We start from the raw sequence: 72,089 nt of genomic DNA, 5'->3' as shown, positions 1-72,089 counted from the left end.
AACTGGTGGATCAATTACTAAAAATTGCCAGATAAGACAAGTAGCTTACCTCCTGAGACTCTGCATATCTGTCATATTCTATATTTAAGGCTTGAGATGGAGTTTTACAAAATGCCAGCCTGTCCTAATTTCTTCCACCAAAACCATTTAAAATATATTTGCTTAGAATGAGCCAACTTCCTTCGATGCAGCAATGAAAAAGAAACATAGATGTTGAATTCCCATCTTTCTATAAGTAGTTCACTTACAAGAGACCTATTTATTGTGAAACTTGAAAGTAGGAGATTTGCTTCTTAAGACAGCTTTGTAGGGCATTGCTATTCAAAGTGGAATCCACTGACTGCGACCAGTTGGCAAACTATTTGTTGCTTGTCCGTGACAACGTGAGCACAGAAATTGAGAGTAAGTATCTAGGAAGTTTTACAGCAATCTAAGCACGTGATTATTTTTCTAGTACTTTATTTTCATTTCATTTGGCAAAAGTGTCAGTAGATGTTGGACTGGAAATTTAAAAAATCTGGTCCTTCACTGAAGATAGTTTGAGAAGTGCTGTTGTAGGGAATCTTTCAGCACTATGCTATCTTCTCCAAGCGTAACTGTCTACATAAAATTTTCGTAGGCTACAGAATAATACTGCTCTGTCCTTCTGAGCTGCTCTACTTCAAAGTGTGAAGACATACAACATCTGGTGTTTTCATTGGAGAAAATACCAGCTCTTTGATGGAGAACCAGTTTCCGTTCCTTCTGCCCTGCTAGCCTCCTTAATCATTTCCTTCCAGAACTTACGCAGTACAAAAGTACGCCCTTTGTAATGTGTGTGTGATACACTGGCCGGGCCCCTGTGCTTAGAGGGTGCTGAGGAATATCTCCTCTCTCTGGTGCCTCCGCATTCCTCCGTCCCATTCCAGGAGGAGTTGTGTGTTATTATCATTCTCGTATCAGAGACAAGTTAGGTTAGCTGAGATGTGACGTAACCCATAATGGGAGATGAGATGACCTTCCCACATTCCGTCATAGATTGTGAAGGAAGCTGCGCTGACTTCGGTGCCCTCCTAGCCTCTTTGTTATCCTTTCAGCCCGCAAGCCCTTCCCCACCCTGAGAAGCACAGACAAGAGCCTCTCATAGCTTCAGGGCTCATCTGGCAGGCGACATAGCATCTGATTAAAACTGATAGGTTTAGGGTCCCTTCTGTAGACCTATATCTGCTTTTTGGAGGAGTATGTGTGTATTGCAGGGTAGGGGGAAAATGGACAATTTTTTCATTAAAAACTTTCAAACCTAGAATTAACAAATGTCAATTTTATCTTTCTTCCAGATATTTTTTTGTTTGTATTAAAAAAACGAACACATTACGTTCTCCCCAGTCTAAATCTTCTTCCCTCCCCTCCCAGATGTATTTACTATCATGAAGTTGGCAGGTACACTTCCTGTCTCTGTTTTTATACTTTTACTGTTTTATTTATTTTAATAAACACATATATACACCATACAGTTATCTGTTGCTGCATTACATATCACCCCCAAACTCTCTGGCACAAAGTAACAACAATAATTGTATGATTATCTCTCACGGTTCTGTGAATTGACTGGACTTAGCTGGGTGGTTCTCTCATAAAGCTGCAGTCAGATGGTGGCTGGGCCTGGAGTTACGTTGAAGGCTTCCTCACTCACAGATCTGGTGGCTGATGCTGGCTCTTGGTTAAGACCTCAACTAGGGCCATCAGCTGGAACACCTACATGTGGTCTCTTCGTGTGGCTTGGGCTTCTTCACAGCACGGTGGCTGGATTTCAAGAGGAGCAGGTAGAAGTTGTAACACCTCTTATGATCTGTGTTTGGAAGCACGTGGCATTATTTCCACCATAGTCATAGGCCCATCCAGATTCAAGAAGAGGGAACATAGACCCTCCCACTTCTTGATAGGAAGAATGTGACTGTCACAATGTAGGATGAGAAGTCTTGCTGTGGCTATCTTGGAAAATGCAACCTACTGCAAGCGCTTATTATGTGCCACGTACTATTTTAAGTGTTTTACAAATTGTACATCTCCACAGTCAAGATGTGATACTATTTTCTCTGTTTTTAATCTTTTAATAAATGGCAGCATATGTTATGTATCATTTTGTATCCTTTTTTGCTCAGCTCTATAGTTCTGAGCTCTGTGTAGCTGATACATGAGTGTTAATTCATTTTTTTAATCGCTATTTTGTATTGCATTGCAGGAATATATCACAATTTATGCATTCTCCGTGTCCATATATCTTCATTTTCTAATTGAAATTATATAGTATGTATTACTTTGTGACATCCTTTTAAAAAAACTACAGTAAATGGTCAGCACTTTCCCATGCCACCAAATACTCTCCACACACAAAAATGTTAGTGGCTACATGGTATCCATCTATCGTACACATGGAACGTAATCTTTGACTAAACGCTTAGAGTTGAAATTTTAGGTGGTTTGTAATTTTCCCCCTGTTATAAATAAAGCCACCACAGCCATCCATATTTATAAGTATTTGTGTACATTTTTATTATTTCCTTAGGAAAATTCCTTGTAAGAGGAATGAGCAGATAAAGGGTATAAAGAATTTTAAGGCTTTTAATACAAATCGCCAATCTTGGGTCCACTTTTATTTTTACATTATGATCAGTACCAGAAACACACATGTATCCCTCACCCAACTTAAGTAAAGCAATGCCAACAGTCAAAGCCTTCTGTACGTACTTCCCATTTCATCCCCTCCCTCTTTCCGGAGGACCCCACTATGCCAAATTTGGTATTTGTTATTCCCATATATTTTTATATTCATATAAAAAATTAATCTGCACATATAGAGATGCTTTCCATGTATTCATATTTTATATAAATGAAATCATACTATATGTATCCTTCTGCCACTTTTTTTTTTAAGATTTTTTTGACGTGGACCTTTTTTTAAAGTCTTTATTGAATTTGTTACAATATTGCTTCTGTTTTATGTTTTTTGGTTTTTTGGCCGCAAGGCATCTTAGCTCCCCAACCAGGGATCGAACTCACACACCCTTGTAATGGAAGGCGAAGTCTCAACCACTGGACTGCCAGAGGAGTCCCTCCTTCTGACACTGCTCAACATTACATTTGTGAGATTTATCTGTATTGATACATGTAACTCAGGTTCATTGACTTTTTTTTTTTTTTTTTTTTTTTTTTTTAGGTTCATTGACTTTTAATCGTGTGTTGGATTCCATTCCATTCCAATCGTGTGTTCCATTGTTGGATATATTCTTCAATTTATTTACCCAGTAGCAGTTTGCCACACTTAGTACTGTCAGATTTGCCAATCTGATGGGTGTGAAGTAGAATCTCATTAGGGGTATCACGTTTTAAAAAGCCTCTGAAAACTGGTCTTATATCCAGTGAGGAGTGTTGAGGTTGATGAAACTTATGCAAACATATCACATTAAGAAATAACTGAAGAAAACGAGGCTACTTAGAAAAATCAGAAAACCAAAAGGGTTATGATGACAGTCCTCAAATATAGGAAAAGCAGTGATATGGAAGGGAACTTGAGTTATTATCTGTCACTCCAGAGAACAGATTTACTTAAGGACTCCATCTCCCAGACGTGGTCAAGCAGAGGTGAACGGCCAGCTTTCAGGGATGAAGTGGAGCATTGGGAATCTGGAGAGTGGGGTTAAGGATGGACTTTGGGAGTCCAGTGATGCTCCTGGAGATGTTGGCAAGCTGCTGGTTCTTTGGGAACAGAGTTCTTAGCTTTTTGTCTCAAAGAGGTATGACCCAGCTGAGACAAGCAGGCTTGAGATCCACCCCAGGGGCCATTTCACCAGCTTTGGGGTTTTGTTTTACTAGCGGAAGATGCTGAGAGTTTATTGATGGGGATAATAGAGGGCATGGAGAGTAAGGTAGGGGACAGACTGTGGAAGGAGATTAGGAATAGTCAGTTGAGGTAGGAGTGGTTTGAGAAAGAGAACAGAGATGTCTAATGGGAACTTTCTGTTGTTTGGCTCCATCTCCCCATGAAAATGTCAGTGAAATCAATATGACTCAACAATGCTTTGGGAACAATTTTGGGGGATATACGTATAAGGAAATAAATGTCTGGACTCAAGGCAGGGCAAAGGACAAAAAAAGGTCTAACCACATAGGCAATTTCAGGTTACATATGCATACACACAATAGGAATGTTTGCATTTTGTATGGAAGGTTGCACTATCTAGTCTCCAAGCATCCTTCTAAATCCAAAACTCCAACCCATTCACAATACTGATTCTCCCAGAAAGGACTGCATTTTGAAAGATATAAGCAACACAAAACGCCAAGGAATGCCTCATTAATTTCAGAATTTCAATCATAGGCTAAGATAGGTAGATGATTAGTTTTAGGAAACTTCTTGGTTCCCCTCAAATTGTATAACTATAGAAAACAGCCTAGAAGCATAGAGTTTGGGGGCTAAATTTCATTGCAAAGATTAAAAACAGAAACACAGAGACTTCCCTGGTGGCACAGTGGTTAGGACTCCACGCTCCCAATGCAGGGCCCCTGGGTTCAATCCCTGGTCCGGGAACTAGATCCCACATGTATGCCACAACTAAGAGTTCACATGCCACAACTAAAGAGCCGGAAAGCCACAACTAAGGAGCCCATGAGCCACAACTAAGGAGCCCGCCTGCCACAACTAAGACCTGGCACAACCAAAGAAATAAATATATATTTTTTTAAGTTAAAAAAAAAAACGGGGCTTCCCTGGTGGCACAGTGGTTGAGAGTCCGCCTGCCAGTGCGGGGGACACGGGTTCGTGCCCCGGCCCGGGAAGATCCCACATGCCGCGGAGCGGCGGGCCCGTGAGCCATGGCCGCGGAGCCTGAGCGTCCGGAGCCTGTGCTCTGCAAGGGGTGAGGCCACAGCAGTGAGACGCCCGCATACCGCAAAAAAAAAAAAAAAAAAAAAACGGAAACAGAGAATTCCCCTCCTCATGAATATGGGCTGGAATTAGTGACTGACTTCTAATAAATGGAGTATGGGGGGGAGTAATAATTTTATAATGGAGAAATCTGGCAGATACCGTCTTAACCAAGGGATCAAACAAACATCACCAGTAACGTCATGCTGATATCATGAACCCCCTGATATGATGAGAAGGGTACATCACCTCTGTAGTACTTTCCCCCCAAATCCATAACCCCAGTCTAATCATGATAAAACATCAGACAAATCCCAAATGGAGGGAACCTGTACAAAATACTTCACCAGTACTCTTCAAAAGTGTCAAGTTCATGAAAAACAGGAAGAGACTAAGAAGCTGTTATAGATGGGAGGAAACATGATGAGTAAATGGAATGTGGGATCCTGAATTAGATTCTGGAGCAGAACCTGGATGTTAGTGGAAGAACTGGTAAAATCCAAATAAAATTTGTAACTTAGTATTGTACCAATGTTAATTTCTTAGCTTTGATAAATGTGCAGTAATTATGGGCAATATTAACATTAAGGAAAGCTCGGTGAAAGGTGTATGAGAACTCTCTCATCTTTGGATTTTCTATAAATTTAAAATTATTTCAAGATAAAAGATTAAAAATATAATTTCAATGAAAAAAACTACTGAAGCACTGAGAGGTTAACTGATTGCTTAGGATCACACAACAAATAAGCGGTTTATCTGAAATTAGAACTCAGGTCTCTAGACCCAAACCCAGAATCATTTATCCCCGAAGGAATCTCCAACAGGCCACCCTAACCCTGGGTCCATCATTCTCCTGCTCAGCTTGGTGGATATATTTATGAATTAAACTTCTTCTGAACTTGCTGGGTAGGAACCAAATAAGATTCTTCCAACTACAGTTCTTCCTGCAACACTGCAAACCCACCCTCCCATTCTCAGAAGCAACCATTTCAACTTACTCCACTCCTCCGTCTTCGATCCTATCACCGTCTTTCTCTCTCCCTCAGATGGTCCAGTCTACTTCACAGCAAGAACAGAAGCCATCATAGAACTTCTTCACTTTCCTATGACCCAACCTACACACCTACCTGCCTCTCTCCATCTCCACCATTCCACCAAAAGAAGTGTTCCCCATGATTGTGCCTATTGCCTGTACCCTGGATTTTCCTACTGCTGCAATTTCAGGGACCTCTATCTATCAATAAACCTCTCTCCAACTTCTCCCCTCTACTGACATCTTTAAACATAGTTTCTCATCTTCAATCTTAAAAAAATATTTCCTCAATACTACATCCACCTTAGACCTTGCCCTTCACAGCCAAACTTCCTGAAACGGTCATCTCTTCCTTCACCTCCTACTTCACTGTTCTTTTTCTGTTTGATTCCTCTGAGCATTTAATACTATGAACCAGACCATTCTTCTTTTTTAAAAAAAATTGAGATATAATTCACCCATTTAAAGTGTACAATTCAGTGGTTTTAAGTATATTCACAGATATGCACAACCATCACCACGGTCAGCTTTTCATCAACTCACAAAGAAACCTAGTACCCTTTAGCTGTCACTCCCCTTTCTCGCTATCCTCCACTCCCTTCCCTAGGCAGTCATTAATCTACTTTTTATCTCTTTACATTTGCCTATTCTGGACTTTCATATGAATGGAATCACATAATATGTGAACTTTTGTGATTGGCTTCCTTCACTTAGCATGATGGTTTCAAGATTCATCTAAGTTACAGCACATATGGGTACGGGTACTTAATTCCATTTTATCAATGAATAATATTCCATTGTATGGATATATCACATTTGTTTATCCATTCATTAGTTGATGGGCATTTGGGTTGTGTACACCTTTTACCTATTATAAGTAATGCTTCTATAAACATCTGTGTACAAGTTTTTGTGTGGGCATATGTTTTCATTTCTCTTGGGTATATACCCAGAAGTGGAATATCTGGGTCATATGGTAACACTGTTGAATCATTTGAAGAACTGCCATGCTGTTTTCTGAAGCAACCACTTTATACTCCCATCAGCGCTGTATGAGGGTTCTGATTTCCTTGACAACTCTTGTTAATATCTGACTTTTTGATCTAGTCATCCTAGTGGGTGTGAAGTGGTTTCCATTGTGACACACAATTATTCCTTTTTTTCCCTTTTTTTGGCCGAACAGCACAGCTTGCAGGATCCCACTTCCCGGACCAAGGATTGAACCCAGGCCCTCGGCAATGAAAACGTGGAGTCCTAACCACTGGACTGCCAAGGAATTCCCCCATTTTTCTTGATTATAAATGATTACCTTGGTTTCCATGAAGCTACACTCTTAGGATCAAAATATAATTTTCAAAAGAGCTTAAAAACATGACCCTTATACAAATCTAAAATGAAAATGTGTCAAAATGTAATCAATTCATTAATTAATGAGTAAACAAGTAAGATGGTAGCGCTGGCTCAAAAAGTATTTTGAGAAACCAGAGTTTATATAATCCTTTTACAAAAAGAATTTTAGAGTAATATTGCTAGGTTAGAGACAAAATTGGTTAATGTCCTACAGGATAATAAACCATAACTTTTGAGGTCGCCACGTGTTGTGCTGGAGCTGGGTCATACCAGCTGATTGTTAAATATTCAGGAACTTTGTAAGCCAGTCCCTCGTCCCTCAGCCAGTTTATCAGTATGCCATTTCTAGTGGAAATAAATTATTCAAATCTCTACCAGACACAAATTGACATGTCAATTAGTAATTTTACAGAGTCTCAGTCCTTAATTAGTAATAAAGAGCAAAGCCAAACATGGCACATTCTCCTCAAAAATGGAATCATCCTTGGGTGGGCCTGTTAAAATAGTGCTTCACCATAACATTGAAAGAACATGCAAGGACTTCCCTGGGGATCCAGTAGTTAAGACTCTGCGCTTCCACTGCAGGGGGCCAGGGTTCGATCACTGGTGGGGGAACTAAGATCCCCCGTGCTGCACAGTGAGGTCCCCCGCAAAAAAAATTTAAAAAAATAAAGAAGATGCAGTCGCCCTCTTCACCTCATTTCCAAAGTTTTGGACAATTTTTCTAAATACTCATTTTCCTCCAACCTCTCTAGCTCCTACTTTTTAATCTTCTTTGTGAGCTTCTTTTCCTCTACCTCCCCTTAAATAAGGGTGTTCTTCAAGGTTTTATCTCCAGGGATTGTCCTCAGCTGTCTCTCTTTTCACTGCTCTCAGTCCTCCCCCATTGCTGCCTAATTAACTACCACTCATCCGTTAACCTGCCTCTCTCTACTATAAGCCTTCCCCGATTCCCCAGGTAGGATCAGCTTTCCCTCTTTGAGAGCACTTACCACAATTCTAACAACAATTCATTGTGTAATTAGTTGTTTAATGTCTGTCTCTTCCACTAGACCATAAGCTCCATGGCAGCAGGAAACATGACGATCTTTTCTACTTCCAAAATCCTCAGAGCCTAAATAATTACTTGTTGAATAAATGAATGAGTGCGTGAATGGAGAAATAAACAAGTGGTTTGATGGTGATCTCATCATCCCCTTTCATGGCCTCAGTTTTCAGTATATTGGTGACTGAAAAAAAAATGTATCTTGCCCATTCTCTTTCTTTTTTAAAACTGAATAATAAAATGATATTCAGGGAAAGTCTCTTATTATATTCTAAAACAAGTGCTAGAACATCAGAATTCCATGCAGATATTTTGAAAATGCCAAATGTCAACAAAGGGGGCACACGATCCAGCGATTGTTTGATCTAGGAAATAGGATTTGATTTTTTTTTTTAACTTACTGTTATTTTTTTGTCTGCGTTGTGTCTTCACCGCTGCGCGCAGGCTTTCTCTAGTTGCGGTGAGCGGGGGCTACTCTTCGTTGCGGTGCGCGGGCTTCTCAGCGCGGTGGCGTCTCTTGTTGTGGAGCACGGGCTGTAGGCACGCGGGCTTCCGTAGTTGCAGCACTCGGGAAATAGCATTTGATTGCCCACAAAACGTTGGGAGACAATTCTCCATGGATCTCTCACGTTTCTTCATGTCTTGTGAGCAAAGGCACCAACAGGCTTTTGTTCTACACTATTTTTTCAAGGATAGTGTAGCATGGGAAGATGGAGATAGGGTCTCCCTCCAGAGCAGAAAGTTTGTTTGCTATGCAGTATAATAAAGATAGTGTCTTCCTTTGGGACACCTGTAGGAACTGGAGTCAGAGAACCGATGCAAGAAAACGATAGTTCTCTATTGCTCTGAGTGCTAAAGTGTCCTTTGTCACTAACCCAGGAGAGCTGTCTTTGGTCAGCCTCCACAAAACTGTGGAAGACTAACTTGTTAGCTTGTAAGTGGGATAAAAATCTCGAATCCTTCACAGTTCTTGACACAAAGCAGCTGTTTATAAACATTCATATTAATTGTCCGATGATCAGGAAGAAATGTTTTACGCATTTTACACCCTAAAATAATTGACTGTCACTCATATATGGGTGCATTACAGTGTTTTAATTTTGACTGAGAAGATTGATCAGGAGTTTGGAGTTGATGTGTAACTGATTATACTTTTTCCCCTTTAAATAATACAAACTGGGCTCCCAGTTGGGGTTTTTACACAGAGTTTCCACTTTCCAAAAGAGCTTTTCTGCTCCTGAGTGGAAGCTGCCTGTGCATTTCTCTATACTGACAGGTATGTAGTTTTGGAAGTACCTTAACTCATTCTCTCAAGTGTTTAGCGTTGCCAACAACCACCTCAGAGGCGAGAGCCATGCACGTTATTCTTTTGCACGCCTCTCCTCCTTCTTATAAGGTTTGGCACAAGCTTCTGCCCAAATATTATCACTATTCTAATATGGTAGATCGTACTTTTCAAAGGTTGCTGCAGTGATATCTCCCACCCCACCCCCTTGCTCTTGTGCAATGTGACCTTTTCCCTCCCTCATCAAGAGATGGAGTCTATTTCTCTATCTCCATGAATCTGAGAAGGCCCTGTGGCTTCTCTGACCAATAGAACATGGCAGAAGTAACACTGGGGAAGTTCCACCCATTGTCCTTTACTGGCCCAACAGCTTCTGCTCCTGTCTCTTGGAAGGTTACGTTTGGGCTGCTTCCTCTCATAATTCAGCCTTCACGCAGTGAGAAGTCCAGGCCATGAGGAGAAGCCAGATGTAGGTGCTCTGGGTGACAGCCTCAGCTGTGCGCTCCTGACCAACATTCAACACCAACAGCCATCTGGGTTGAGCCATCTGGGTTATCTAACTTAGTTGAGCAGTTAGATGACTGCAGTCCCGGTTGACCTACAGCTGCAATTGCATCAGAGACCCCAAGCAATAACTGCTGATCTGAACCCAGTCAACCCACAAACCCACAAAAGATAATAATAACTTGTTGTTTGAGGGTAGCTTGTTACACAGCCATAAAGAATTGGAACAAAGAGGCCCTGAATAAAGAACTTCATTTGACCATGTAGTTCTAAACCCATCCTCAATTGCTTAGAATCTTTAAAAACAGGAAGCAGGTTTTATTCAAGACCTAGCATAGCAGCTGGTACCTAGCAGACCTTAGTGAAGTATTTTTATGAATTAATGAATGATTAATCACAGATTTTTAAAAAGAATGTTGACTAGCTCATTTACAAATCAGACACATGAGAATTACTCTTCTTCCTTAATTTATCTGCCTTCCTAGGCATGGCCAGATCTCCAGACCAGTAACAAGACAACCTGTTTGATCACAAGGTTGAGTTCACGTAGGAGGATATACTAGAACTGGTTTTGCTATTGTTGGGCAACAGTTTGAATCTGATGCTATGAGCCTAGCATGGAGGCTCATTCGTCACCCCTTTTAAAGCTTTGAGAATGTTAGATTGAGATTCTGGGGATACAATCTTCAGATCTAAGAGCACAAAGTGTTTTTTGTCTCAAAAAAAAAAAATCATTCTGAAGCAGTGGACAGCAATCTCTTCCTCACGCCACAGCCAATTATCTTATCTACGTGCGTCTATCCTCTCAATCCTTGTGCTCCAGCCTTGCTGACCTTTGAACAAGTCCTCTAATACACCATGTTCCTTCCTGCCATGGGACTTTTGTACATGCTATATTATCCTCCCATCCCCACTTTTCCATTTCTTCCTCAAGCCAAACTCATCATTTTGCATCAGTTTAAACACAAGTTCCTTAAAGATGCTTTTCCTGACCTTTGCAGGGTAGGCAAGGTGCCCGAGTTACATGCTCCCATAACGCCGTATATTTGTCCATCACAACATATTTTGCAATTATAATTAATTGTGTAATCACTTTATTTCTCTTAAGATGCATATTTTCACGTTTATAAGCCCACCTACATAGCTTACTCCATACATTAACATGACTTTACTATTCCTCTGCTGTCATCAACATAATTTTGCTATTCTAGGAAACTCTTGACCAGGAAGATAAAAGTTACAAATTACTTTATTGTTGATTCCAGGGCCTTCTTGAAAGACCCATAAACTCTTCAGAGTAAAGCATCAAATGACACTTTATACTCCAAGACTCTTTGAGCCCATTGCCTCAATTTCTGTGTCTACCAATCCTAAACTATTTTATCATGATCCTTATCCAGTGCTAACCAAGACTTCCCTCTTTCCTCAGTGAAAGACTCACCTTAAACCAGACTTTTAAAGTTCAATAAATAGCCCAATTTGCCCTTACTCCTCTTTGAGATGCTATGAAGGCTGTCTAGTGTTCTCCCTTACTTTGGTAAGCAATAAACTGAGTTTTGTCATAGCAACTCGTTGCCTTGGTGATATTGGCAGGGAGGCATTTTTTTTTTTTTTTTTTTTTTTTTTTTTGTGCTACGCGGCCCTCTCACTGCTGGGGCCTCTCTCGTTGCGGAGCACAGGCTCCGGACGCGCAGGCTCAGCGGCCATGGCTCACGGGCCCAGCCGCTCCGCGGCATGTGGGATCTTCCCGGACCAGGGCACGAACCCGTGTCCCCTGCATCGGCAGGCGGACTCTCAACCACTGAGCCACCAGGGAAGCCCATGGGAGGCATTTTTGAAGCTAACATCCAATCAGTGTACATGTTTAGCCCTTTTTTTTCTTGAAAAACTGCTATTAAATCCATGATGGAAATCAATGTTGCCTTAGCTTTGAGGAAATACAGTAGTTCATTGATAGACCTCTCAGGAGAATTTACATTCTTTGTAAGGACATAGACCTGGTCAGTTTTGTTCATTGGTTTATCTCTGTGTCAGAGCAGAATAGGTGCTTAATATACAACTGTTGAATAAATGAGTGGATCAAAGAGTAGATGAGAGACCAAGACAGATTTCACGGCACGCAAAGGCAACTCTTAGTGATGAGACTTCCTGACTGAGACTCTTGTGGCAAAGCGACTCAGAAAAGATAACTCCACTTTCTTACCTTTCCACTCTAGCCCAATTCCAGAGAACATCATGCAGTGATGATCTCATATTGTCCTACAGCTGCTTATCTGCTAGATCATAATTTTTATTTGCTCAGCCTACTTACATAGCATTGCTGTTATATGAAATAGAAGTTGTCCACACAGGTTGCCATTGTTTGAAAAGTGAGTAAAAATGAGTTCCTTGCATATGATATGTCATTGTGGCTTGGCTGATTGAAGAATGAAAGGGAACAGAATATGCCATCCCAAAATATGTCACATTGGCATAAGGATTATTTTCAGCTGAAGGCAATAGAGAAGAAGCAGATGTAAGAAAACTTCTCTACCCTCCCATAGTTGCCTAAAAGCAGGACATACATTTCTAAAGATGTACCACTCTCTCCTCTCTACCTGGAAGGACAGAAGTTAATCATCAGAGACAATTCTAGACCCTTATCAGCCCAGAGATGGCACCAGAGGAATCTACATAACAAATCTTACTAATTAGCCCTTTTCTTCCATTGGTTCCCCCATATATATACCTTTCCACAATTTGCTGCTGCTAGAAACTCAAAGTCCTTTCCCTTCCTTTTGACACTTCTCTAAAAGTTTATTATTCTTTTGTTAAAGTGCTAACACCTATGTGAGTAACTCATCTCTGAGTTACTTTCTCTGAATGCGGCCCATATGTATGTGCAATGCACATGTTAATAAACTTCTGTTTGTTTTTCTCTTGTTAATGTCTTTTATCAGCCTAATTTATGGGGCACTAGCCAATGAAGCTAAAATGAGTAGAGGAAAAAGATATTTTCCCTCTACAAGAGCATCAGCTGAAATTTGAGTGATTCTGTGCAGAAGCTTATGGTGCTATGCCCATAGGTGGTGTCATGGCAACAGCACTGGGACATGCCGCATAAGAAGAGCCATCACTGAGGTTTGTCAATCAATGGTGTGGTTGATAAAAGCCAGTCACTGTTATGTGTTATACATTCAGCCTGTGTCCTGAATATAGTCTTTCGTGGAGAAAGATACCAACACCTGTGTGTTCAATATAATTGAACATTTGTTAAAATATATTTGTTGATTTTACAAACAAGTCAAACACTAGATATTTACAGAAGATCTGTTATGGGCTAAGCCCTGGAGACATAAAGAAGTTTACAATCCTCAAGAAACATACATGGGTGGGAATGTAAATTGATACAGCTACTATGGAGAACAGTATGGAGGTTCCTTAAAAAACTAAAAATAGAACTACCGTCTGACCCTGCAATCCCACTACTGGGGATATACCCTGAGAAAACCATAATTCAAAAAGAGTCATGTACCACAATGTTCACTGCAGCTCTATTTACAATAGCCCAGAGATGGAAGCAACCTAAGTGTCCATCAACAGATGAATGGATAAAGATGTGGCACATATATACAATGGAATATTAGCCATAAAAAGAAATGAAATTGAGTTATTTGTAGTGAGGTGGATGGACCTAGAGTCTGTCATACAGAATGAAGTAAGTCAGAAAGAGAAAAAAAATACTGTATGTATTTTTTTTGTATTTGTAAAAATTACATTGTATATGTAAATATGTATTTACATATATATGGAATCTAAAAAAACAAAAATGGTCGTGAAGAACCTAGGGGCAGGACAGGAAAAAATACTCAGACCTACTAGAGAATGGACTTGAGGACACAGGGAGGGGAAAGGGTAAACTGACACAAAGTGAGAGAGTGGCATGGACATATATACACTACCAAATGTAAAATAGATAGCTAGTGGGAAGCAGCTGCATAGCACAGGGAGATCAGCTCAGTGCTTTGTGACCACCTAGAGGGGTGGGATAGGGAGGGTGGGAGGGAGACGCAAGAGGGAGGGGATATGGGGATATATGTATATGTATGGCTGATTCACTTTGTTATACAGCAGAAACTAACACACCATTGTAAAGCAATTATACTCCAGCAAAGATGTTAAAAATAAATAAAATGATACCACAGAAAAAAAAAAAAGAAGCATACACAGGAGGGTAACTAACAAAATACCCAGGCCAGCAGAGTCGTGAAGGACTCACTGGTGTTGGTAGTGGAAGTTCAGTGGAGAGAGAGATTATTTCCCACTGGGTGGTCAAGAGGGACTTCCTGGAGAGAAAGGGGACTTTAAATTGCACCTTTAGAATGGGTGAGACTTAGAGGAACAAGGAAAGGAGGTGTAGCTCTGGGCTAGATGCCAGAGAGGGAGACAACAGCAGAGGGAGTTGACATTTTTGAGGTCTCGTCCGCGGCAGGCACTTTCACAAACATTGCCTTCATTTAATCACCTCAAAAAATGTGGAGTACAGTGATGGCAATGAGGTCTCTGCTCTCAAGGGTACAAGTATTACGCTTAAAACAATTAGAAAATAAAGAAGCTCTTAGAGGAGAAAATACTGGACTGAGTATAATCAAGCATGGTTCAACTCTTACTTGCTAGTGGATTTCTGGGAGAGATTAGGTTTTAGTAACTGAGTCCAGAAGCCCGACTGATTGAGATCAGGTCGGTACCTGAGAGCTGGGGAAAGTCAGGCTGTTGGAGATATGCTCTGTTGGAGGTCCAAGTTCACTAGCTGAGCCCTTTGTCACTCTGGATCTGGGGTGTCTGGAATGGTTCTGAGAGCTATTTAGGGAATATTCAATCTGATTTTATTCGACACACCTGTGGCCTGCCCTACTGATTGCTGAACACTGTAGTGGTCTTGGCAACACAGAAATATTGCAGATTGGAGACAACTCCACAGGAGGTGGAAGTCAAGGAACTAGGCATTCAGAGAGAGCTCTTTTCAGAGGGTCAAAGGCCTGGAGTTTGATATCCGTGCCAGCCATAGTACACTGTAGCCAATCTCTTCCTGTGCCCTTTCTTCCTGCTGACCATGCCTGGGTGGACAGGAGTTTCTTATCTGTTAGGCTTTGATGCATTGTTCCTCTTTCTGGGAAGATGGACTGAGATTTATTTTTGGCTGAGGAAAAAGCAAAAAGATTTAAGTAATCCTAGAGCTTACTAATAAGGCAATGCTTTCCTGAGGACCCAATCAGTGAATATGTTGGATATTTATTAGGTATAAATCACTATGTTGAGTGCTGGTGGGAAGGGATACAGAATTTGGTAAGGTGTGGTCCCTGCCCTCATGGAGCTCATAGTCTAGCTGGAAAAAATAAAATATATACATAAAATATTATAACTAATGGTATGTAGTCTAATAGAACTTTCCGTGATGATGGAAAGGTTCTATAATGTGCATTGTCTAATAAAGTAGGCATTTAGCCACATGTGACTGTTGAGCATCTGAATTGTGGATAGTGCAATTTTTAACTTACTTTTAATTATTTTAAATAACCATATGTTGATCATGGCTTCTGAATTGGACAGCTTTGTATGAGGAATTATGTGAGCACTAAAACAAGAGCTGAGGTAAACAAGAGGGCAAAGGTAGCCCACTTCAGGTTGATGTGGACAGGAAAGGCTTCCAGGAAGGGGTGTGATTATAGTTGGGTCCTAGGAATATGTGGAATTCTGACGGGAGAATAAGTAGAAGATAGTACCAACTTCTGGGAATTTTCAGAGCCCTGTTGGGGGTACTAGAGAGTAAATATTGAACAGAGTAGAGTCCTCTTCTGGTTTTCATTTCATCTATTGTGTTAAAAAAAAATGGTTGGGTTTGATGAGACAGTTCTCTTTTTTTTAAGTGCCATCTGACACTTCCTTTCCAGGGGCCTCGGCACATAATCCTAAGCTCAATGGGAAGAGCACTAGAATGCGAGTTGGGAGGGATGGGTTCTACTCCTCCTGTGTCGTTAACTCACCCACAGGATTTAGTTTTCTTGCCTAAAATTAATCAAGCATTCTTTAGTAAATATTCTCCAAGGTTCTCTCCCATACCAGTGTTCCCTGATACCCACCACATTTTAGTGAAACAGGATGGTTCAGCCAATGCCATCCAGCTTCAAGTCTTGTGCAAGGTTGAGAAGACTCAATGGGGGGGAAGTAGGGAAGCAAGAGTCTACATCCTCTCCACCTTCCTGTTTTGGAGGGAGAAAGCAGAGGTGAAGTGGTAACCTCGCCTTGAAACTCTCTCTCAGCCCTAAGGCAAGAGATGTTCTGTATGTTGGGAGAGGTGAGGAAAAGTAGAGGAGGAGTGGAAAACCCCTTAAACTGAATTGGGGATGAGCTGAATGTGTGTTGTGGGTATACTTTTAGGGTAAAGTTGGGTATGGGGAGGGCGTATCTGGAGGAAGGGGCAGGTTATGACAGAAATTCAAGTCCTGGAAACCTTTTCCAACTTTACTAAGATTTTTCACCATTGCTGCCTACTTTCTGTATCAAATGTGGTACTTTAGAGTCACTGAAATAAAGGGATGGTTCTCACACAATTGTTGGACATCTTAAAGCCAGAGTTCTGTCTTGACAAAAACTCTCTCTTTGGCCAAAATCTGGTCAACTTCCTTTGAGCCCTCTTCTCAACTAGGTCTCAACCTTGGCCTATAAATATTACGGACTTTCAGCACAAATGATTTTGTCTACACCACCCACCCCACCCACTCACCCCTACACACCAAGAGATTTGAACAAACACCAGGATAGTTTCTAACAGCTCGAGGCCACATTCTTAGGATGACCCCAGCCTGCCTTAAAATGCCTGCTTGAGGAAGCGCAATACTGCCTGGAGAATTTACTATTTATTCCAGCCAAAACTTGGTGACAGCCAGACAGGCCACAGGACCCCCTCTTAGAGCAGTTACTTTAGAAAGCTTGCAATTATAAATCCTTTTCTGCTTCCTATATCTTTGTAATGCAAACATTCAAAGAGATAACTCTTACTCCCAGCTCAGTGGACAACTTGCTCTAACTTGCTCCACGGCCTCTTGTGATAAAGATGCAAAAAGTCTGTCTTCTGCAAAATTCAACATCCATTCATCATAAAAACTCTCATCAAAGTGGGTAAAGGGAACATATCTTAACATAATAAAGACCATTTACAACAAACCCACAGCCAACATAATGCTCAACAGTAAAAAGCTAAAAGCCTTCCCACTAAATTCAGGAAGAAGACAAGGATGCACACTCTTGCTGCTTCTATTTAACATAGTATTGGAAATCCTAGTCACAGCAATCAGACAAGAAAAAGAAATAAAAGGTATCCAAATTGGAAGGGAAGAAGTAAAACTGTCACTATTTGCAGATGACAGGATACTTTATATAGAGAACCCTAAAGTCTCCACCCCAAAACAATTAGAACTAATCAATGAATTCAGCAAGGTTGCAAGATTAATATACAGAAATGCATTGTGTTTCTATATACTAATACTGAAATATCAGAAAGAGAAAGTTAAAAAAAAAATCCCATTTAAAACTTCATCAAAAAAATCCCCACAGGGCTTCCCTGGTGGCATAGTGGTTGAGAATCTGCCTGTTAATGCAGGGGACACGGGTTGGAGCCCTGGTCTGGGAAGATCCCACATGCCGCGGAGCAACTAGGCCTGTGAGCCACAACTACTGAGCCTGCACATCTGGAGCTTGTGCTCCGCAACAAGAGAGGCCACGACAGTGAGAGGCCTGCGTACTGCAAAAAAAAAAAAAAAAAAAAAAAAAAAAAGAGTATTTCCATCAAACCCAAAAGTTCCCTTGTGTCTGTTTGTGGACAATTCCCTCCTCCCATTCCTAGGTCCTAGCAGTCACTGATCTGATTTCTGTCTCTATACACATTGTATTATTTAAATTTATTTTTGCATTTTCCCCTCTAAGCCTTATTTGTGTACACATCTTTCTCTCAATAGGTTGTTATCTTGCAGCTAGAGAGCTGTAATCATTCCCCTTTGTATTCCTCATCGTTCCAAGCACAAGTTCCAAGCACATTTATTACATGCCAGGTCATAAATATTTAATAAAAGAAAAAGGGAAGAAAAGGAAAGGAAGGAACGAAGAAAGAAAGAAAGAAAAGAATGAGCCAGAGAACAAATGGCCAAATGGCCTTAGGAGAGTTCTGATTTAACAATAGGGCAATCAACAGGGCTCGTGCTAGTTTAATGAATTATAGAGTTATTAATCGGAACTATAAAAGTAGCTAATCAAACACCTAATATGAAATATATTAAAGTTTGAATCAGCAAAACTGTCACTTTTTTGGGGAAGGAAGTTAATGTAAATGACATATAAGGTGTAGTACGGGGTGGGAAACACCCACCCACCACTGCCTCTGATCTCCTTGCATACTACAACATCACAACTATGATATGAGGCATTCTGTCCTTGGTATACAGCAGGTACACTTAAAACTTTCAGGAAGGGGGCTTCCCTGGTGGCGCAGTGGTTGAGAATCCGCCTGCCATTACAGGGGACACGGAGCAACTAAGTCTGTGCGCCACAACTACTGAGCCTGCACTCTAGAGCCCGTGCTCCACAGTGAGAAAAGCCGCCACAATGAGAAGCCCGCGCACTGCAACGAAGAGTAGCCCCCGCTCGCGCAACTAGAGACAGCGCGTGCGCAGCAACGAAGACGCAACACAGCCCAAAAAAAAACTTTCAGGAAGGTAATTACCATTTACTAAGTGCTCCCAAAGTCATTGTACTACATGCTTTTTCATGTTTCATTTAAATCTAACAACTACTCTCGCTTAGGTTAAAGTTACTAGTTATTTCTTGGGAAAGGAAATAAGTAATTAAAGGAAGTACAGGGTTATACCTCCAAGGGAAGGAACAGGTTAGAATTTTTATCTTTGGCTCAAGATGAATTCTTTTTTTAAAAAAAAAAATAAATAAATTTATTTATGGCTGCGTTGGGTCTTCATTGCTGCATGCGGGCTTTCTCTAGTTGTGGCTAGCAGGGGCTACTCTTCGTTGAGGTGCGCGGGCTTCTCATTGCAGTGGCTTCTCTTGCTGCTGAGCACGGGTTCTAGGTGCACGGGCTTCAGTAGTTGTGGCATGCGGGGTCTAGAGAGCAGGCTCAGTAGTTGTGGCGCACAGGCTTAGGTGCTGCGTGGCAGGTCAAACCCGTGTCCCCTGCATTGGCAGGCGGATTCTTAACCACTGCACCACCAGGGAAGTCCCTCAAGATGAATTTTTTAGAGATTTTCTGAGTTTTTCTTCTGTGAAATCACAATAAGCAGGAAGGGACGAGAGTCTAGGGTAATAAACACTTTTTGACATCTATCATTGATCCATTCAGGGTACTTCTGACGTGTTGACCACGTTCGTTTCAGAAGCCAACATGATGAGAAGGAATTCTAGTGTACTGTTTGATGAGGTGGTCAACTAAAGCGCATGCGTTAAATTTGTGCGTTAAAGGGGTGTAGTTAGTAAATGGGTAGAAGTAAGAACTGCCTTCTTTCCATATTTTGATGTCATGGGAATTTAAAGTGATCATGCAACCACACTTTTGAGATAATTTTCTCGGTTCTTAGAACAAGTTGGAAGATAAACTTTGGCCAATGTATTACACTATGCCCTGTGTAATTAAGTAACCCGAGATAATGTGTTAAAGTTTAGTGGAGATTTAAATTCCTGAGCTGATTAAAGAGAGCTGTTAAGACAATAAGCTTTTTAAAAAATGTAGTGTTAATATTACTCCTGAAGTTTCCAGATATTGTATAGTGATGATCTGCGCTATTGCTTATTACTTGTCAATCTTGTAGAATGGCTCAGAATTAAATAACAACTAAAAATAAGTATAACTCAACCCGAAGGCTGGAACCAGGGCAGGAAGATCACGATTTTTGTCTGGCTCCAGGTTGTGCTCCATCCACGCAACGTGGAGGCACTGATAGATGTGGGGTTAGGGATGGAAATGTTTCAGGAAGATACGTCTAGATATGGGTGCAAATGGCATGGGGCAGAGAAGAGACTGAGGCAGATAGTCCACTCGGAGGCTGCTGCAATATCCAGGCTGACGTGATCAGAGAAGGGCTGGAAAGGGAATGGTAAGAGATCAAAAAAGAAAATGGTAGTACTTGCGGCCAACACTGGTCGATGACCAGACCCAGTGGGGTTGGGTGAGTCAGGAAGAGAACTGAAAGAACGGCTTCGTGTTTTCCAAAGACCCAAAGTTTTCCGCAGAGGCCCCTGGACTCTTCTTCCATCCTTAGAGCGGAGGTCCTGGGACCAGCCGGGAAGCTCAAGCCTCAAGCTGGTCAGGCCAGCAAAAGGCGCACAGGAGGCAAACCTTCCCTCCGCCTAGGCACTCAGGCGGTGCCTCGCGTTCCAACCCCTCTCTCCCCGCCGCTCAGGGCCCCCTGATCCCCACCCCCTTCTTCCGCCAGCGGCCGGCACAGCCCTCAGTCCCTCCCCTCCCCCGTGGGGCGCTGACTCGCCTGGCTGCCACGTCTCACTGATGACATCACCAGGGCCGCTCGGCCTTAGCCAATCCGCTAGGGGGAGTCCTAGCGAAGTCCTAGCCAGCGAGTCCGAGGGGAGGGGAGCAGGGAGGGGCGGAGCGGGGGGTGTTGGGAGAGGGGGGGAATAGGGCGGGCGACAACCTCCCAAGTACGCGTGCGCCAGAAACGCGGGGCTTGGCGGGAAGCTGAGTCCGGGTCGCGGCGCCGTACCGTCGTTCCCCAGCGCCCGCAGCGACGCTCGCAACTCTCTTTCCCGGCATGCCACGCGGTGCGGCCGCCCTTTGGGCTGTGTAAAGGCCCCTTGGTCTAAGGCTTTCCTATTTCCTGGTTCGCCGGCGGCCATTTTGGGTGGAAGCGATAGCTGAGTGGTGGCTGCTGCTGATTGTGTTCTAAGGGGACGGAGTGGAGGGAAGACGATTGCTCTCTCGGAACAGCGTATCTCATTCCTCTCCCTTCGACTACCCGTGGCGCGGAGAGTCAGGGCGGCGGCTGCAGCAGCAAGGGCGGCGGTGGCGGCGGCGGCAGCTGCAGTGACATGTCCAGCATGAATCCCGAATAGTGAGTGCAGGAGAGCGCCGGTCGGCTGGGTCCGTGGGCCAGCCTGGGAAAGCTTAGAGGGGGCGAGGAGGGCGGAGGCGGGGGCCTCGGCCGGGGTGAGGTGGGGGTGATGGGGCAGGAGAGATTGGCGGCGGGCAGTCGGGCCCCATTGTCTGACGGAGGAGGGGCGGTCGGGGGGAGGGATCGGGTCGGAGGGGTGAGCCGTCCGGGCCTGGACCCGGTCTGGTTGGAGTCCTGGCCTGAGTGCCAGGCCGGTGCGGAGGAGCAGTCTGGTAAGGGGTTTGGGGTGTCGGGGAGTCGGTGGTGGGGTCGTGGGAAGGGGTAGCTTCTCTTGGAGGCAGTGACTTTTGAAGGAGGGCCTGTTTTTAAGGGGAGGGAGGGGATGGGGTGGGAGAACTCTCCTAGAGGACACTGTTAGACCCTGCGCCCGCGGTCTGCGGAGCTGTCAGAGCCGTCGGGGTGGAAACCAGCGTTACTTGCAAATCTTGAGCTTGTTGGCTCTCTCTTCCACCCTCCGCGCCAGGTTGTAGGTAATATGGATGCTTTTCAGGATTGCGTGGGATTTAGGGGAATGGGTAGATGGTGAGAAGAGATTTAAAATTTTTAGTTCTCTTTTAGTTTTTTCCTGGAGCTCTTTACGAACTCAGCGGTCCCATTGCCTTCCCAAAAACCTGGGCATTTGTGAGAATTTTTTATTTTTTTGAGGACACTACAGTCATTTTGCCATGTGTAGGTCAAGGGAAAAACAAAACACCAGCACTAAAACCTAGGGACATCTTTGTGATATTACCAACTAAAAGGAAGACTTTGCTTTCAAGTTGAAAGAGAAACGAATGGGCCCTATGATAGATCTGTAGGGTTTGGATTACCTACTTGAATGCTTGCAGATAGGGAATGAGGTTCCATGACGTGTCATGAAAAGTTAATGCATTTCTTTTTCTTGCTTACTCAGTAAGTCACCACAGCAGATGTGACACACCTGGCACCTTTCCTGGGAGCTGGTGTTCACTTTCCTTGGGAAGACTTTCTTGGGTTCTCCTTAATGGCCCTTAAAAACATCCTTCTACAGTTTGCATATTGAAATTAAGGAATAATTGAAAGAGATTTAATTGGTATTCCTCTATAGTGTCAGAAGGCTTTGAGGAATTTTTTAAAGCAAAGATCAGTATTTGACCTAAATGTTGAATTTATTTGCTGCTTTGGTCAGTTACTGCCGAACATTTCCCCTAAAAGGTCCGCCCCTGGGTTTAGCTGACTGTCATGTGTGTGTCACATGGCTCTTGCAAAATGCATTCTGACTTCAAGTTTTGTAATACTGTGGTTTGATGCTGAAATGTCCCTTTTTTTTGTTCTAAATAGAAGTCATAGTATTTTATTACAATTTTATATACCTTAAGAAGTTGAAGAAAGTGTTCTAATAGTGTCGTATTTGCTGTGTTGGCAGTTTTTTATCAAGGGCTCCAAGGACAAAGTTGGTTATGCATAGTTGGGCAGAGTTGAACTTGAGGTCCCTAATTTAGTAGTTCTTGGCAACAGTAAAGCACATGGATTTTCCATTTTATGGAGGTTTGTCTTCTGTTCAGGAGTTTCTTAAATTTGCTACATATATTTAGTACTGTAAATAGATCTTGAAGATTAGTTGGACAGAACCATGACAAATGATTTAGACTCTGAATTTGTTTCTCCTTTTGTAAAATAGGAGTCATCTTTATTCCTATCCGGGTAGTTGTGAGGCTCAAGTATATATAGAACAATTTGGTAAACTGTAAGAGCACTGTAGATGGTGTACATCATTATGTGAGGCATTCCAGTAGTGCTGGGATTTAGGAATATAATCCTTACTTGCAAGGAACTTATAATGGAATATAAAAAATAGATTTTATATATGTTAAATACCAGTAAGTATGGCAAGTTCCAGATGTGTGGCATGGATTGGAGCCACAAGATTTTAAAAGAAGGTATGGGATTGTGGTTGGCTAGTAGGGTTTAGAAAGACTTTATAGAAAACAAACCAGTAAGGGAGTTACTAGCATTAGATTTGGAGAAGCAGTGGGAGTGAGAAGGATTGTTCAAGAGAGAAGAAGAAAGAAGAATGGTTAATAAATGGCAAGGGTAGTAATTCTTAAGTAAATAGAGCGCCAAACCATTCTTTCTTTTGAGGACTCTAGATTAATGACCTCAACAGAATCAGTCCCAGAAATCATTTGTATATTTTTATGGCCTTGAGTGTGCCTGTACCTGGGTTACTGTATTTATATTCTAGACTGTCTCTTAAGTAAAATAACCTAGGAGTTTGGAAAAATGTTTGGAAAAGCACTAGTGAAAAGTACTAAGGTGAGAGGAGGTGGTATTTTATTACAGAAGGTCACAAAGGCAACCAGCAAGCAGATTTTTAGAAATCTGAGTTCAGCGGTTTCTTCTTTTTATCTTTAATAAAGTTTGTTACCATCATAAAAGTAGAGAAAAATTGGAAAATAGAGAAAAGAAGGAAATTCTTACAGTTTAATCACCCAAACACAAGTCCATTTGCTTTAAAACCTTGTTCTGAACTTTAAAGTCGCATGTTTTTTTCTTAAGTTAAAACTTTTAATGGATGAATGCCTTTCATGATTCCACAGTGTTATCCTAATAGCTAACATTTATGGCCACTTATTATATGCCAGGTACAATATTGTACATTATAATACATGTATATTATAGCATACACTTTATATACTAATTTGAAATAATAGTATACTAGGTAATGTTTACAGGTGCACCCCCAAATGTTCCTTGTTTTGGTTTATCATCTACTATTTATCTTAATCCTTTTAGAAACTTTCAAAATCTGCTTTATGGGTGCTGCTGAATTTGGTACTGAAGATGTGTTCTTGACAAAAGAAAAAGTTTGGTTCTCTCAGAATGAACAGGATTTTAGATTTATATAGGTTGACATACGATTACCTGTTGGTAGCTTTATTATGGAATGCTTTTACTTTATGATCTTTAAGTTGTAAGGTTTTGGTTTGGGAGTGAGGAGAATAAGAAATATGTCGATCAATGATTAAATTTTAAGCTTTTTCTTTTACTACTTTCTATGTTATTTGGCTGATTTGGGAGAAATGATGGCCCTGGGTTATCTTTATGGTAGAAATTAAGGGTAATGACTGACTCACTTGAATTGCAAATGCTACAAACAAAAACAAAATGCAACTGAAGTGGAATGTGAGCGGTGGAAAAAGTAGATGGAAAGGATCAGAGCTTTCTTTTTTTTCTGGAGATTTGAGGAAAGATTTTGATTTTCCTGAGCTAGGTGGTAAAGCAGGCAGTGATTATTTCAGCACACTGCTTAAGAAGTACTTAACATTATTCTCATATCAGAAGCATTTTTCGTAATCCATTAGCTTCTAGCAGATTTTTTTTTTTTTTAGTGTCAAGAAAATAATTTTGGCCGTTTCATCAAGGAGTGTGTTAAGAATAAAGTAGGTGTACCTATCATGAATATACCAGTTAACTACGGTAGGAAGAACTATATGTAGTAGTCTCTTTGGATCGGCTAGATCCATCGGTTAATGCAGAAAAAATTTGTTTAAAAAAAAAACTTACCTTGTTTTTAACTTTTTAAAATATCATGGCTTAAGTTTTAGTCAGTCTCTTAAACTTTGTTTTCTGTTATGGTAGACTCAAGGAACATCTGACTTTTTTTTTTTTTTTTTGGCAGCACTCTGCTTTGAATAAATCTGTCTTTTAACTTAAGGGTTTAAAGGTAAAAACAAGTTAATCAGTTCTGTTATCTGTCTGACAGAGTGTAATTTCATTAATAAGTATATCATTACTGCCTTTTACATAATTTTTAGTTAGAATTTTTTTATTAGAAAAGAAGCAGAAATCAACTAAAAATAGATTTTCTTTTTGTAGGTTGCCTTGATGACTTTTTCGTAGTGTTGGTAATGATTTGAGAAATTCAAAGAAGTTTAAAGAAGAGGTATTCTCACTATTCAGAATATGATTATTTAATGTCCGTAGAGAATCAATGTATGTAATTCTTTGGGTAATGTAAGTTACCAGTAGCTATATAGACTTTCCATCTTAAGAGTTTTGTGTGAATGGATGATCTTGAAGGATCATTGAAAGAAACTGAAATTTTGCATTTAAAACTTTCTTCTTCCTTTTCATCATAATTAGGTTAAAGTATAAGATGTTGACGGTTTCTTACATATTCAAGGTTTTTTTTTTTTGTTTGTTTGTTTGTTTTGTCTTAAAGATGGAAGAGCTTCAGAATCAAGTGTTCTCTTGCCAACTGTTTAGTTGACTTTTAAAGAGAATTTTGCTTTCTGAGCAATTTCTTTAATATTTCAGTTTTTATTCTAGAAGCAGTCTTAGTGATTTATCTAAGTGATTATGATTAACAAATGCTAAGCATCTTGCTGGATTCATATCCTATCAGCAGTCCTTTGGCCGTGTGTGTTTTCTCTCCTTGGCAACTTTTGATTGTACATATATGATGGTTTTACTATTTGTAGTTGTAATAGTTACGTTTCGTTTTTGATAGTTAAGAATAGCTTCCTTTTGCTAATGTTACCTACTCTTGTCTCTTTCCTAATATATAAAAACAGGGTTAAATAAAATGCTTTTTAAGATTTTCAGATTTTTAAAGATCTGCTAAAAAATACTTTGAGTGTTTTAAGATGAAGAGAAACCAAAAATGTCCCCCCCACTTTTGTTTTTTAATCTTACAGGGAGAGGGGAACAGTCAGACTATTCCACTGTTTCCTTGTAGAAGGTGGGCTGAGAAGAGATTGCTTCTTTGATATCTGGAATAGAATTTAGGGAAAAAAACCAAAGTCTTGGCTTTTCTTTGGAACCACCCTGTGATGTTTCAGATTATAAAAGGATAATGGTGTAATGATATTTTGGGGAAAAAAATAATCCTGAGGCCTTAGGAAACAAGAGAACAAGTGTTTGTTGGTTTGTTTACTGACTTAAACATGTGAAGAAATAGGGTACAAAGGAGAGGTAGGAAATGAAATATTCCTTGGTGCTTTTGTGACTGATGGCTCAGTTGGTCAGAACACCCCACTTTATTAAATCCAAGATTGTTGATAGGTTCCAGTTGTTTACTCTGTTCCATGTTTATAGATTCCCAATTCTGATAGGCAGTGTTACCTTTGCTCACAAAGGTGACCACTCTTTGGAAACATTGTTTTTAATAATAATAGCTACTATTTAACAAGTGCTTACTCTTTGTGCCAGCTACTTGGCTAGGGTCTTTACCCAGGATATTTTATGCAATCTGCATCTCAAACTAGTGATCTCTACAAAGGAAATTGAGTGAATTATATAATTGAAGTTTTCTAGGAACAGTGATGGATTTAACTTGTCTGAATGTATTTTCTTTGAATAACAATAGTACTTAAGTGGAATTGTTCTTTGTCCTTCCTACTCTGCCCATAGATATTTTCCAGTAACTTGATTTAGGGCATTTATTCCTTTTTTTTTTTTTTTTTTTTTTTTTTTGCGGTACGCGGGCCTCTCACTGTTGTGGCCTCTCCCGTTGCGGAGCACAGGCTCTGGATGCACAGGCTCAGCGGCCATGGCTCACGGGCCCAGCTGCTCCGCGGCATGTGGGATCTTCCCGAACCGGGCCACGAACCCGTGTTCCCTGCATCGGCAGGCGGACTCTCAACCACTGCGCCACCACGGAAGCCCTGAGCCTGTTTCTTTATAACGTGATTAGTACCGCCTCAGTTCTGAGTCTCAAGAGTAAACTGTACAGTGATATGCAGGAGTTGACACGTGTATTCCAGTAAGGGATGTTAGAATATATGTAAGATTATATGTAATATATATATATGCAGGTGGTTTCAATTTTAATGTTTTTCTAACACATTTAATCATTACATATTGATCTCTGACCTTGTCTATTTGAAAAATGTTTTCAATACAGATACTTAAAATCTTCCAGTGAATGTACACACACACACACACACACACACACACACACAATATCTGATTTCCCTGGAAAAAAAAAGCTTGGTAAAGAAAATAGCCAACCCTTTCTTTCTCTTTTATCAGTTAGACTGTGCTAGGAGTTGAGGGGTTTTTATTTTTTAATTATAAAACACGGACTTTGCTCCCAGGTGCTTACCAGTTAAGATGACTCAGGCTCAAACAAGCATAATCAATTTAACAGTATTAGCAGAAATTAAATCTTGTGATATTTTTAAAGAATAAGATGGCATAATAGTGCAAAAGATTTGAAGAAGGGGCCTAGGATTTCTATTATTAACACAAAGTTTTAGTTATATTGCTTTAGCTGGAGAGGAACAGAGCACTGAGGAGGACTTTCCAGAAGCCCTGACACTAGTCTTGGGATAAGGTCAACAAATAACAATTTGAGTTCCCACCACTACTCAGAAATTTTATGTATGTCTATTTTTTCCCCTAATAGTATGAAGAAATAGTGTCCTAATTTTACAGCAATCAGAGCCAGAGAAGAGTTAAATGGCTTGCCCAGGGGCATTCAGAGGAAGCAGTAGAATTGGAATTTTAACTCAAGGGCCTGTGATTTTACAGTCCAAGTATGCTGTTTCCAGTTTAGTGTGTGTGGTTAACTTCTAGGAATTTAAAATTAAGCCAGTTAATTAGGCGACTAGCATTTTTGTGGTCAGTTATGTCTAAAATTCGTGATTGGAGAGGCCTTTTTAAAAATGTTAAGAAGGGCTTGTGAGGTATGTATTGTGAATGGCCCTTTGACTTTCTTCACATCTTGTGTTGGGTTGATATTTAAAGCTTCTCTAGGCTTGAAGTTAATTATCTTATCCATTCTCAGTTTTTCTACCCTCATGACTATTCTTGAATACTTATACTTGGGGCCTTAAAGTCATGGATGTCTTTCTGTGAGAAAAGCAAGTAAAGCAGAGAATGCCTGTCTCTTCCTGGAGAGGCAGGCACATTTGCTGCAGACCGTGTTACTGTTTCATGTGTTGCTAGACTTTGGGAGTTGTGATCATAGTACTTATAACTGTTAGCTGGTAATTTTTACACTTTTACTTTAGATTATACTGGTAAACTCCTGTGATACTTTGTCACCCATCATCTGTACTGAAACTTTGGATAAATAGCTTCAAAGTTTTTGTCTGTAGCTCTTGAGATTTTTCATTAGGTTGCATCCTGATTCGGAGGGAGGAAGGAAAAATAATAATAATTGCCACTTATTGTGCCCCTGTACCAGACACTGTGCTAAATGCTTTAGAGGCAATATTTATAATCTTGATCAGAGCCTAATTGGGTGGTAGAGAGCGCTAATTGAACCTTTTTACAGATGAGGAAATAGAGCCTCATGGTGATAGATTAAGTACCTTACCTCAAGATCTTGTAGCTAGTATGTGATGAAGCCTGAATTCAAACACAGTTCTTTCCAGGTCTAAAACCCATGCAGGCTTTGAAAGGTAAGGAGGTATGGACACTTACAGCCCCTCCTTGGTGCGTTTTTCACTAAATATTTGCTGTTATCTACGTGGTAAGACCGTTTACTCTCTTGTCCTCTTGTATGGCTTACTACTTCTTCAGAACAACCAAAGTTTCCCTCATTTTCAGAATTCCAGCTTTGGATTTTTGGAACACTGTTTTAAACTGAGATAAAGTGGAACATGGAAAATTAATCTATTGTCTCTAAATATTTTTTTTAATGTAGTTTTAAGGGTCAGTTATGGGGAGAGTTTTTTAAAAATTGCTTGGCTATTTTCTTAAATATGGAGGAAAGACTGTTGCCCTCTCAGATTCTTGGTAATTGTTTATTTGACTAACAGGCTGCTTTTGTCCATAGCTGAAGGTTTATTTAGTTTTTTTTATTAATTTAATCACAAAAGTAATATGTACTCTGTAAAATTCAAATGATATAGAAGCATATGAAGTAACTAAAAGTTCTTACCTCTTTTATCCAGCCTGATGGGCAATTTTGTTGTTGTTGCCGCCACACCACATGGCATGTGGGATCTTAGTTCCCTGCCCAGAACCCACGGCCCCTGCAGTGAAAGTGCAGAATCTTAACCACTGGACCACCAGGGAAGTCCCCTGATGGTCAATTTTGAATTGTGTTCTGTGGAGCATACTTAAAGTGAGTGAAGAAGAAAAGTAGATGTCAAGCACAATTATTGCAGCTCAAGTTTTATTAATCATTCCATACCTCAAAGACTAATAGATTAGTGTATAGTTTAAAAGTGAATTTAAGTTTATTTGGCCACTATATCATAATATCATAACCATGATTTTGTTTTAAATTTGTTATGTGAGCTTAGTTTTAGGGTGTTTTCAAGTATGATTTTATAAAAAGTTAAAAACTAAATGATTCCTATCATTCAGGTGAACTTGTTCTAGGTGAAAGAGAACAAATTTAGGTTCCATTGAACTTTTTAATATAGCAGGCCTTTTCTAAGGTATACTTATAGCTGACACTGTGAAATTTGTATTTTGGGGGTACTGTTTGGATAAAAACAATTATATAGTTCTCCACTGTTTACTTTTGTCTTCCTTGGTGTGTTTCCAAAGGGTAGTTGAAACTTGTGTTAATGTCAGTCAACTATCTCTTATATTCATTGACAGGTGAATTATGTCTGGTAATCCAAATTTTGTTTCATAAAAGAAGAAAAAAATGTTTATTCTTATTTAATCCAAAAAGTTGACTTCATATCTTTGTGGCTATATTGGGAATGTGCCAGTGCTGTCTGCTTACAACCTTGACCTACTCTACCTACTTAGATGTCATTTGTGTTCGGACAGGTATGCTGAAAGAACTTGTAAGGTTGTTCAGTCATTGAATAAATCATTGATTAAAAGTTTTTCCTCCCCTCAAATGACTTTTTTTTTTCTGGTTAGAAAAGTAATACAGTCTGACTGCAGACTGTTTTTAAAAAATATAAAGAAAAGATTGAGTGTAATCGTACAATTTAGAAGTGTCCATTTTTTCCCCAAATCTTTTGTGTGTACAAATTTTTTTTAACAAAAATGGGTTATACTAGACAAACATAGTCTGTAATCTTTTTACATAACAGTATCATGTAGTAGTCTCTTTTGAGATTATAGAATTCCGAGTAGTATTTTAGATTCAGCAACAAGCAGATTCATCTCCTACTTCATATTTTATAGATGTAGTTTGGTAACTTCATTAAAAAGGAAAACATTTTACCTAAATAGAATTTTGAGTCAAAATGGGTTTTGGTAACTTTTTAAAAATATTGTTTCATGCTCTCTCAATAGTGATGTTTTTTAAGGTATAGAAAATGTTAATGCTTACATGCAAAAATGGCATGAGTATCATGATTATCTTCAGATCATAAATAATGGAAATAGAGGATCTAGAGTATTGCTGAAGTAGACCAGGAGTAGACTTAAGGAGAAACTGATAGCAAAAATAATTTTTCACTTGCTACCATATTTGACATTCCACCATCCAATTATTAAAAGGTTGAATCTGCTCCTTTCCATCGAGGCTTAATCTATGTCAGTCTTAACTGTCTTACTTTCTCACTGAATTATTTCCACTTTAATATTCTCAAAACATACTTGTGCCTCAAAAGCAAAGTTTTTATTTTACAGAATCCAGCATGATTTATGATTGTTGATTTAACTCGAGAAAACACAAAATATGTCTCTCATGTTTAAAAAATATCAGGGGCTAGCTTTTCAACGAGATTGTACCTATTTCACTAATGTCCTCATAGTTTGTTTTTCTAAAACCTTTTTATTTTGAAATAAATATAGATTTACAGAAGAATTGCAAAAGTAGTGCAGAGAATTCCTGTATACCCTTCACCCAGCTTCCCCTAATATTAACATCTTATATACCATGGTACATTTATCAAAATTAAGATATTAACACTGGTAAACTATGAACTAAACTATAGACTTTTATTCCAATTTCTCCAGTTTTTCCACTAATGTCATTTTTCTGTTCCAGAACCTAATCCAAGATACCATATTGTATTTAATTGTTATGTCATGTTAGCCTCCTTCAGTCTGTGAGTTTCTCAGTCTTATTTTTCATGACCATGACAGTTTTGAAGAGTTTAGGTACTTTGTAAATTTCCCTCAGTATGCATTTGTCTGATGTTTTCTCATGATTAGACTGGGGTTATGGATTTGGAGAGAAATACCATAGAGGTGAAGCACTCTACTCATTACATCATATCAGAAGGTACATAATATCAATATGACTTATTGCTGGTGATGTTCACGTTGATCACTTAGTAAAGGTGGCATCTGTCAGGTTTCTCCAGTGTAAAATTACTATTTTTCCCTTTCTACACACTGTTAGAAACCAGTCGTTAAGAACCCACACTCAGGGGAAGGGAACTAAGCTCCACTTCCTGGAGGGAGGAGTGTTCAAAGAATTTGTGGGCATATGTTAAAACCACTGCAGTAATAAATATTTGGGGGGGACAAATTTTGAGGCCGTGCAAATATCCTAAGTCTCCTTGAAGTTTCACCCACAAATTTTAGCATTCATCAGTGGATCTTGCCTGTAGCAGTTAATCTACCAGTGATATTCTATTTCTCTCATCCCTTCTACATGCATTAGTTGGAATCCTCATGTAAGGAAGTGTTGTCTCTCCTCTCCTATTTATTTAGTTAATGATTTATACACTTATGGACTCATGGATATTTATTTTATTCTTTGGGTTATAATCCAGTACATGATTGTTTACTTTGTGGCTCAGATTGTTGCCTTGGCCATGGAGGTTGGTGTCTGTCCTTTTAACATGCCACGTCCCTGTAAATTTTTTTCTCTAGCATTTTGCCCAAAATGTTACTCAAGTATGGCTATAGATATTCTTTAGGTGTTTCTCACAATGAAAGAGACCTGATTAAAAACGCAAAATTAAAATGTTCTCTGATCTCTTAGCACAGTGCTTTGTAAAAGGCACGGTGTTATATTTTGGATGAATAAGTCAGTTTACCTTCACACAGATAGGTATGTTAAACATAAGAGTGGGGAAAAACAGACTCCAGACTACTTACGGGGAGAAAATATGAAGTGTCGTTGTCATAGTAAATTAGACATGAAAAGGACCTGAGGAAATTCTGATTGGGAACAGTGGATAGGATTTACTAGAACTATCTGATTTAGGTGAGTGGTGATTACAGTTGTACATAAAGATTTCTCAACTGATATAATTCAGTTTTTTCACTTAAGTCAAAATGGTATTGCAGACTGAAAACTTAATCCAAATTCTTGAGAATAAAAGAAAAATACATTTAAAGTCTTACTATTTGCTAAATTATTCTTGACTCTTTGTACCAGAATTCTGATATTGAGCTTTCTAACTTTAGATTTGTATATTTCCTATCAACATTTTTACTGTGTTCTGTTTTATAAATATAGTTACAGAAATGTCTTTAAGTGATCTCAAATATGAATTCTCTTGTACATCCTGTGTATTAATAGTTTAGAAATAAGGTACTGTAGGAGTAGGTAATTTAAAACGTTCCAGTGCAGGTAACATGCTGTTGATCACAGTCTCCTGGTGTGTGAACTCAATAAGGCAAGAAGTTTGTTAGTTGATTTTGTTTGCCATTCTCCTCCACGTCTCTTGTGGTGTTAGTGAAGCTGATGGTTTGGGAGAGAACAAAATAGCCTTCTTTGACAAGATTCATTTTGGAACAGAGTGCTCAACTCTTCATGTTATTTACAATGGCTCTGAGCCTTAAATTATCAGGAACTCATAAATAACGTTTCAAAATAATGCCGCTTGTAAAATTTAAAAAGAATGATAATTGAAAAGTAATTTAAAAAAAATTGACTACTAATTTCCTTGAAATCATAATGTAACTTGTAGCACAGTTAGGAAGCTTTCATGTTTTTTACAGCCTTATGGTTATTCTGAAAGAGAGAAATTGATCTTTAAGGTAATGAATGATACCACAGGCAGCATATGTGGGCCCAGTGCTGTCTTTTACTGTAAAGGGGTCCAGTACCACTGATTCAGAGGATGTTTATTGAGTGTTTACTGGATGCCTGGCACTGTCCTGAGGGAAACTGGTAAATTCAGGGCATTTGTTGTATCAAAATTTTTGTTAAAAACTAAGTAATTGTAGTAGTATCGGTGGTGTGATTTTCTTTCTTGCTGACTGAAATGTAAATTCATTGCTAATGTTCAGTGTTCAGCATTCTTAAGAATTCATTTGGTCTAATTAAAGAGAAAGCTATCAGTAGTACTGAAGTGAGTCAGCACAGCAACTGTATTGACTAAAAGTTGTTTGGTATTAGGTACCAATAATTTATTAAGAGTAAATTTTTATAATCATTATCCCCACTACCCCCTTTTTTCCTTAGGATCTCAACTGGAAAGGATGTTAGTTGTTAAGTTCATCCTATGTTTCAATCAGCTCTTCCTAATGACTTATTTAAAAGCTTACTTCCTTCTGTGACCTTTATTTTGCTGCTGACTAGGGCACTTTGGATTTTCAAAAAAATTCTTTCCTTTAGGTATAATTAGGAACAATAAGTGTACTATGGTAATTCGGTAAAACCAGAAAGCTATGTTTTAAGTAATACATATCACTGTATAAACCTAGGTAACAGTTGATTAATATTCACAGAGATAATCACTTCTAAACATCTTGCTTACATGTAAATCTGATAATTGTAATCTACACTTCATTTGCAAGTGATACTTGGGGTTCACTTTAAGTACATAGCATTTTTTTTTAACTAAATCACAAGGAAGAAAATTAAGAATCATGTATATCTTCTGAAAAAAAAATCTGTAAATTCTGGATTTGTTGTCATTTTGACATTGCTTTAAAAGAACATACAGAGGGCTTCCCTGGTGGCGCAGTGGTTGAGAGTCCGCCTGCAGACGCAGGGGACGCGGGTTCGTGCCCCGGTCCGGGAAGATCCCACATGCTGCGGAGCGGCTGGGCCCGTGAGCCATGGCCACTGAGCCTGCGTGTCTGGAGTCTGTGCTCCACCACGGGAGAGGCCACAGCAGTGAGAGGCCCGCGTACCCAAAAAAAAAAAAAAAAGAAGAACATACAGAATTGGTCAGAGTTGGGAACAATCTATGAGAGATTCCTTTGGAGACCGTTGGCTGACTGTCTGTTGTCTTCAGGTTCATGAAAAAATTCCTGGGAATGTTTTGTTTTGTTTTTTAACATCTTTATTGGAGTATAATTGCTTTACAATGGTGTGTTAGTTTCTGCTGTATAACAAAGTGAATCAGCTATACATATACATATATCCCCATGTCTCCTCCCTCTTGCATCTCCCTCCCACCCTCCCTATCCCACCCCTCTAGGTGGACACAAAGCACCGAGCTGATCTCCCTGTGCTATGCGGCTGCTTCCCACTAGCTATCTATTTTACATTTGGTAGTGTATATATGTCCGTGCCTGGGAATGGTTTTTTGTTAGGTTTGGCAGCGGTAAAGGTGCATAAACGTAGCCTAGCTTTCAGTGTTTTCCAAAGAATGCTTTAATACAAGCTTAGAATGTTGGGAAAGTTGTGCATTTACACAGCCTTTGATTTTACTGCATCTCCAGTTTAAGATATTTATAATACAGACTTTCGGAAGTTAAATGATCCATTTTAAAGGGAGAGAATTCCAGGTGGATGCTAGGGAAGGATCATAAAAGCCCTTCGTTGGAGGATTCTTATGAAATAATGACTTTAGATTGGAATTTGAAGGAGAGATACATTTCATTGGCAAGAACAATGAAAAGTTAACTCCCGGTATTCTAATATTGCAGAAGAGTGGGATTTTTCTAGCATAGGTCTTCGGCCCTCCAAGAATGCATATCACTTATGTTTCCTTTCATTCATTGCTTGGCAGTGGAAGTTCAGCTGATATTAGAGATCATGGGTGGCATTGCCTATCTTATTTTTACATAATTCTGTCATGTTCAGTGATTCATCAAAAGGGCTCCTGCTGTTTGTTGCAGTTTGGTCTTCTGTTAGGCCGTTCATGGGCTTTTCAGGAGCTGTAGTCTTCCTCAGTGAGCTGTTATTCTTGGCTATATTTTTGTTGCTGTAGAACTTAAGATACAATATGCTTTTTATTAATGTGATTTTCTTTTTCTCTTTGCAGTGATTATTTATTCAAGTTACTTCTGATTGGCGACTCTGGAGTTGGAAAGTCTTGCCTCCTTCTTAGGTTTGCAGTAAGTTGAAATCAAAATGCTTTTAAAGAAATTAATGCTGTTTATGTTTTCTAGGGAGACAAAAGTTTAAACAGTTTTATTCAGAATATTAACTCTTCCAGAATTTATATATTATATATAAAGCCTCCAAGTGTACATCCCCAGTGATATCTAGACTCTTAAATAGAAGAAATGCTGTTGCTCTTCAAAGAAATTCAAGCAAAGTGTAGTTATAAAGTCAGAGTGTCTAATACTCTTCTTGGAGATCAGTGTGAGGTAAGTAGTGAGGTAAGGGGAAAATAATAGGTCTGTGTTGAAAGTGACTTGATGGAAAACAAATCTTCAAGTAAAACTTCAGTAGAATAAAAAGAAAAAGCAGGGCCTGGTACAAAATTTTTTTGAAAATGGCATAGTGTTCTATATGCTGAAATTTACAAACTGATAAGTAACTTTCAACCTAATAAATAAAATCTACAGTCTTATTCATAGTCTTATCAGCTGCCTTTAAATTTAGCATGTTTTCCTTCTCACTGTCTAGATCATTGGTTCTTAAGAGTATGGACCAGTAGGGATTATCAAGACCGTCTTGGGGTCCAGGAGATCAAAACTACTTTCCTAATAACACTAAACCATTAGTATTTACTAAGTAAATAATTACTTAGTACTAAGGCAAAAGACATTTGCCTTTTTTCACTCTATTGATCTTTGCTCTGATGATGCAAAAGCAGTGGTGGGTAAAACTGCCGGTGCCTTATTAGCACCATGTTGAAGTAGTGCTAAGCCCCAAATTATACTCACAGTCCTGGTGTTTACCTCTGTTCACTCACAGTGGGGAAAAACACCATTTTCATTTAAGAGTGTCTTTGATGAAACAGTAAAAATGATTAATTTTTTTCATATTTTTTTAAATTGAGGTATAGTTGATATACAATATTATATGTTTCAGGTGTACAACATAGTGATTCACAATTTTTAAAGGTTATATTCCATTTATAGTTACTATAAAATATTGGCTCTATTCCCTGTGTTGTACAGTATGTCCTTGTAGCTTTTTATTTTATATATAGTAGGTTGTACCTCTAAATCCCCTACCCCTATCTTGCTCCTCCCTCTTTTCCTCTCCCCAGTGGTAACCACCAGTTTGTTCTCTATGAACAAACTGTGCGTCTGTTTCTTTTTTGTTATAGTCATTAGTTTATTTTTTTAGATTCCACATATAAGTGATATCATATAGTACTTGTCTTTGTCTGACTTATTTCAGTTACGATAATACCCTCCAAGTCCATCCATGTTGTTGCAAATGGCAAAATTTTATTGTTTTTTATGCCTGAGTAGTATTCCATTGTATGTATATGTATATGTATACACATTTATTCATTCAATCTGTTGATGGACACTTAGGTTGCTTCTAAAAATGATTAATTAATAAAATCTTGATCCTCGAGTATTCTTTTTTTAAATATTCTCTGTGAAGAAATGAGGAGTTTGCATAAAGTAGTTTTACTGAAGACTGGAGTATGTTGGTTGTCTCAAGGGAAAGAAAAGCACTTGTATAGTTGTTTCCATTTTGAGCTAAACTAGCTGCTTTTTTCATTGAACATTTTTTTTTTTTTTTTTTACTTGAAAGAACAACTAACAAACTATAATTATGTAGAACTGAGTATTGGGTACACATTTTATCAGATGAACAGACATTATCACTTCAAGGAAAATATCTAACAGCATTTGCCGTCTGTAATAAATTCAAGCTTTTCAAAGGAAAATTAGAATTTTAGAAAACTTAAAATTTACCACTGCAAGCTTGACAGCATCTCAAATACTTAATATGACTTTTCTGATGATATAAGTGATATTAATGAATCCCATATATATATATATGTATAATACTTCACTATATATAATAGTTAAAAAATGAGACCATGGAAGTACCAGAATAAAACCTAGGTGGCTCTTTAATCTTGTGTGAAAGTATTTTCTAACACAGAAAAAAAATCAGGAAAGAAAAGATTGTTAAATTTGATTGCATTAAGATTAATGCTGAGCACATAAAAATGTTGGAAAACAAATGGTACTAGGAAAAAAATATATATGAGGAAGGGGTGATATTCTCAATATATAAAGCACACTTACACATTAATAATAAAAGGATGTTTGCCCTGATGGAAATATGAGCAAATACATGAGCGGGCAGTTCACAAAAGGAGAAATACAAATTGCCAATAAATATGAAAAAAAATGTTCAATTTTATTTGTATTTAAAGGACTTTAAAATTAGATATTACTTAACTTTTATTAAATTGGCAAATATTAAAAATTAATTAAAATTAAGAATAATTCCTAGTATTAAATCAGCAATTCAAAAAAAAATCAGCAATTCTAGGTAGGTGGGAAGAAGCTGGCCTCTCTTGAGGAAAATGGCTATAGCCTGAGGTATTTTTGCTTCAAAGAAAATTCTTTGCAGGATGCCTATTGACCTAAGTCATAGGTTTTCATACTACCTACACAGTAGAATCACCTAGGATGCATTTTGAAAATACTGATTCTCACACCCCTGAAGTAGAGACAAGCTGCAAAAGGTGTGATAAATGTATAAGCTTTGGGAGTACAGAGGGAAGAATCTCTTAACTATTGGCTGAATAGTTGGGGAGTGTTTGGACAGTCAGTATTGCCTGAGCTCAGAATTGAAAAATGAATAAAAATTGTCATGTGACCCAGGGACTGGGGAGTAGGGGGATAAAGCTTGGGAGTGGGGAGAAGGAGATACTGAGAATTTGGACAGTAGGAAGGGCATGTGCAATGGTTCAGAGGCACGCAAGTGAGGGTCATTTAGGGGTTTATAAGAATTCTAACAGCATTTATAAGTATTTCTAACAAAGTAAGTGGCATGTACGAGTGCTGAATGAATGTTTATTGCATTCATTTTGTTCTCTATCCACTTTCTATAGTACCTGATGCTTATTAGACAAGTAAAAAATTTGAATTTAATGATGAGCATTTTGTCAAATTGCAGTCAATGCTTCAAGAGTATCCTTTTATCCAGTGATTCTATGTATGCATTAATGTGAATATATGTGGAGGATAAGTCAGCATAGCTACCTCTAGCCACTTGGAACTCTTCTTTGATCACATTTTATTCTTTAGTGATCTTTGTTTCAGTCTCATGTACACATCAGGTTCAGCATTATCAAGACTTCCCCACACTGGCTTCATTTAATCCTTTTTCCCCTTCTCTTTGTTGGGAGTGCCACAAATGCAGATCCCAGATGTGTCATTTTCCCCTTATATACTTCAATATGTATTTCTAAGAACTGGACATTTTCCTATAAAATACATTTGTGGACTTAACAAAATAAATTTCCCTAGTTGTCTAAGAAGTGTGGTGTTATAGTTGGTTTGATTCACGATTCAAAACATGGTTCACACAGACTCATAGACATAAGACAGTTGTTGCCAAGGGGAGGGGAGGATGGGGTGGGATGGAGTGGGAGTTTGGGGTTAGCAAACGGAAACTATTATATATAGAATGGAAAAACAACAAGGTCCTACTGTATAGCACAGGGAACTATATTCAGTTTCCTGTGATAAACCATAATGGAGAAGAATAAAAAAAAAGAATTTGTATATACGTATAATTGAATCACTTTGCTGAACAGCAGAAATTAACACATTGTAAATCAGCTATACTTCAATTTAAAAAAAAAGGTGTAATCTAAAAAGTTTAAAAGTTTATTGTTCACATAAAAACTTGTACACAAATGTTCACAGCAGCATTGTTCATAATAGCCAAAATGTAGAAACCACCCAAATGTCCACGAACTGATGAATGGATAAACAAAATGTGGTATATCCATACAGGGTACCATTTTTCAGCCATGAAAAGGAATGAAGCCATTAATTTTGGAATTAAATAGTGCTGATGGTTGCACGACCTTCTGAATATACTAAAAACCACTGAATTGTACATTTTAAAAGGGTGAATTTCATGTATGTGAGTTATATCTGTTTAAAAAAACTAAGAAATAAAATTGACTTCTAAAAAATTTCAGGAGAGTGACATAATCATAGCTTTGTGGTGAATAAGTGGATGGGGAGGAGCAAGAGTTCCACTGATTAGAAAATTAGAAAAATCTTTCATAATCATTGAAAATATAAAACCTTTCTCTGTGTGATGTATGTAAAGAATTTGCCAAGAGATGTTTGGAAAAATTAAAGAATAGCTATTGAAAAAAAATGTTTTAAGAAGAAACCATTGTTAAATAGCACTTTGTCTTCAGAACATGAACAGAGTGCAGGAGAGGATGGAGTGGCTGTTCTCAACATGTTATGCCTTATAAACTTTATCAGCTTTGTAGATAAAAATTAACTTTATATTTTCTTATTTACTCTATTGAACATTCATTTTAATTGTTAGCTTTCTTTCCCTTCAGGATGATACATATACAGAAAGCTATATCAGCACAATTGGTGTGGATTTCAAAATAAGAACTATAGAGTTAGATGGGAAAACAATCAAACTTCAAATAGTAAGTAATTTTTGGACTAGAAATTTTTGTGGAAATTATTTTGGTAAATTTAGAGTGTATTTGTTACTAATATGTTAACAAAATTAAAGTATCTTAAGAATCATTCATCTAATGACAGTGGTAGAATAAGAATTGTTTAGATTAAAAATGATATAAGATTACCTTCCTCATTGAATTTTCTATTCATAAAGCAGAGAAATACATGTTTTTAAGTCAAACTTGGTCCTAGTTCTTTTTCTTGTGCTTTTATCAGTGTGGTCTAAGGGGTCTAAGTTGAGGTTTACCTTGTCTTATAGCAGAAGTATATTGAGCAATTTTCGTGTTTTTTATTGTGCTGAATACTATGGAACATTCGAAGAAACCTAGGAGAGGTTCTTCATATGTGGTTTAGTTGAAGAGTATTTATTAGATAGTATGTACCAACTTTGTAGAAAAGTAGAATTTTATTGGAAGGGAACTTAGCTTTTCTTACATATTTTACAGCTCAGAAGATGGATGCTAAGAGATTCAGTGACTTGCCTACAGTTACTAGCAGAACCAAGTAACCCATAGCTCTCTGTTTTCAATATTTTGTGTCCCTGTGCCGTCCTCACTCCCTTATCCATCCTTATATCCTCAACCCTGAATTAGAAGTAGGCAGTTGTAGTAGAAACTTAATATGGGTCTGGCTACTACCAGTGTGGACATACCTATGGTCATAAAAAAAAACCTCTGGGTATCTTTTAGAGTTGGCTATTAGTATGAGGTAACATAGAAAACAAGTGACTGTTCTTTATATAGAATTGATAACACCCTGAACTGGAAGGAGTTCTGAATTTGGAGTCAGAAAACTTGGATTTGTTGTCTTCATTCTGCTATTTATTAGAGTCATGGGTTTAACTTCAGTCTTTTTCCTGAGACTCAGTTTCTTACCTCTAAAATGAGTGTGATAATGCTTGATTTAGTAACTAATAAGGTAGTTTTGAGAACCAAATCTATAGCTCTGTGTATGTGTGTATGATAATGTATGTGAAAGCCCTTTGTAAACTTTTAGGCAATATACTATTGTTACTGATGATACGACACACCCAGACGAGTGGATATTTGATAGGTTATTTTTTTTCTTTGTTCTCTCATGTGACTCTGATAAGGAAAAGAAAGGTACATTACAAAAGAATTGTGGATTTTGATACAAGTGACCAACACCCTTGATGTCCCAAATTAGGACTTGCAAGGATGTAGTTATCAGAGATACCTTGAAATACTTTCAACCAATGAACAGAGTATCTTCCATATTGATTTTTCCCCATTATATGTAGAGTGCCAGCTTGGCACCATAAAGAATATTTCAGAAAGAAGCACCCAAGCCTGTAACTACTGATGTGAAATGATTGTGTTATGTGTGATCATTGGTCTTCATAACATTTGGGTATGTATTTGTGAAACACTTATATATTGCTACTTCCTCTGGCTGGAAGGGATCTTATAGGTCACTCAGTCTTCTTTCATCTTCAGTAGGAATTTCCTTTCCCTATCTGGTGCCTTTTTTGAACATTTCTGAGAAGCTCACCATTTTTCAAAGCAGCTAGTTCCATTCATAAATAACCTCTTAGTTATTAATTCTTTATTTTGAGCCAAAGCCAGTTTCCTTTAACTTTTGTCTCTTACTACTCAGCCTTTTGTAGCTGCCTGATAGAGATTAATTTCTTTTCTATTGGCAGCCTGCCATTTAGATTGATCTTACCACACCTTCTACCTCTGAAGTCGGTCATTCCCTTCTGGAAGCATGTTTTCAGAACATTTTACAATTCGGGTTTGGGTTGCTCTTACATTTTATACGTGTCATTTATTAAAATATGATTCCTAAAATCAAATACAAAGATATAATCCAGCCTGTGTGACTACATGGGGTAAATTCTCTATTGATTCGGACTCTGAATTTCTTTTTTTCCTCTCACACTTCAGGGACTCATGCCATTTTCTCACCATTGGCCCATTCAAGGACATAAAAAGAAAACCTGCGTTTACTACATTTGCTGCCTCAATAACCATTTTACCTACTAGTTTGGATCTTAAAGTTTTTGATTGTTTTTTTTGGTTTGATTTTAAGTCTTATATTTTGTGACTAGGGCATTAAAAATCTAAATGCAGGATTTTACTTTTAACCCTGTTACATTTCATCTTGCCTGGTTTGAATTACCCTTCCAAGTTTTCTGGATCTTTCAAAATGATTGCGTTTATCTATATTTTAATTATCTTTTCTGCTTTTCCTGTTCAAGTGTGCCATCTGAGTCTTTATCAGAGTTGGTGATTACAGAACATTCAGCAGTGCAGGGCATGTACAGAGTGTAGTCCCATACCATGAAAGGCCTCTTTCTGTGATGGTTTATTCAATTTCGAAGCTTTATGGAAATGCATACGTTACACAGACATTCAGGTAGATTCAAGGTTGCAGGGATGAATGAAACACAGCCCCATAGGAGGAGATCCCATTTCAGTGGGAGAGACAAACATGGGAAAATCAGTTACCCTGTGATTATGAGGGGTAATGAGGATTATGTACATAAAGGGTGATCAATTACAGAGGAAGGTACTGTTAGGATATAGAGTCAGCAGAGTTTTCAAGTGGCAAGGAGACCTCAGAAGTTTTGCTCTTTGGATGCCATTGCTTAGTCAGCTACAATTCTTTGTTAACATTTATGCAGAAACATTTTCTTCCTGTTGCTGTGCTATCTTTGTGAAAGGGGTTGGTGGGCAGAGAAGAGAAGGGAACTAACATTTTATTGAGCAGCATCTATAATCAGGCGTTGTGCTAGGCATTTTACAAGCATTAGTTCATTTAAACTTTGCAATTCTACAAAGTGAGCGGTATCTGGGATTTATAGACGAAGAAACTGTTAGGTGACTCTCCCTAGAGTTAAGTATCCAGGAAGCTAAAGATGTTTTGAAGTCACGTTGGCTTGGCTCCAGAGGTCATGCTTCTCCAAGGATATCCTGAAAGACTTGAGGCTCCTTACTGATACAGTAGATCTAGATAGTCTCCTGACTCTCATAGGCTAGTACTTTGGACGAAAAAGGTAATGAAGCTATGGTGCCTTTGTTTGTTTTAAGTTAACAGTTGTTAACATACTACCTTATTTGCTTCATTATTACTTCTCCCCGCCCTCCCCCCTCAGTATGTTAAATTATAGATATGATACTTTACTCCAGAAATACTAATTATGCATCTCTATTTTACTATGTAGCCACCATTATTACATCTAACAAAACTGACACTAATGCCTTAATGTTATCTAATATCCAGTTTGTATTTAAATTTTCCCAAAATTAAAGCTTATTTTTAACAGCTCTAGGTTGGCTGGGTCTTAGAAAAGGAAGTGATTTCACTGAGTGCTCCTGAACTTTTTTTTTTTTTTTGGCCATCTAGGACTAGTGGGGATGTCAAGTTCACAGATATATTCCAAAACTTTACAATTCCTTCCCACTAAAGGCTGTTGCATCTTAATCTCCACTCGTCTTAGGCTTTAAGTCCACTTTTTGTTTTTGTTTCCTTAATGGTAATCATTAAGTAACTCATTCTGTTATTTCCCCATCAATCAAGATGTTATCTTTTACCGGTATTTTTTAGTGGGGCAGGTATCTTTTCTAAACAATTTTTTTTAAGAAAAGGACATTGTCTAGGAGCAATTTAAACAAAATTCTCATTGCCCTGGTTAAAATTGTGGCTTTAAAAATCTGTTTCTTGATTTTTTTTTTTTTTTTGGCTGCATTGGGTCTTCATTGCTGCGCGCGGGCTCTCTCTAGTTGTTGCGAGCGGAGGCTACTCTTCGTTGAGGTGCGGTGGCTTCTCTTACTGCGGAGCACAGGCTCTAGGCGCACGGGCTCTAGGCGCACGGGCTCAGTAGTTGTGGCACACGGGCTCAGTAGTTGTGGCGCACAGGCTTAGTTGCTCTGTGGCATATGGGATCTTCCTGGACCAGGACTCGAATCTGTGTCCCCTGCATTGGCAGGTGGATTCTTAACCACTGTGCCACCAGGGAGTCCCTTGGTATTTTTAATAGTTTTTTTTTAACCCAGAACTTTAATGTAGCAATGTTATTTGTTTCCAGTGTTGGAGCCTGAATGAAGTGTGGTAAAGTGCTCCTAAAATGAATTTTATAAAAGTATTTGGAATCATGTTACCTACATTGTTTTCCCTGGGATTAAAATAATTGTTCCAGAGATGGCTAAAGTGCTGTCTTGACGGGTGGTTATCTGCATTAGGTCCTGTCAGTGCTTTCCATGATGATAAATTGTGCTAGCAAGTAATTCTGTCTTATGTGTGAGAGTTGTACTGTGTTACAGGGGTGTTAGTAGACCAGTAGCTTTCCTAAAACCAAGTCAGCCTGTCTTTGCATTCATACTAGCCTGGCACAATGCTAAAGGCTGTAGAGAATATGAAAAGTATGACAGTTTCTGATCTCAAAGAGCTTATAATTATAGTATTGGTAGCATTACTGCAAGCTAAATTAGATACTACCTTCTTTTCTGAACCTTCGGGTATTTGGCAGTTACCCTGCAATTTAGTAGTGTGAGCACAGAGAGCTAATGTTTCTATATCAAATCCTGGTAATCCACAACTATGTAAACTAAACTGTTCTCCCTCCTCCCTCCTTTTCCCCAACTCTGTTTTAATGGAATTGTTTGGATTTCTTGATTGTTTTATAACAGTGGGACACAGCAGGCCAAGAAAGATTTAGAACAATCACCTCCAGTTATTACAGAGGAGCCCATGGCATCATAGTTGTGTATGATGTTACAGATCAGGTAAGCTCCAGGAAAAATTGTGTTATACTGACAAAGTAGTAAGCTACTATTTGATAAATAGCAGACTATTTTACTTTACATATAAGCCATTAGTATCATTTATATGGCAGCAAACTTTGTCCACCCCTAAGGAAGTGAATGACATAAAAAACGTTTTAAACCAATGTTATCTTTTAAGGACAGGTACATTGTTATTTTTCTCCCCTACATCATTTGAACACCTAATGAATGGGTCAAGCAAAATTTCCTAATATTTTCCTTTAGTAAATAGGAAATTTAGTAATTGGTTTTACATTTGCTTTCAAGGGACCCAAGTTCTATTTATTATCAACTAAATAACTGATCATTTTGTCAAGAGTGTGTAGGGACTGGGATTGTTTGGCTTATACTGTGTTTTTGGTGCCAAGTGTTAACAGGAATTTGCCTGGTAATTAGACCTGTCGGAATTGCCAAAAGTAAGATTAGAGGCTTCTGCCTGTGGAGTATGTGGTTCAGAAATAGGATGAGCTTTGAGGAGGATTTTAAGAGGAGAGTGAGTAGCTAAAGGTGAGCTGTTGAAAGAAGGTAGGGGGATGTGGAGGTAGTGTGAAGAATGTGATCTGAGGGCCATAATTGTTCTTTTGATCAGAAAGTTAGAAAATTTCAGGGTCCTTTTATTTTGCCCATCAAAGAAAAGAATGAAAGATGAACTTTGAAAATTAGAATATATAATTCTTGTAGGAGATGTTAAATCTCACCTCAACTATGAAATCATAGCTAATTAGGAGACAGCTAGAATTACAGACTAGATTCAGCACCATTAGGAGTATTGGGTGAGTGATATCAACATGAGGAAAAAAATGTTGCTAGTTTTAAAAATCTCAAGTAATGACTTGTAATATTTAAAAATGGAAAATTTCCTCCCTTAAATATGACTATGGAAAAAACAAGCATCTTTACTTTGGACCCGTTTATTTAATGATTTTTGACATCTCTGGTAGTTCACATTTAGTAGGCTTATTCATAAACCAAAATTTTGTCACGTTTCAAAAACCAGGTTTTGTAGTGCATATAAATGGCATACTCCAAAACAATTCGATTTGCCTGAGCTGTAGTTTAATGCTGAGCTGTATTTCCCTCTCAGATAAGGCATTTTCATCCTCAAGCCTTAAAATTCTGTTTTCTTATTCATGTACGTATGTATCATTTTAATATGTCAGTTCACTTCTTTCCCAGCATTAAGAGTTCTTTTTTTGTAGCTAGATTGTCTCACTAGCTCGTCTTAGGTCAGGAGAGATGCGTCTGTTTATCACTTGCTTCATTAGAACAGTTGTGTCCAGAACTATATTATTCTTTAAAATGTCTATCTTTTTAGGAGTCCTTCAATAATGTTAAACAGTGGCTGCAGGAAATAGACCGTTATGCCAGTGAAAACGTCAACAAGTTGTTGGTAGGGAACAAATGTGATCTGACCACAAAGAAAGTAGTAGACTACACAACAGCAAAGGTATGTTTAAAGTTTGATTTTCAAACTGAATTGGAAGGTGCTGAATTTGAATTATATATGGGTATGGAGTCACACAAGGGCCGCAACCGCCTTAGCTTTTAAAAATACATGCGCCAGAATACTTGGACAGTAATAATTTGTGCAGTGTCTACTTGGATTCAGTAAACTTAGTCCTTCATCAATCCCCATTTCAGATGATGAAATGCACTAAGTGAAAAAGATTTTTCAATTAATTGTGCCTTATATATTCTCTTAGGAATTTGCTGATTCCCTTGGAATTCCATTTTTGGAAACCAGTGCTAAGAATGCAACGAATGTAGAACAGTCTTTCATGACAATGGCAGCTGAGATTAAAAAGCGAATGGGTCCTGGAGCAACAGCTGGTGGTGCAGAGAAGTCCAATGTTAAAATTCAGAGCACTCCGGTCAAGCAGTCAGGTGGAGGTTGCTGCTAAAATTTGCCTCCATCCTTTTCTCACAGCAATGAATTTGCAATCTGAACCCAAGTGAAAAAAACAAAATTGCCTGAATTGTACTGTATGTAGCTGCACTACAACAGATTCTTACCGTCTCCACAAAGGTCAGAGATTGTAAATGGTCAATACTGACTTTTTTTTTATTCCCTTGACTCAAGACAGCTAACTTCATTTTCAGAACTGTTTTAAACCTTTGTGTGCTGGTTTATAAAATAATGTGTGTAATCCTTGTTGCTTTCCTGATACCAGACTGTTTCCCGTGGTTGGTTAGAATATATTTTGTTTTGATGTTTATATTGGCATGTTTAGATGTCAGGTTTAGTCTTCTGAAGATGAAGTTCAGCCATTTTGTATCAAACAGCACAACCAGTGTCTGTCACTTTCCATGCATAAAGTTTAGTGAGATGTTATATGTAAGATCTGATTTGCTAGTTCTTCCTCGTAGAGTTATAAACGGAAAGATTACACTATCTGATTAATAGTTTCTTCATACTCTGCATATAATTTGTGGCTGCAGAATATTGTAATTTGTTGCACACTATGTAACAAAACAACTGAAGATATGTTTAATAAATATTGTACTTATTGGAAGTAATATCAAATGTATGGTGATAAGTATTGTTTTAATTCTTATGGCTAAAGGGAAATAGAGCCTTGCATTCTACTCAAAACAGCCATTTGTGTGTGCAACCAGGGCATTGTAGACCTATCTTAGAGCAGCATCCAATATGCTTTCCAGATAATATAACTAATAAATGACCTAGGGAGGCTTCCGTGCTGCATAGGGATTTAACCAAGTTTAGTGGTTCAGGGAGATGTATGCTATCTAGCCTGTTATCTCTGATCCTTCTCTAAAACCATTTGAAATGGCTTCATTGATCAACATTTTAATTCTGTGGTAGAGGTGGAAAGCAGCACACCTTTCCTAAGTGGCAGATGATTAGACTAACTGTGCTAATATTGTTTCTTCCATGCTTGGAGTCAGATGTCAGCTCTCTTATCCTCCACAGCTGTGTAGGTTGGAGGAGAGTTAAAGCATTTAAGTAGAACGCAGGAAATTTACTCTTTGCCCTAATTTTAGAAATCATTATCTCTTAAAATTAGCTGAGAACAGGAATGCTGGGTGGGAATGATAAATGAGAGAAATATATTTATTTCAGTCGAATTTTGCACACGTGAAAATTTTGTTAACCAGGACCTTAAAGATCCTAGGGTTGGTTTTTATTGTGGGGAACAAAAATCTTTTGCTAGTAACACTGGCATTTTAAGGTGATAGAAGTCAAAGAAAGATTGTTTCCTTGGGGTTGAACTAGCAGCCAAAACATTCTTTACTTAGGGGCTTGGGGTGTGGCTGTTGGCAACGCATTTCATGGTGGGGTCTTTAATTCAATGGTAAAATTTAAGCTAAAACAAGCCAAAAATTATAGGTTTCTTTATTTTCACTAAACAGGCAATTGAAATACACGGTACAAAAATAAGTGGTAAGATTATTGTAAAATGAAATGGACAGAATAAATATTCAATTTAATTTTCCATCTATGAGAATTTCACAATAAAATCACAGTTTACTTTGTATTATAGATGTGCTTGTTGGATCTATTCATCCTCACATAAGGCAACTGAAAAATTCCTCAAGTTACCAGTAGTTATTTGGGTGAAGATTTTTTTTTAATGCTTCAGAAGGTTTGTTTTTTTGCCTTATCAATACAGTATACAGGGGGAAAGAATTCAGAAACTGTGTTTTAAAGTAGATGATACAAATGTCAGAAGTGTGATGCAGTTCAGTTTTATACAGCAAGTTGTTCAAACTGTCAGCTTATTCTTGGTGAGTTAGCAAAAAACATTACATGAATTTGAGATGTAAGCATATTTACATACTTATTTAGTTTGGAAAATTCTAGTGTTCTTTTTCCTCCATGGCAGTCCAGACTGGGGCTTACTGTAAGATATTTCAGCATGCTTCACTACTTGGCTATTTTAAATTTGCCAATAAATGCAGTTTGGGGGGGGAGAAATTCCCATTCCTACCCCCATTTTCAGGCACAAATATTTCAAGCTACTATGAGCTTTTAATAATCCGTTCAACTCAGTAAAGGCAATTATTGCTTGCCATATTTTAAATAATATAAGTGGCTGCCATGAATTAGCTTACATAAGTGAAGAGTATTCTAAACCTAAGCAGTCACAGTCTCTGGGAATCCTTACAGAATGATGATAGCCATTCTGGTATGAGCAGTAACTTCCTGTTCTTTGACCTTGGACCAAAATTTCCTTTGGCATGTATGTCACCATTGCAGCATATTTTTCATCGGCCCTTCTTTATGTTCCCATTTAAGCTTCAAAACAGCCCTGTATTGACACTGTCTCCTATTTGCAGATGAGCTTAGCCATGGAGCTTCAACAAGAACCCAGGTTTTGAAACTGCCAATCCAGCTCCTAGTACTGCCACTTCCCTGTGGACTTAAGTTCTACTAATTTAAGGGGACTACTAGGAAATTATAATACAGGTAAACTTGGGATTTTGGAACTACATGATATGTCACTGTAAGGCACTGCTGTCCTTAAGGTAATATGTACCACAGTGCACTGGCTAGCCAGGCCACTTGAATCTAACCTGGCTGTATTTGCTCATGGAATGCTGCTGGCAGCGTCTTCCTAGTCAGAAACAATTTCAGCTTGAGTTGAAAGGGAGGTCTTAAACAAACTTCTTATAGCACTGCCGAAGACATCATTAACAGTTGTGTCGATACTCTTCAGTGGCATTCACAACTAGGTCCAGAGTAGGCACCCTTCAGTCACACCTTACTTCAAAGGAGGTGAACAAAAATATCTTAGATCATCTCTAGGTAAAAGCAGTACTTTGTTGGGTAACAGGGTACTCCGAAATAAAATATTCTGTGAAAATTCCTGTCAGCTGAAGCTGATTATAATTATTAGGTTGAATGGTAGAATGGCATGTTCAGCATTCAACTGCTATAAGATACCATCAGCCAGTTAGTTTCTCTAGGGTTGTCATCTTCAATTTTTTTGCTGACTAGTAAGACTTATTTTCATGCCAATCAAATGTTAGTAAATAAATGGTTTAACTCCCAAGGGCTGTCTTGTAACACACTCATTGGAAAGGCATGTACCAATTTATAGCCACAGAGAGAAGGTGAAATATATCAATTTAAGAACAGAGGCCATTAGATAGGCCTTTTTAACCAATTCTAGGCTTTTAAAATACTTTACATATATAATGATCTGCTAGGAAGGTGTTTTGTCTTTTTAAAATCTCACTATGTTTGGAACCAAGATTAAAATAGAGATGGCAGACTCATAATACACAGTTTAGTTCTGATCATGCCCTTAAGCATTATGACAAATCATACCAGAGTAACAGAGGCACTTGAAATACTGCATTTTATATAGCTACTATTGAATTATATAGTTTTACTTCATAGTTAATCTTTAAATATTAGAACTTATAGCTCATTTTCCAGCATAAAGTCTGAGAAATTTTGAAGCAGAAAAGTCACTTTCATAGGATTTTAGTTCACACCTAGGTGGACGAGATGGTGTTAAGATTATGTGGCTCAGCCCCCAAAACTAAAGTCCACAACTTCTCTTAAAGAGGCTAATTTTGTATTAAATGTTTTATTCTGAGGGGACATCAGAAGTCTGCTCTACGAGAATAACTTCTAATGTTACCTTCTGGGTTCAGGTGACTTGTTCATTGCTTTATAAACTTAAAAGATCTTCCTTTCTTAAGCACCCTCCTCAAATGAGAATCTGCAGTTTGAAAAAAAGATCTGTAAGTGTTTATCTCACATATTTAAGTGTGAAGAACCTTTCCTCAAGTCTTAGCCCACGGTAACACTAAAAGTAAACGGGGAAAGTGCTTTCGTCCTTCTATGTTCATTCACAGCCCAATAAAACTTTTTTTTAAGTGCTTTTTTATTTTTGCAGAATCTGTGGTTACCAGCAATAGCTGATCATTTTGCTTTAAAAAGCCATAGAATTGGCTTTAAATGGCTGATCCATAGATTTTTTTTTTTTCTTTCTCTACAAGATACTTAACTTACATGTCAACTCCCAAAGCAACGAAGAATTACTTTTTTCCCCTCACTATCGACAGCCTTAGCTTCTGTAGTTAACCAGGCTGTGTGATCCTATCCATGCCCTTCTCTGACCCTGGACTACTCTTACAAGGGAGAGCAGGAATGGAGGAAGGCTCCTCCTGGAGGTACCCTTAAAGCGGATAATTAGTCCACAGTCCTGCTGAAGCTCAATGGCAGTTCCCCAAGTCCCTAACACATTCTCCTTTAAGATGTTAGTTAGGCAGGCAGATGGAGCCCTGAGCACTTAGGATGATAAAAGATATCCTAACAGCAGCCCAAAATAACTGACAGAGGTTCTGTTTGTTCAGAACCTTCTATTAATTGGGAGAGTTAAAAGTCTCTTCAAAGAGGAGGGATTTATAAGCCTATGCTTCATTTTATGAAAAGACCCAAGTTCCTGGCCCACCAGTCTCTTGGATCCTCTTGTATGCCTGAGAATACCAAGTATCGGGTACCTGCTTTCTCATACCTTCTTTAAATGATCTCAGCAGGTGGACTAGTTTAGGAGCGCTCTCTCCTCTTTTTAAATGGACAGAGGAAAGACCTGTAAGCCTTATTTGCATTATTTTATCAACAACTGCAAAGCTACATGCTCTTTGTAGAGAAGCACCAAAGGAAAACCTTAATTTGGAAGGATTCATTTTAAATAAAAATAGTTAACTCAACAGCCCTTACTTCAGGGAAGAGAAAGGCATTTTAAAGCTAGTACATGAAAGTTTCCCCCTTGATTTCAGTACTGAATGGCTCTCAACAAGGACTTCTGAAAGTTTCCCAATAGCCAGATTTGGGCTAACAGATTACATCTCTTCCTGAGAAGATGCCTGAAAGAGAAAGAGAAGCATCTGTTACAGGCAGAATGCTGCAGAGGAAGAAATGACAGGGCAGTCACCTGCATTCATTTTAGAATTAAAATGACTACTGCTCAGATTTGAGGCAAATAAAGGGACTCCCCTGCTCTTGATATACCTGGATTTATCCTTTACCTTCTTTTTGTCTACAGTGAATTCTCACCCAGAAAATCTATGAGTTAAATGCCAGATTTTGGCTGTAGGACAGGAAGTTTCAGAGAAAGTATGCTCCAGTTGTGGAATCATCATATTGGGCAGCGGCCACCCCACAGCCAGCAGTGATCCCTCTGTTCTCTTGGCCTCCCTTCCCTATGACTCCTGCTTGACTTTTCCAGAGATACGAAGTTGTACTGTTAAGTCTCCAAGGCATGGAACTCCCATCTTATTCCCCTAGCCTTTTCTGGAAGGGAGCCTTTTCAGGAAAAGGAGGTATGGAGAGTGGTCAGCAATTCTGGATCCTGTGGGTACTTGGTGCTGTTAAGAGTTGCTTAGAGATGGGGCACCAAATGCGTTGGGTGAGAAGAGTCTGCAGAACAGAGGCAGCTTGTACTGGAGAAGTGTACATGTGCAGACATAAAAAAGTAGGTACAGGTACATTTTGCAGTTGTTCTCGTGGGGGGTGGGGGCAGTGTCGGGTCTGCATAGACAACGGAAGCTAGAGCACCCTAGTCCTCAGCAGGTGCAGGGCTGAAACTGAGTAATGGGAAGCACCACAGTGAGCTTTCATCATCACTGGAAGACACCCCCCCAGCATCTCCCTTTTTCAGTTTCAGGGGCTTCTCCCAGCCTCTTATTTGTTTCATCAGCTCTTAGCTCGACAAGCTTCTAAGAAACAGCCAACTGTTACAGCAGGAGCTCTGTACCCTAATTGGGCACAAGGACAGACGTTCTCTTGGGTTGCTCTACTTACCAGGCTAATCCCCTTCACACTGGCGTTCCTGTGTGCCATTGGTGTGTTCTCGGGGATGAGGGTGCAGCCAGCCAGTGTGTCCAGAGAGGCTAAGATAGTGTCATACAGGTGATCTGCATGGCTCTCCAGCTCGCTGGGCTGCCTGGAGATCCTCCCGAGGATGTCCTTTAACACTAACAAATGAGGTTTAAAGCAGTCAGGCCAAAGAGGCAATGCAAGTGTGTTTTCAAAAGAACATATAAGGGTGTAGCACTTTATACAAGACAGGAACATGGCAATAGTTTCACAATGTCCACTTTTTTTTTGACAGTGACTCTCCAGGGACTGTATTGCACTGTAGGACCTATGCTGTTAACTTCTGATTAAAGCTGAGAGAATTATTTCACTGGCTCCACTTTGGAGTTAACGTAATCCACAAAAAGGCACAGAGACATAGGTGTCTGGTGACAGGAATTATCTGACTTTTAGAGATAAGACCCAGGGCACACACCCAGATCCTGTGGGCCAGAAGTCTGAAATGAACCAAAACATGCCAAGATTAGGACTCTGGGTCCTGCTACCAGGTCCTATCAGCTTGTTGGCTGTGGGACTGTCCTTTAGCACATATATGGGTGATCTGGTAATGTAATATGGGAATGCTTGTGAACCCTTTTTTGTGGATCCTAAATGAACAGACTTCAAAAGAAAATTACCTGAAAGCAGGCTAAGACAAGATGGTTAGTGAGGCCAAGATTCCATCCCCTACAGGTCAAGTGTTCATCTGAGGAAGGGATGGGCTAGGTTCAGAGTGCATCACCCACAGCAGGCTTGTTTCTTTCTCTTAAAAACTTTACTTCCTTTGTTAAACACAAAGGCTGCTTTTGCTTCCTGCGCCTTTATCAGCTGTGTTCACACTCTCCCTAGTTTCCTGCCACAGCTGCAACATCTGCTAACAGAGGAAGGGAAAGGGGAAGCTGCATATCTCCAAAGGATACTGACAGAGGGGTGGAAGAAGGAACAGGGGCTGGCTGTGTTGAGATCAGCCCCTGGGGAAGCCACGTCAGTGCAGCATCATCGGGGCAAAGTGCCGACCTGACAACTTTTATGAGAGCCCTCAAGGCAGGCTGAGGAATGCAGCCAGGGCACGCGGCACAGCTCACCTGGAAAGGCAAATGGGCTGGGTTCTCCCCTCCCACACTCACCAGACCTTTGCCCAGTCCTCCTGTGAGTGGTCAATGGAATTCAGGGGACCTTTATTTTTTGAACTTTTATTTTACAATGTTAGAACATTTGGTTGGCTCCAAATAAAAGGAAAGCTGGGAACAGTGACAAAATTATCTTTCTCAGTTGAGACTTTGATGTTTTAATTGAATGCATGCATACAGGGGCCTGGTTCAGCTTGATGCCAATGGGTTCTAGTTATCTGATCCAGTAATAACGAGAAATTAGGGTGTGAGACAGGACCATCAACTCATGCATCAAAGTAACTGGGTCAAAATGTTGTGAAAACCTGCCAGATAGCCATTGGGGAGGCCTTTGGCTGGAGGCCGAGATGGGCAGGTTTTGAAGGAATTAATTTGACGACCTGTCCCTAAAGTTATACTTGTGGCTGAGGAAGAAAGCAGGCTCTGAAGAAGCTTGAGGGGGGCGGGGGCGGGGGACGGGATGGGAGGTATCCGTGCTCAGGCTCCACTGTCTCTGACAGCATGCTCTGGAAAGAAGAGTTGTGCACCTAGCTGGAGAGACCCTGTGAATGTCTAGGGAAAGTTGTGATTTTCACAAAACAGCCAAGTTTCTGACTATTCTAAGCAGAGGGTCGGGAGGGGCAGGGTATCACTCTGAAACCGTAGAATACCCAAAAGCCTCTTTTTTTTTTTTTGGCTGTGCTCTGCAGCTTGTGGGATCTTAGTTCCCCAATCAGGGATCAAACCCAGGCCCACAGCAACGAAAGGGCCGAGTCTTAACCACTGGACCACCAGGGAATTCCCTAAAAGCCTCTTATTTGGGCAGTAAAATACTTCTAGACTCCTTTGGAGAGGAGGGCAAAGTGGGTTGTTATTACAGATTCAGCACTGAGAAGTATTACTGAGTCACTTTTTAAATGAAGGTCCAAGAACCTGAAGCTTGTAAGAAGCCCACTGTTACATGTGGCCTCCAGGAAGTGTCCTGGTATTGAGCTCTTCTGTGCTGCTGAGTCTGGAGGTGCAGGAGCCTGAGCCGGGGGGTCAGCACACAGGGGCTGGAGCCAGGCTGCCACTCCTTGTGTGGCCCAAGGCAGATGCACAGCTCTGTGAAATAAGAGTAATAATAGTATCCATCTCACAGGGCTGTGATGGAATGAAAAAACTGGTATGTCAACTGCTTCAGCACACAGTATTCAAGAAAATACTGGTGTAATTACAATTGGCAAAGGAGCCTGGCATACTGAATTTCTGCCCCAATAAAAACCAAAAAACCCTAAAAACCCTAGTGCAAGAGAACATCAGAAGAGCCAAGACAGAGGCCTCCCGCAGGCAGGGGATCACCAAGGGCTCACATAATTCACACTGGATAAGCGCCCTGCCCTGCCGAAAACCCTTCAGTGGCTGCTCGTCCCATCCAAACCCCTCTGCCCATTCACAGTTTTCAATCTTGGTTTTTTCTTCCCAGGGGACTTTTGGCAATGTCTGGAGACGTTCAGGGTTGTCACAACTGGGGAGGTGCTGCTGGCGTCTAATGGGTAGAGGCCAGGGACGCTGCTGAACACCCTGCAACGACAGGACGGCCCCCTCACAGCAAAGCATCGCATGGCCCAGAGCGTCAGCGGTGCTCAGGCTGAGAAACTCCGGTCTCCACCACCTCCCTACCGCCCACCACCCACCACTTCTGGTCAGGAAAGCGCCACCTCTTCCCATCTCAAGCCAGTGGGTCCTGCCCACTTCTGCTTATGCTGTTTGCTTCCAGCGTAAACCCCATTTCACTCCAAAACTGAGGCAAGACATAGACAGGCTCTTGCAACACTTGGTGGTTCAGTCTTACAGGAAAATAGCGGCTGCTCTTGGCGGGGGCGGGGGGGGGGGGTGGTGGCCGGCCCATCAGTTCACTGCTTTAACCTAGCGTTCTCCTAGCTCATCCTATCATGCCTGCCCCCGGCAAGGTCAAGGCCAATCGTAAACCCCTGCCCCCTGCACGCTGAGATGTACTCTCGAAGTCTGTGATTTTCACACCTTTCTAACCTGGGACCCCATCCTGCAAAAGGGGCTCGAGCTTAGTTTGTGCACTGCTGTCCACTTATCCCCTCTCATCAGTTCACTTCTTCCTTCAGTCTCTTCCTGTAGAATAGACTGACTGCTCTCAGATCCTGGAACAAACCCCTCCCCAAACAGATAATCTGAGAGGGGTCCAGCCTGCACTGCGAAAGGATGGGAACCCTAGGGGCTCCCCGCTGTGAGCACCCTAGCCGAAAGCCAAGGACAGGACTAAAGCCAGCATTCCCATCCAGGACACCACCAAGGAAAGATAAAAGCAGAAACTAGAGAGCACGGTTCTTGCAGGCTCAGTGCCTAACTTCTTAGCACCTGCAGGGCCGTGACTGCCTCATCAAGTGTTTGCGGGGCCGTGATGATTCGACGGGCTGGCAGATGGCTGTGGGAGTCGAAGGCAACGGGTACGGATGGGAGGGACTCTGGCACTAGGCTCCTTCCCAGTGACAGTGTGGGTCCTGGACTTACACTGAGAGGTATTAAGCCCTGGCTTAATTCAAAACCTCAAGCGTCTCACCTGGGGTATTATCCAACAGGCACTGAAGTAGAATCTCCCCTTTCTGTAAGACGCTCTCCGTCAGGGACTGGTGTTCATCTATATCTTTCTTAAATTGCTTAAAGCATATCAAAAAAAAAAAGTTTCATTACTACCATTTCGTAGAAGTTATTAAAAATGATCCCTTGTTCAGAAGCTGGATTCCCCTTTTAACCCACCCAGTCTTCAGAATCCAAGTAAACAGTTTAACTTCACCTTCTCTGAGCCCAAGGCAAACACAGAGTCAATCCTTTTTTCTGTTTACAGTTTGACAAAAGAAAAGCTTTCTTTTCCCTGGCAGAGCCTGGCTCACGAACAGCCTGGAGTCAGGGTTTCCTGCTTGTGCCACACCTCACAGGGTTCTCTTTAAACTCACAGGCCTGTGAGAGTCTCAAAACACGGACCTGGTAAGTAAGAGCCACAAGGGCAACGCCTTTCACATGACCACAGGGAGCTGCTGCCTTGCCCCACGTCCTCCCCTCAATGTCCTGCTTTCTGTGGACCTCAGGACATGGGAAGGCGTCAGGGAAGCTGACAGTCTCCTAAGCAGCTGATTTCTTTTCCCCTCGCAGTATCAAGCCTTGTAGCCGTTTCTGGTTTTTCCTTTAGCTGCTAAGACGTAAAGTCAAATCCGTGACCACCTTCAGTACAGGGTGCAGAAACTGGCAGTTTAATTTTGAAGTTACAATTTTACTTTTGGATTTACTGTATTCCTGTCTTCAGTTTTCCTTTGCCCTATTACCTAGACTTATTATTTTATTCTTTAGCACTCTCTGCAGTTTATATGCTGCCAGGAACCCACCGTGTTATTAAGACAAAGTAAGTACGACAGAGTCACGAGTGAAAATACATGAACACGAGCACGCGTGCTTATATTAGGTCAAGGTAGCTCATACGTGTGCCTGAGCCAAGCCCCATTCTGTGTAGGGAGGGGTTGACAGTGTGGTCCCACTCTGTGACACAGCTGTGTGGATGACACAAGTGGGCTAGGCTTCGCTGACCTGCAGGGGTAACTCCCAGCTCAGACCTCAGCTCTACCCACAGAGCAAGATAGTTGCTTACGACCACCCTGGAAGTGGAGGTGCAGGAGGACAGAATGCGGGATAAAACGGAGGGCATGGAGCTGTTCTACGTGACACCTGCTCTGACGGGAGCGGGGCTGGGGCACTCCAGAAAGGCCACCCAGGTAGATCCAACTAGGGCAATTTCCAGGCACTGTCCTCTCCTCACAGTGGTGCTGCCCCTGGGCCTCCCGGGGGTGGGCCCTGCCCAGCTCTGCACATACTCTCCGGGGGTCCCACACAGAGGACCCTTGCACTCGGCCTTCCTCTCCTTCCTCCAGCATACTCCGGGAAAGGAACTCTGGCAGCCTCTCTCCAGACAGCAGGAAACAGCATTCCCACTAGGGTAGGGCAGCTGGCCCACCCAGGCAAGCCCCCTCCCCTAAACCTTAGTAGGCTCCAAGTTGTAAAACAAAGGCCCTCCCTCCTGCCTGGGTGTGGTGGGAGCTCTGAGTGGGGTGGTACGGCCCTGGCTCAGGCACAAGCAAATCACATGCTCTCCTACTCAAAGAACTGTCCCAGAAAACCCTTCCTAGACTAGCATCAGGTTCAGACCACAAATACCACCTCTGCTCCTTCAGAAGAGGTGAGAAAGGCTTGGCCAACCAGACATGCCAGAAGTCAGTGGGTACTTCAGTCACAGTTTATGTTTATACTTAGGGTAACTGATTATCATCCAATTCAGAACACTTTTGAGAATGAAGGGGGACCTACTGATAATTACGCCAGAACAGCACAAACTGTCACCCAAAATACACCTGTTCTAAAGTCAAGTTAACCGGAACCCACAAAGAGATTTTTAAAATAACAAAATCTAAAAAGAGGCAAACTCCACCCCCAAAAAATACCTTGAGAAGCAAACTGGATCCTATTTTTGTTTAAATACCATCAAAATGCCTTGTGTATATTCTGGAGTCAGTACAATTGCAGCTCAGATCCTTAAATCCAGTCAGTGTTGTCCAAAAGAGCTTTCTGTGATGCTGGAAAGGTTCTGAATGCTCTGTTCAATCAATATGGTAGCCACCAGACAGATGTGATGACTGAACACTGCGAACGTGGCCAGATAACTGAAAAATCTGATCTTTAATTTTACTTAATTTCAATAGCCACGTGTGACTCATGACTTCCGAAGAGTGCAGATCTATGCCTATCAATCCCTGAGATATTTGGGAAATCACATCACAAATAACCCTGAAGTATTTTTGATTGAGGATAAATAAAATGCACTTTCTTCAAATTCCATTTGGTCTGGGAAATAACTCATACATGTTACAGTTTTTCAGCTCTAAGAATTTGAAAAGAACCTCTGATTAGATTTCAGGTGAAAGTCAATGGACCACAACACACACAGTGTCAGTTATTTGAACTTCTACTTTCTAATCAAGTAATTTAGCCACCACTCTCGTGAGTGAACAGTCAGATGCCAGGACCACACATTACCCGGTAAAGCTGCAGAGAAGACTTGAGGCCTGTAAGGCTGGACCTGGATGCAGTCAGGTGGTCAGCAGCGTCTGCTACATTATACAGCCAGCGGATCAGCTCTTCCAGCTGACAGCAAAATGTCTGTGTAGACAAATTAACACGTGGTGTTACCCATGGAACCACTGTTTACATTTTCAAAGGCTAAAAATACCTGGGGGAATCCCAGGATACAGACTGTGTACCTTTCGAGAGCATTCCCCACTGAGGCGCTGTCTCCTCTCTCCTCCATGCCTGTCCCCACCCCGTGACTCCAGACCTCCGCCAGGGCAGTAAGAAGAGCGTGCCTGGTTCTGTTGCCCCCTCAGTCTGAGAAAGTCCAGCCCCGCAGGTAGGGACAGAGGAGCTCAGGTGAGGGCAGGGACAGGGACAGCCCAGAAGGGGCCTGCCTGGCACAGAGACCAGTTCCTGGGTCAGCACTACCGCCAACTCTAGAACTGCTCCTGGGGAAGACGTGGACGTAAAATACGTGACTGTGATTGTGACTTACCTGATCCTATGCCTGAAAACGACTGAATTAAAACTGCTTGTCCCTGTTCTGCTCCCACCCGCCCAGGGAGCTGGGGCCCTAGACTCCTGCCACCCACTCATCAGGGGTGGCCGTGACCCAAGCACTTCACCCCACGGTCTCTCTCAGTCTTTCATCACAAAGGAGGGCACACGCTAACACCTGTCCTACCTGCTCCACCGTACAAATGAAGTCATCCACGGGACATCAGGGGGCAGGTTAAAGCCCTCCTTGAGAGCTAGAAAATTTCTGTGATGTCGCTCCTGGGGACACAGCCCTCGGGCTGGCTGCCCTGCTGCCGTGTGGACACAGCACCTGGGCGCTCAGACGGAAGGCAGGCCGTGGGCTCTCCGAGTGTGTGTACAGCCACACTCCAAACATCCTTGTGTCAGGGACTATGCAAAGCCCTCGGCATGAATTACTTAATTTAATCCACACAACAGTCCCACAGAGGCAAAGCTCCCCATTCTACAAACGAGCAAAACTAAAGAGACGGAGCCAAAGTTCACGGCTGCCTGACGCTGACAACCCGATTCCTCGGAGTATTAGCTCCATCTCCTGGTGGTCTTAGGTGGTCCACAAGAGAAGGTTCAGTGACCGAGAAGCCCAGGAAGCGGCGAATCTGATACCCCCAACCCTGCAGTTACACCACTTTATCAAACTGAAGCTCTGAGAAGTCCTTCGGCCAAGAAGCACTTTCACTGAGCCCGTATTTCCTGAAGGCATCTGACCACCGGTCCTTCCTGTGCAGAGTACCTGTTAATCCTCAAGGTCAAGTGCCTCGGGGAGCAGCCTGGGTAGTGGTTAGCAGCTCAGGCTCCAGCCCTTGTTAACTGTGAACGGGTAGGTTACCTCATCTCTCACTGCCTTTTTCTCCAACTGTGACATGAGAATGCCAGTAGAAAGTCATGAGGGTTAGACAGGAGAAGGTGCGATACAGTGCCTGGTGCGTAAGTACTCAGTGTCACTAGGTTTTATTATGAGGCTAGTGGACTGGGGGAAGAAGAAAGAAGACTCCCCTGAAATGCTGAGTTTACCTTCACACACTGCACGAGCGACTCTTTTCCCTGCTCTCCTCCTTTCCTGGGAGGCTGCCCTTCGGCATCTGGATCCGAGGATGCCCGCTGGTCCAACATCGCCGGCAAGGAGGCGCGTGTTCTCAGTGGTCCAGAGGAGACCCCCAGGGCCTGGCTGCTCAGCAGACTGCCCTCTCCTCCTGAGCCCCGTGCGCGGATGAAGGAGCGTAGCAAACAGTGGTTGTGGTCCTCAGGGCTTCGGGACGCTCTGAGGGCAGCCCCAGAGGGAAGCTGGCTTTGGCTGGAGTCTGACGGGAGGGAAGCTGGCCCATCACTGTCTGACACATCCAGGGTTCTCTGCCCTTCGGCAGCATCCGTGGGCAGGGGCACCAAGGTGGGAATGCAACCCAGATACGAAACCAAGCTAGAAACCTGCGTCAGCCGAGAGGGCAGGGCCAGATACTCGTCATCACTTTCCGCCTCCTCCTGTGGTTTCCACCCAGACTCCGTGCAGGTGAAGCGCTCGATACCCTGGCCGGCCCCCTTCTCCCTTTCCAGCCTGGGCGAGGGCCACCCTCTGTCCCGTGTTCTCAGGTGGGGAGAGCCCAGCTCAAGGTGCTTGCCCACAGGTGGCCAGTGCTTCATGCCCCTCAGGGCTGGCTCTCTGCTCTCCCAAGGAGCGTCCCTACTGCCTGGGGCTCTGGGGGTAGAGGCAACGGGGCTACAAGATGCCAACCCCACACTGCCCTGCTTCTGGGGTACTCCAGAGGGCCACCGCTTAAGGATCGGCTCTCTGGGCCCTGAGAACGGCAGGGCAGCGGCCTCTGCTGGTGGGCAACTGTGCGAGACATTAGTGGGTGACTTCAGGGTGCTTGCTGGGGAGACGGAGAAGCTATCCAGGTCTATGCCTGAGTCCTGCAGGACGGGCTCAGCCAGCACGCGGCTGTCAAGGTGTTTTGGGAGCTGAGGCCCGGGCCTGAGGGGGTAAGTATAGTCCAGCAGGTCTTCATACTCTTTATTCGGGCTCCAGAGCGGGGAGTGGCGGTCAGGGGAGGGAGGCAGGGAATCCGGCAGCACGCAGGCCCAGTACTCGGCCTGGAAGGAGAGGCGCCTCCTGCCCAGCCCGGGAGCATCGCCCCCTGAGGACACTGGCTGGGGCGACCACTGGAGCCGAGGCCCCGGCCCCACCACCGAGGGGGCCGACGGCGGGACAGCCAGCTCCAGGGAGGAGGAGACCTTGGCAAGGGAGCAACTCTGAGGCTCCACCTTTTCCTGGTGACCCTGGAGGCTGCTGCCCGGGGATGAGGCACAGATGCTGCAGCTGGAAGACTGAGGCGCAGTGGCACCTGGGCTCACCGCGGACCTGCACCTTGACGGGAACGGGAACCCTGAGACGTGAGACTGTGGGCTGTGGTCTAGCGCCTGCGGCGACTCCACTGGGGACGGGTCATCTTCAGTGTCAGCATCATGTCCTGAGCAAAGGGCGGCGGTTCTGGGAATGGTGTGAGTCTGAGGTAGCTCTTCTGAGGCAGAAGGCCTAGTCTCCTCCATCTGCAGTGACAGGAGGGAAGGAAAAGGTGAAAATAAGCACGCCAAATTTCCTTCCTCAATGACAAGCTGGCACTTTTCTCTGGGGACCCAGATGATACTGAGGAAAGGTCTTGAAAGGAAGAGCCTGCTACCTGGTGCGAGAATCAGCAGAGTGTGCTGCTGGTGACTGGAGACGCAGCCCGCTCTGGGGAGCAGACTGCCTGCCCCGAGCTGATCCTACACCCCCGTCCTTTCCAAAGTTCTTCCTCCGCAGATGCCTAGTTCGTGAGTGAGCAGAACTCAAATAGCTCTGTCGTGCTGAAGCTGGAACACACTGCCTAACCTCTGAGAAGCGTGTCCTGGGCAGGCAGAACCTCAACCATTCTGTCGCTGACTCACATCCAAACCTGGCAGTCAGGCAGCCCACCTGGCTCAGCTCACACCCAGCGGTGACGCGTGGCAAAATGAGTCATTCACCTCAGCCTCTTCACTTCAAGTTTTTAACATGCTCGATGAAGAGGCTGCCCCCAAGGCGGACAGGACAGCACAGAGGTTAAGGGCATGGGCTTTGGAACCAGACAGACCTGAGGCCAGCCCCTAGCTGCCAGCTTCCAGATGTAAGACTCTGAGCCTCACTTCTCTCACCTGTAAAATGGGGGTAGTGACAGGACCGCTTCCTCAGGACATGTGGATTAAATGAGCTCAAGGGTGAAAAGCACAGGGTGAGAGCTCAACAAACAGCAGAGTTATAACAGCACCAGACTCACACTCAGGAAACAGCCCATTTCTGTGTTGGCTCACGTGCTGCCGGCCTCACTGAATCTGACTCAGGTGCCCGAGCCCGGCACCGCCCCTAGCCCCTAGGCAGGTGGGCCTAGCCTGTTTTCTCCCAGTCAGCTCAGCACCTCCTCACAAGATGGGGCTCTGGGGGCAGCATGTGGCACTCAATGCCACAGTGCCGTGGAAGAGATCAAAGCCGTTCCCATGAAAGGCCTTGGCAAGCAGACCGCAACAGGACATAGAGATGGAAGGGGCAGGTCCATCAGATAATCTTCCCAACTATACTGAGGGCCTGAAAGATCCGGTGACTTGCCTGAGGTCACAGACACAGGCAGGACTCCCTGCTCCACGTGACTCCCATTAGGCGAGGCTGCCCTGTAATCAGGGAGGCCCCCAAAATTCTCCTTGCCCAGAGATGGTGCTGCCCACCACAGGGGCTCTAAGGTACCGCCAGGTTCCCTCGGTCCTGAGGAGATACAGTCTCAGAGCCCTCAGGAGCCCACAGCCCCGGACCCTCCTTTCGCATGTCTCCTCAGGGGTCCCGTAAAGCCTACACATCACCGAGTCAGAAACAGTACGTGGCTCCCCCCGTCGGGGCTCCCCGGCCTCGCCCTCTGGACAGCAGGTCTGGGCCATAGCTTCCCTGGTCCTCAAAAGGTCACCAGTCACACTCCTGAGGAACAGGAGCTGCTGTGGACAGAGCCCCCTGCTGGCCCCAAGGCCCAACTCTCCATGTGAACCTGTAAAACAGAAATCATCACACCCAAGCTCCCTGACTTCCCCACCTCGTTCGGGGGCTGGGAAAGCGTGTCAGATGCTGAGACAGTGCTGGAAGGTACTCTCACAGGACAGCTTTAGGTGACGCTACAGCCCCACCTGCCTCAGCCCCTACCTGGCTTCTCACGGAGCGCCAATCTCCAGTCCCCAGGCTGGCAGGGGGAAGCAGGGAACTGAGAGCCGGCTTAGACCCACCCGCTGCCGGCTCCCTGCTGGCCCCGCTGGCCTGCGGCTGGCAGGCTCCCGAGGGGCCAGGGCCAGTCCCACCGTGGCAGGCAGGGGCAGGAAGCCCCTGGGCACCCCTGACAGGGGAGGCAGGCCCCCCTCGGCTTGCAGGTGGGGCGGCTGCTCCCCACGCACAGGCCCTGCGGGGTCCAGCTCCCGATCCGGGCAGCTCCACCCCCCAGGGCACGGGGCCTTCGCGGCCGCAGCTGCCTCTGCCTTTTCTTCTCCCAGGGCCATCGAGATGTTCCTAGATCAGGGCTCTGCTGAAGCTTCAGCTCCCTACAAAATGGGAAGGGGAGAGAAGAAGAGAAGCTTTCTGCATCTACGGCTAAGAAACCTTGTTTTTTACCTTTCAATGATTAAGACAAACACTTTTTTGGCCAAAAGAGCAAATGATGGCTCCCTCCTCGAAGGAAAACAGAGAGGTCTGGCTTCTCCTCAGCTCCAGACCCTTCCACAGGGGACACAGGAGCACATCACTGCGTCCTCTGCTGTTGTATGGCTGGCAGCAGTCCCAGCAGCAGGTGCCAGGAGGCTCAGTGCAGGCCCCAATTAGAGTCAAGGTCTGTCCTGCCTCAAGTCGCCTTTCCGCCCCCGTCGCTTTGGCCTAGCCCCGCTGGGTAAGGGGGCCGGCCTGGGCCCTCCCTGTGCCAGCCTGCAGCAGTTGTCGTCGCAACACACCCGGCGGCCGAGAGGCAGCCTCGCACCCACACGCGGCCTGGGGGGCTCCAAGATGGCCCGTGACCGGAGGGAGAGGCAGCTCTCCTCCTGCTGACTGGGTTACAGGTAACCGGCGACTGAGGGAACCGTGGAAATCCGGCTGGTAAGAACAGCAACGGTCACGCCGTGTGTATGCACATGACAGTGAGAGAGAAGCACACCGGGCAAGCGGCGGGCAGGCGGGCAGGCGGGCAGGCGGGGCAAGAGAAGGAAAAATCTAGGAGCCGGATCTGAAAACAGAACCGTTCCAACAGGGGCTTCAGGGACCACGGAGGGAGGCCCCCCAGCCTGAGTGTGCGGGCAGGGGGCTCTACCAGGAGCCCTGGCTGGATGGGGTGGGACAAAAAGCGGGCAGGAAGAGAACTCCAGGAGGATCTGGACAGGAGGCGAGGGAAGCACAAGCACCCAGGATTTGGGCGGCCGTCTGGAATGCACTGGGTCAACCTCAAAGCTAAAACCTGGCCAGAAACAGCCCTGTTCCTCAGAGACGAGAAGGCGGGTGACGGCCAGAGGAGGCGCTGGTGGCAGCAGGGAAGCCTGAGAGGGCGGAGGGCTGGGGCTGCGGGCTCATCCTGCTGGGCCCTCACACTGGGAACCACCACTGGTGCGGACCGTGTGCCCGGAAAACAAGAGTGTCCTGCCCTGCCTGCCTGGCGAGGCTCCAGACAATCAGAGGCGAGCCTAGAGCACACGTCACACGTCACACCCACTCTCATCGCCTTCTCACCGCCAGCAGCACGTGCACAGGGACTAATCAGAAGAACGACAGTCTTGAACCGGTCACACATGGTTCAAATATAAAATACACTGCACATGTAAGTCTCCCTCCAGCCCCGTCCCCATTCCTAAAATGAGCCAGGGCACATGGGGCATGACGACAGCGCCTGTGCACAGTGCATGCTGAGTGTCAGCTAGTGTTTTGGGGGGGAGGGGCGGAATCAGTGCAGAAAGTCACCTTGCAAGGAACGAAGGAGTCCAACAGAGGAAGAAAAAGCAGGTTATTTTTTCATATAAATCAAGCAAAATGCTTACCACTACATACTCCCACAAAAACAGGCAAATATGCTAATTAAAGTCATGTGTGTTTCTCACCTCTTGATTGTATATGCAGACAAACACAAAAATCTATTTCATCCTTCCCCCTCTTTTTACATGAAAGTAGCAAACTGTACAGGACACACTGTTCAGAACCTTGCTTTTCTTTCTTTTTTTTAAACGAAATACCTTGGAGATCCTTCCTTAGCAATAAACAGACAGCGCTCTCTCTTTTTTAACCACTGCCCAGCACTGTACTCCACTGTAAGGATGAACGCCAGCGTATTCCACTGGTCCCCTACTGGTGGATATTTACGTTAGATCCAACCTTTTGCTGTGATCAACAACGTACACACACCACTGCTCGTGTGCTAGCACACCCACAGCGCCAACAGTCAGAAGGAGAAGTGCTGAGGCGAAGGGGACCCGCATGTGTACTTCTGGCATATGTTCTACCTCTACCGGGTGGCATCAATTTATACTCCCACCGGTGGCCTGAGAGAGTGCCACTTTCCCACAGAAGGCAGGTCCTCCTATCCTCATTTCACAGAGGGGAAAACCTCTCAGAGAGAGTCAAATCCAGGCCTGTGTGACTCCAGAACCCAACCTCTTTATGAACTGGGGAACAAGTTACAAAACAGACAGACACACAAAGTAGAAGAGGGGAGAAACTGGTACAGGAACAAAGAGATGAGTGACCAAGTCCTGCTGAGAACGATTTTCATGGAGCCACATCCTCACCTAGTGGCTATTTAAGGAACTGCACATGAAGACGATTCAGGCAATCTGTGTTTTCACAATTATAGGAATAAGCTGAGCCCACAAGCTGGAAATATTAGGGTGACGGCTGAACCTAGCCTGCAGCCTCCAATTTCTACTTCTTGCTCCACCTCTAGAAATTCTCGCAATGGCCAGAGTTGGGCCATGATGGGTAGCTAATACCCCTTTTACTCTCCTAGTCCCCTCCCCCTCCACTAAAGCGTGTGGTCATAAGACAGGACTGGAATAAGATGATGCTGCGGCAAAAAAGGGGTGCAAACAAATGATCTCTGTCTTTGTTTTAATGATGTATTTTTGATTTGTCTTGTCTGGATCTCGTTATTCAAAAAAGAAGGTATCCATTCATTCTGGGGGTGAGTGGTGAGCTAGAATTATAAGCTAGGCAGGAGATATACCTCTAGATAACGTTCAAGTATACATACAAACTTGAACTAGGTTAACAGTGTCGCCAGAGGCCCTTCAGCAACCAGGAAAGAAGGTCTGAAATTCAGTGATTTTCATGGAAATGGTACTTCTGAAGAGACAGATTATAGGTGGTTATTTTCTCAGTCTGGATACGCAGTCCCTTCATAATCTTACTTATTAATCTGCCTAACAAATCATGCTGTATTTTCCCTGCGCCACAGGGTTTTATGTGAGAACTAAGACAGATTCATGTGAAAGAAAAAAAGTCCATGAGTGTCCATTCCAAATTCTATGTAAAGTACTACAGAATACAAAGAAAAGAGAGATCAAATCGGAGCGAGATAATCAGGGGAAACTCCTTGAAGTAGTGACTGCTGAATACATCAATCATGCCGAAGAAAACATCAGCCTAGCAAATGTGTAAGCTTTGGATTTCTAGGGCTCAACTCTGTCTACATCTGTCAGGTGGGCGTCTGTAATACTGCATGAAAGTCCAGTCCTCATTTCCATAGATGCTAGATTTTACACATCATCATTCCTTCTAACCCTCTGAGGGTGAGGATGGAGAAGGGGATTCTGCTTGAACCCTTCCAGTGAGACAGCTTACTCCTTTCCTAAACACCCAATGGACTGCTCAGATGAAAACAACTTGCTATGCTGTCAGTAGCTTCAAAAAACCTCCTACTCTACGTGGGTCCTCCCTGCTCTCTGATCACACAGTTTACAGTGTTTCTGGAGGCTAGCAGCTTCTTGGTGGGCAGAGGCCTCAGTCAGCCTCCTTCCTAACCGGGAAGCAACAGGAGATTGGACAGAGTGACTGGAGAGCTCTGAGCACAGACGATGAACAATGAATTCAAGCCTCCCATCTGAAAAAGGTCTGCACACACCAGTTCACCCCTGTGCTTGGCCAGACCAAGCGACAAGACACATAAGCTTCAGGATGTTCTAGGGACCACCTGGAGTTTGGTATTAAAATTCTCCATTAGTTTCTACGACCTGCAGAGACCGTATGACCTACCAGATACAACGAGGAGTTATGTAGGCTTGGCTTACTCTTGCCCTACAGAAGTATGGGGTCACACTAACTGGGTAAGCCTGGACTCCTGACGCTTCCTGCTATCTGCTGCACCACCCTCGTGCAGGCCTGTCACAGCTACCAGGACTTCCTCCCACTTGCTCCTGTCCAGGATGGAGAACAGAGGACAGGGAGGTGTGCGTGTGTATGGGGGTGGTGGTGATGCCCCTCCCTTAACTAAACCAGTCAAACGTACAAATGATCGACTTAGGGAGCAATCCTCCTCTGATCAGAAAGACTTTCCCCACGGTTCTGTAAATCACAAGCTCCCCTTCCAAACAATCTGACTACTACCAACTCTGCCCAGGAAGCTGGGTTCTGATCAGGGCCTGTCTCTGTAGCCAAGTGCACAGACGGCACCTGTACAGGCCACGAAGGCCAGGTGCTGCCTGACAGAGCCAGCCCTACCTGTTCAGGGTCCAAAGTCTTGAAGCTCCGTGCTGTTTTTGCAGGAGGCCACAGGTAAGTGGTCACGGCGTGCACACACAGTGGCAGAATCTGGCCAGAGAAGCAGACAAAGAGGCTCTCAGTGCCACTCTTTCTCTAGGAACATAAAGCTACCCACAAGGAAAGGGGGCCAGTGGGGAGGACCCAGCACTGTCAGGTTGCTGGAAGGCTTCTGGGGAAACTAGATGGACAGCAGAAAGGAGCTCAAAGACAGAAGCCAGTCCAGGCATGGGAGGCAGCATGAAAGCGGGTAAAGACTTACGCGGGGGAGGCCAACAAAAGGGGCAGTCACAAGAGGGCCAGGCCCGCCTCAAAGAGGGGGGGGGTGCCGGGAACGCTGTGGCAGGAGGTTTGAGACTGGGAGGCCGACGGCGGAGATCTACCGCCGTTCCACCTGCTCCTTCCTTGGATGTACAAGCCCTGCAGCCCCTCAGTCCTCCACACTGGCCCTGTCTTTCCCTGTGGGGCAGGTCACCCCAAGTGTTCTGTCCCCCTCCTTTGCAGGTGAAAGCAAGCAAAATGAAAAGAGAGAACAGGCTCAAAGCTATGAAGGGGTAGACGTGTCTCCCACAGCTTGGCAATAGGTCGACGCCGTCTTCAGGATCCTTGGCCCCAGCAGCCCTTTTCCTCCCCCGCAACTGGGGCAGCTTCCTTACCTTTTGCTTGGAGACAAAGAGTCCTCCAGGGCCCTAGGAGGCACACTGGGTCCCTCTAATAAAGTGGTGGGAAGGCTGCCACCAGGCTGCTCTCCCCTACTTTCACACTTTCACTCAATAGCTGGCTGACTGACTGGGGCCGCAGAGAACCTCACAGAAAGGCCAGTCTTCTAACTTGTCATGAGGTCTTTAGATGACCTATAAAGAGGTACAACTGCCACATCTACGAGGATCTTAACTGAGCTTCCAGCCACCCCTCCCCTCAACCCCAAGCTCTCTGGCCTCCTCAGTAGTCACTAGATTGTTGCCATCCAACAAAGCTCGAAGTATGAGGATGATGGGGACTGAACATGTCAATCAACTGGACACTCTGTTCCCACCAAAGAGCAAGGCCGAAAAACAGCTGCCCTGTAACAAAAATCATTCCTACTGTCTGAAGAAGCTGGCCCTGGACCACATGGCTGCAGTTCCACAGGCCACTGCTTTTACTGTACTGACAGTTTTCTGTGAGTCTGTTGAGCTACACTGTATGAAGATTGATAAGAATCTTACTGATTTTCTGGAGATACTATTCAGAACACTTCTCTTTGGAGAAGAATTCTCAGGTCTCAGTAATAGAAACAGCTGTTTCACTGAGTAGCCAGTTTGTTTTTACTTTATATAGGTACTGGCAAAACTGGTTCCAAAAAATATTCTCCTCTTTGCTCTTGCTGCTTGGAAGCTCAGAACCAAATCAGTAGTCCCACCCAAGTAAAATGTATAGCGCAGAGAGGAACTCACCTTTTGTACTTATCTTTGATTTCTCTTAATTTTCTTTTACCCTATCTGCCTCAATCACTTTTTATTAAAAATCTTGTTACACTGAAACTATTTTGGAAAGATTCCTCAAATCATTTTTGGAACAAAATAGAGGAACTGTTAAAAACAGAAGGAAAAAAAACAACAACTCCTAAATCCAAGACTTCATCTCAATACCAGAAGGAAACAAAGCCTGTTTACCAGTACATCTAAAAGGCAAACGTAGATACTTATGTTAGTACCTTTCTACTCAAAGTCCACGGAAAAGCAGCATATGCAGCACCTCAGAGCCTGTTGGGAACGCAGATTCCCAGGCACTACCCCAGAGCTTTGGGATCAGAATCTGCATTTTAGCAAGCTCTCGAGGTGGTTGGTAAGCACAGTAATGTTTCAGAACCACCAGGTTAGTAAGCCTGTTTCAGCACCCTGAACCATTCACCAAGCGCCTACTTATGCGAGGCACACAAAAGAAGGAAATTTATGGTCCTTGTCCTCAAGGTCTTTCCAACAGGACACTAGAAAAAGCTCGCACCTTGTGGCAGGTTTTTAATGGTTAATTATAGAATGTCACAACTGGAAGGGCATCTTCAGAAAGAACAGTATTCCCCAGAAAGGATTCAAGATTCATGTGACTACACTAAAAGCAGAATCAGAGACCAGAATTCTCCTGAGACAGTTATAAGTGAGAAGAGGTACGGTCTCTGTTTTGGGGACTCCAAATAATTTTAGAGAAACTGACATGCCAAGGGGACCTACAGCTGGAAGGAAATGGACAACTTAGCCTGTTTCCTGTGACCAGAAAGTGGTACAGGAAAACCTGGAAGTGAGGCAACATCCTCCTAGGGGATGTATATGCCACCTCAAGGTCTGGCAAATAGATTTAGAGCTACCAGAAGACTTCTTCCACTTTTCACAATTTTTGCAAACAACTTTAAAGACAGGAGACAGTTTTTAAGAGAGAACAGATTTAAGTTAAAAGGAGAGAAGCCACTTCAAGTCCGCCTCCAACTGAACCAACATTTTTGTCAGCCATATCAGCCCCCATCTCCTCTGCTTTCACATGACCATTTTGAGTAACAGACCACATGAAGAGTGCATCAAATACTACTGTACTACTTGGCCAAATTGTTATTCGGCGCTCCATCAATCTCCAGCGGGTAGAGGTACTCTAAAGGCATAAACAAGTAATCTTCCATGGAATACTTTTACAGTGGGGGGAAAAGTCTGGAATGGCTTAAGGGATTTTTTAAAATCAAGGAACAGATAAGGACCAAGAGGCAGACAGAACCTGAAGGGTCAAATACTATACAGATACTTAGCACTAGTAAATCTGTTCAAGTACGTTTATTTTTATCCTAACAACTGCTAACAGCTACTGAACATTTTCTTTGTGCCAGGAACTATGCTAAGCACTTTATGTCAATGTTTTACTTAAACCTCAGAAATAATGGAGTAGGACCTATTGTCACTCCCACTTTATAGAGACTGAGGCATACGGAAGTTAAATAACTTGTCCAGGGTTAGGAACATGGCGGAGCTAAAGTCTGATTTGACTTGAGAGCCAGAGCTCAACTGTCTCCCTCGCCTATAAGAATAATCGGGCCGAGTTAAAGGAATTAAAGTTTTTATTTTGTCAACTTTTGGTTACACTGCTGATTTTTTGTTTTCTTTTGGCTTCCTTCGATCACTGAGTGCCTTCTATGCTCCAAGCACTATGCTACGGGCTGGGGAAACCACAATACAGTGTGATGTATAAAATCAGAGGCTATGGAAGGCAGCTGTGCAAAGGAGGGAGCGATTATTAGTTGTGGGGTAGGGCAAGGGCTTTAAAAAGCTTTCCAGAAGACATAAAACCTGAATTATTTGCTCTTTTCTGTACCGGGTGGCCCAGAACTGATCGACCCAGGTAGTGGAGGGAACAAGGATGAGAAGGGGTGACCTCTACCTCTTTTAACCAAGCCCTGTATCGTTGACTCCTTGACCCAACCCATTTTGTCATGCATTTTAACAATACCCTTTACACCCTAGGTCCAAGAACATAAAGGTATTTATGAATGCCATCTATCTTTGTGCCCGCCTTCCCCCACCCACTCCAATGAATTCCCAGTGAGGTCCAAATTTGCTCTGGCACTAGCAGGTTTCCGCTCATTTTTATTACAAACAATACACCGAACCCAACCTAATAATTATAAAAGGCCTTGAAACAGGTTTCGGACTTGTGCCCCTGGGCTGAGAACCGTTCTAGCGATGACAGTTGGAAAGGGTGGCCCCTCCAGGCAAAAAAAGTGAGACAAATTGCTTTTTCCCCTCGGCAGCGGGGCTGCTGCATTCAAGGTGACCAGAAGGCATCGTTCATCTCCATCTTAACAGTGGTAATGATCCTGAGCGGGTGAGAGAGGGTCTCTGCGGTAGACCAGGTACAGGAGCAGCGTGGGCCCCTAACTCCCAGGGAACCTAGGCCCGGCGAGCGCGCAGTGTAAACAAGATACGCCCAGGGCGAGGCTGCGAGGGAAAGTGAGTCCCCAGCAGCTGAGGCAGCCCCGCGGCGCAGCTGCTTCGACCGGAGGATGC

The 72,089-nt window shown here is 42.2% G+C and overlaps 2 protein-coding genes across 2 annotated transcripts; one reads left to right on the top strand and one right to left on the bottom strand.

The window, feature by feature from the left end:
- Positions 1-21,005: 21,005 nt before the first annotated feature.
- Positions 21,006-48,187, top strand: RAB1A (RAB1A, member RAS oncogene family). Its single transcript, XM_082851810.1, has 6 exons — positions 21,006-21,225; positions 35,292-35,364; positions 39,771-39,866; positions 44,556-44,651; positions 46,006-46,137; positions 46,394-48,187. Exons 1-6 carry the CDS (start codon positions 21,203-21,205, stop codon positions 46,589-46,591), a joined length of 618 nt encoding a protein of 205 aa, XP_082707936.1. The 5' UTR covers positions 21,006-21,202; the 3' UTR covers positions 46,592-48,187.
- Positions 48,188-52,157: 3,970 nt separating this feature from the next.
- CEP68 (centrosomal protein 68) lies at positions 52,158-63,839 on the bottom strand (the record flags this gene model as incomplete). The annotated part of the gene is given in 6 exon segments (XM_082851809.1): positions 52,158-52,643; positions 56,209-56,305; positions 58,728-58,850; positions 60,312-61,841; positions 63,493-63,692; positions 63,695-63,839. Coding segments are annotated over 6 exon segments (2,376 nt in total). The 3' UTR covers positions 52,158-52,362.
- Positions 63,840-72,089: the final 8,250 nt, after the last annotated feature.

This window comes from Leucopleurus acutus, assembly GCF_964270905.1.
Source record: "Leucopleurus acutus genome assembly, chromosome: 12".
Lineage (NCBI taxonomy): Eukaryota > Metazoa > Chordata > Mammalia > Artiodactyla > Delphinidae > Leucopleurus > Leucopleurus acutus.
Note: the sequence above shows the minus strand (reverse complement) of the source record. Positions and strands in the feature narration are given on the sequence as shown.

Coding starts and splice junctions, on each gene's coding strand:
- RAB1A (XM_082851810.1), top strand. CDS start 21,203: ATGTCCAGCATGAATCCCGAATA. Junction 21,226..35,291: donor TCCAGCATGAATCCCGAATA/GTGAGTGCAGGA, acceptor TTCTCTTTGCAG/TGATTATTTATTCAAGTTAC. Junction 46,138..46,393: donor TAGACTACACAACAGCAAAG/GTATGTTTAAAG, acceptor ATATTCTCTTAG/GAATTTGCTGATTCCCTTGG.